Source organism: Sander lucioperca, chromosome 8, assembly GCF_008315115.2.
Source record: "Sander lucioperca isolate FBNREF2018 chromosome 8, SLUC_FBN_1.2, whole genome shotgun sequence".
Taxonomy (NCBI): Eukaryota; Metazoa; Chordata; class Actinopteri; order Perciformes; family Percidae; genus Sander; species Sander lucioperca.
In genome coordinates, this window is record NC_050180.1 from 19,453,216 (window position 1) to 19,514,676 (window position 61,461).

General features: G+C 39.0%; 3 protein-coding genes across 6 annotated transcripts in view; 1 reads left to right on the forward strand and 2 right to left on the reverse strand.

The window, feature by feature from the left end:
- Positions 1-7,712, reverse strand: part of morc3a (MORC family CW-type zinc finger 3a) — an 11,901-nt gene extending 4,189 nt beyond the window's left edge. For 2 of the 3 annotated variants that reach the window (XM_036004426.1, XM_031295814.1), the window contains exons 1-13: positions 7,501-7,592; positions 6,050-6,122; positions 5,011-5,143; positions 4,572-4,798; positions 4,065-4,221; positions 3,163-3,310; positions 2,664-2,792; positions 2,456-2,575; positions 2,272-2,369; positions 2,027-2,134; positions 1,815-1,943; positions 255-329; positions 27-69 (exon numbers count right to left, since the gene is read on the reverse strand). In XM_036004426.1, the coding sequence (XP_035860319.1) occupies positions 27-69; positions 255-329; positions 1,815-1,943; positions 2,027-2,134; positions 2,272-2,369; positions 2,456-2,575; positions 2,664-2,792; positions 3,163-3,310; positions 4,065-4,221; positions 4,572-4,798; positions 5,011-5,143; positions 6,050-6,122; positions 7,501-7,539 (1,479 nt within the window). In that variant the 5' untranslated portion in view covers positions 7,540-7,592. Of the gene's footprint in view, positions 1-26; positions 70-254; positions 330-1,814; positions 1,944-2,026; positions 2,135-2,271; positions 2,370-2,455; positions 2,576-2,663; positions 2,793-3,162; positions 3,311-4,064; positions 4,222-4,571; positions 4,799-5,010; positions 5,144-6,049; positions 6,123-7,500 lie in introns of all 3 variants that reach the window. The other variant, XM_031295833.2, reaches the window with a different exon arrangement.
- Positions 7,713-10,738: 3,026 nt separating this feature from the next.
- On the reverse strand, positions 10,739-35,948 carry dop1b (DOP1 leucine zipper like protein B). Of its 2 annotated transcripts, XR_004898045.1 has the most exons (39): positions 35,707-35,948; positions 31,865-32,042; positions 31,152-31,333; positions 30,878-31,048; positions 29,527-29,716; positions 29,255-29,353; positions 28,793-28,916; positions 28,606-28,715; positions 27,905-28,016; positions 27,655-27,775; positions 27,401-27,520; positions 26,943-27,051; positions 25,992-26,228; positions 25,590-25,900; positions 25,093-25,496; positions 24,716-24,987; positions 24,462-24,614; positions 24,202-24,302; positions 23,532-23,722; positions 21,845-23,441; positions 21,210-21,309; positions 20,922-21,113; positions 20,622-20,744; positions 20,383-20,517; positions 20,215-20,270; positions 20,015-20,119; positions 19,713-19,779; positions 19,453-19,612; positions 17,228-17,310; positions 17,026-17,135; positions 16,791-16,940; positions 15,512-15,573; positions 15,012-15,140; positions 14,748-14,884; positions 14,584-14,639; positions 14,350-14,493; positions 13,724-13,856; positions 11,672-12,039; positions 10,752-11,583 (listed from the first exon to the last, which is right to left on the reverse strand). XR_004898045.1 is itself a non-coding variant. In XM_031295847.2 (38 exons), the coding sequence occupies exons 2-38, from the start codon at positions 32,000-32,002 to the stop codon at positions 11,782-11,784; spliced, it is 6,942 nt and encodes a 2,313-aa protein (XP_031151707.1). In that variant the 5' UTR covers positions 32,003-32,042; positions 35,707-35,948; the 3' UTR covers positions 10,739-11,781. The 2 variants fall into 2 exon arrangements, 1 of the variants encoding a protein (XP_031151707.1); XM_031295847.2 differs by having other exon boundaries at positions 10,739-12,039.
- Positions 35,949-46,097: 10,149 nt separating this feature from the next.
- slc5a3b (solute carrier family 5 member 3b) lies at positions 46,098-52,473 on the forward strand. The gene is made up of 2 exons (XM_031295868.2): positions 46,098-46,380; positions 48,299-52,473. Exon 2 carries the CDS (start codon positions 48,595-48,597, stop codon positions 50,725-50,727), a length of 2,133 nt encoding a protein of 710 aa, XP_031151728.1. The 5' UTR covers positions 46,098-46,380; positions 48,299-48,594; the 3' UTR covers positions 50,728-52,473.
- Positions 52,474-61,461: the final 8,988 nt, after the last annotated feature.

Genomic DNA, 61,461 nt, shown 5'->3' on the forward strand with positions numbered 1-61,461 from the left:
ATTTACAGCATATGATGTGTCCTTACTTTTTGTCTTTCCATCTCTTGTTTCTTTTTGTCTTTCCTCTCCCTGAAAAAAAAAATACATCACAGAGGTAAGGTTAGGCAAGTCACTTCATTTACTATGCTCGGTTAACATATTAGGGCAGATTTGGCAGCTTTATATAAAAATATGCTATTCTTAGTGAGTCTAAACATTCCATTTTATTTCTGGGCGAAAGTTGTGACAGTGGTTTTAAATGAAATGGGACTCACTGTTGTTTATAGGTCTTGCAGTATGAAGGTTGCTCCTCATCAGAGTCCACAGGCTCCTGCTCTGCCTGGCAGCTCCTGGGAGGGCAAAATAGAAAACATCCACTGAGCCTGAGCTACGTTCGGGTTAGACAATTTTTGACAAAATACAATATCAATAATGTGCATGCCTTTTGGGTACTTCTAGTTGTCAATACATAGAGAAATGTGCCAAAAGTTGGGGGAGTATTCCTGTGGAAGCAGTATTCATGTTAAATGATGTTTTGACCTATGCTGTCATAAATCTACCGAGCCATCTCACAGGTGACACCGTTAACCTAAAGTACCTTTAAGCCGCCTTTAAATCCAACACACAGTGGCTGGCTCCCCTGAGTTGCCATGTCCCGCCCAGTAGTCCAGACGATACACCTGCTTATTTAGCTCCACTAGTTTTATTAATAGCTACTAGTTATATCGGACCCTAAACAGACATTTTTTATAAAAATATAAAAAAATATGTTTGGACATTTTCTATGTTTGTGGAAAAAAGTATGCACAGATGTGCTCTTGTAAATAATGCAACATTTATTTTTAGATGATGATCACACAAGTAATGGTGTGTTCACACCAAACTTATGCGTCGCAAGATGACATACAGTCAATGCAAATAGATGCAAATTCACACCGGGGGACGCAACATCAAGGCACAGTCACACAAAGTTGAAAAATATGTTCTCAGCCAACGACTCTGCATTTGTGTGGAGAGGCCTGCAGGACATAACCAGCTCCAGGAGACCATCCCCCCCACACTGTAAAGACCCACCAACTGGCCCGACGACCTTAAGGTATTATACTGCAGGTTTGATAGGCCCACATTCACACCCCTCACCCGCTCTGACATCTAACAATCCTCTGCACCATCAACCCCCCCCACACTGACCCCTCACCTACACTCAGGATCTTTGAAGAGGATGTGAGTCAGCTCTTTGAGGCCAAAGATAAGAAGAAGACATGCCTTTATTTAACCCGCAAGGGGAAATTCACACTTAAGGATGGCACCTGGCCCAGATGGCGTGTCTCCCTCTTGCCTGAAAGCCTGTGCTGACCAGCTGGCCCTCATCTTCACACAGATCTTCAACAGATCATTGGAGCTGTGTGAAGTTCCCTCCTGCTTCAAACGCTCCACCATCATCCCGGTTCCCAAAAAAAAACACCATCACAGAATTGAATGACTACAGGCCTGTCGCCCTGACGTCTGTGGTCATGAAATCCTTTGAGAGGCTGGTGTTGTGCCACCTGAAGGACATCACAGGTCGCATGCCCGACCCCTTGCAGTTTGCGTCTTGCTCAAGTCACGGATAAACACAAATTATTCCAATATGATCCTGTGGTCAAACTCATGTGAGTAACGTGAACACAATGTGTAGATCAAGAAATAATTTTACGGAGTAAAGTTTTGCACTTTTACAAAAAAGATTTGTGCATAGGAATACAGGTATCTTTTTCCCATTTGTATTGGTTTATTTTATCACATGAGATTACGATTATTGCAACAGATTTTTTTCCCGATAAGGCTCTAGTTACCTGAACTGAGGATCAGGGTTCATACGGCAGAACCATTTATCTGGCAGCTTGCTGCTGTCGATCCCATCAGGGAGTTTGCGCCAGCGCAAACAGTCATCACACTGCACCCAGTTTTGATCTGGTTGCTTCCTGAGGACATAGACAGAGGCAGGTATGGTTAGACAAATAAACGTGTAGAATACATCATGTCAATCACTGCAAAATGTACTAACTTGGTATCTTCCACTGGTATGGTGCTGGTTGGATCCTCTCTTTTTCTCCTGTAACAGATTTCATTCCAGTACTCCTCCAGTTTGGTCCCCAAATTGGTCATAGTTTTCCTGTACCAAGAAATCCAGTAATTTGATTAAGACTACAACAATATTTTTTGTGTGAAAGATTCAAACTTACAGAAACTCATTTAGACCTTAAATCAGACAGATGTTACCAAAAGAGAATGCGGCATCTGTGCCATTACCTGTACTTATCGGTCTCATTAAAGCTCTGTTTGTTGTGGGTCGGTTCCAGAAAGTAACACTCTATGACCCCAATCACCCCAACACCTTTGTTGTTGGCCTGCAGAAGGCAAAGGATAATAACATTTAGAAACCCTTGAACATATGTGTAATAAACAGACAAGCTGACCAAAACAACTAACTTACCTTGAGCTGGCAGCCCACACGTTCATAGGCTTTGATGAGCCGATTCTTGTGATACATCATAATGCCATACTGGTCTTTACTTTTGGTGTTATAGCCAAAAGTGATAGGAATGCGTTTGGTCTAAAACAACATTTAAGGAAAACTCAAGTAACATTTTCTGTTGTCCCAAATTAAACGCATTTATCAATACTTTGTGATGAAAGGATACCAGGAAAGTGGGCTTGTAGTGGTCTTTTCTGACGAAGGCCAGACTCTTAGCAATGAGCTGAGATTTCACCTTTTGACCACGTATGATGATCTGCATTATAGGCTTCAGGTAGAGAATACTGCAGTATGCCTACAACCAATAAAAACACAAGTATCAATTATTTACTCATGCAAATCGAAAGTGAGATCAAGAGTCAGTATCAGAAGTGTAACAATTCTATGGTGTTTTTCCCATGGACACAACACAGATTACCTGATATAGTTTTTTCAATCAAAAAAGTTTAATTACTTTGTTAAAAAGACTTAAAACTACATATACTACTTACAAAATACACAATCTGTGAATGTGCAAATGTGGTCAATGTCAGAAGTTGAACTGCTGTAAGCGTAACATTATAGAATTTGTGATGTGTGGATAAGGCATTAAAAAAAGTATGCCTTATAGGTTTAATACAATCATTAAGAAATTGTTTGAAGACATGCACATTGTGGCTCCTTACCCGTAGTGAGTAAAAACTCTCAGGGATGTATGACGTCACATTGTCTGGTTGTTGAGAAGTGTCTTTCATTGATTCGTAGACATCAGATGGTATTCGGATATCGTAACGGTCCTTCTCTAAATCAAACTCTGTTGTTCCAGTTGAGGTCCTGTTGAAATCATAAACATGTATATAGGTGAATGGGCCCCCATCACAGTGATGTCTAAGCTTTCTAGTCTCCCTAACATTGGTGATTCTTGAACACATGGAAAGACCCCACTACCCCCTACTCTCTATTATAAGCCAGAGTGGACACATTGTTGTGCAACAAACATTTCTTACATTTTTGATTCAAACAAGGCTGAGCTGTGCTATTTATTACCCCTCACTCTACTTTTCTTCATGTCAGATTGCTGAAGGAATGATGACTAGATTTGTCATGAAAGTTAAATGGTTAGTAGATAGTGTGTTGACATATCTTATTTATCTGATCAATGTACATGATTGATTTGATGATTGATAGTCTGCCTTCTCTCCCAAGCTTGGCAAATAAAATATGCTACGAATCCAGACACAAACATAACTAAGTAATTTTACCAAAAAGTACATATCATATGTCCTTGTAGACCTGACCGTAAAGCAACAAATTAACCTCATTTTCAATTTCACCTAGTTTACACAACAAACAAAGTCTATCCTCCTCTGGAGTGGCATTAAACCTGCCGGTCTCTAACCCTAGGGATAATGGTAATATTCAGGAGCATAACTGCACATAGGGATCTTTGTCTTTCACTTAAAAATTGTACTTTCCATAACGTTCTACACTGTACAAATCTGAGACACGTACACAGACTAGCACTTGGTTTCTGGACTAAAACATAGATGATGTATTGTTGATGATGTTGTATAAAGTACAGACAGACCTGCGGAGATTCCAGATGATGATCCGTGTGCCAGTTTTCCCTATGGGCGAGTGGGCACTGATGGCATCGATCTCAACGAGCAGTTCTTCCTGTGTCTTGAAAGGGGAATAGCACAGGATGTCCTGCAGACTGGCTTTGTGCTCCTCTCTTACACTGAGTAAAGTTGAAGTTAAGGACAACTTGCAATATAAAATTAGGACAAATGGAAATATGACTGTCTAGTGTATGATTGAGATGTGCTACTCTAAAACAAGTCAAACTGATGAAAAATCTATGTAGAATCGTATCCAGCATGAATAACTACACTGGTGAATCAAATCATGTTCCAGACTTACATTCATGTGTTACATACACACTTTGAGAATTATTCAGATTTCTCTACAAGTTTATTGGAGTCCTCTTGTACCCAATCCAGTTAACACATAATACTTTCATCATGTCAATAAATCAAGATTTACATTTTGTTTACATGATTCAATATGGCTTAATACAGTAGACAAAGGATATACTTGTTTTTTTCTCTCTGTTCAAAGCAGACAATAGGAACACTTATTTGGTTAGCGCCAATCTTTTCCAGGTAGGTCTGAGAGAGCATCCCAACACACGACACACTCTTTGACTTCGAAAACACGATGGCGTCTTTGCCGAGACGCATGGATCCAGACTTGAAACCGTTGCCATACATACCAATTGGCTTCACACCCTTTAAAGCAGTCTTGTCACTGTACCCAAAGCTTGAGGGGGGGAAATGCATATATTCTTTATTGAGTATAGTAATCACGTCATGGTCCATACATGAATGTAGCATCATATACAACATTCATTTGTAAAGGTTTTAGGCAGTGGTCATTATGTTTGCCAGTAGTGGCAGCGTAATGTCAACATCCAGTGGGCCATAACACATTTTCCATAATTTCCAAAAAATACCATGCAGCAGTGTCTGTACCTGAGCATCTTATGCATTGTTTCATGGTCCAGTCCATTTCCATTATCCATAAAAGTGAGGCATTCTATTTCTTTGACCACAGTCTTATCAATCCAGAACTGTTTGGCACTGACATCTGGATCATAGGCATTGTCTGTCAAAAGAAACCATTTTTAGGGGCAACTTAAATTCACATAAAAATCTCAACCTCAATGTGTTGCATGTGGGTAGGTAAAAATCAGTATTTTACGTGACATTTTAGCAAGTGCATCTTTCTTCTTATTGCACTGCAAAGGAGGATTGCACAAATAATAGACAGAGTACTAGAGAGTAATAAAAAGGTATTCTCCGCCTCTTAAGACAGCCTTTTATACTACGGAAATCTCAATGACATCCGACAAAGAGTGTGTGCACCCCATAGTTATCCTAAAACAAACAATAAAAGTTGAATTAGAGAACAATAACTATAAATGGACTGCCACTGCCCACTTTTTATACAACATATTATTGCTGCATTACCTCAGCATTCTATTGAGGCATCAGCTCTATCAACACCATCCTCACTCTCTACCTGAGCTCATCGCTATTCAAAAAGCTTTCACGCACCAGTGAGAGAGGTGATTTAAGCATGCATTGAATCATAATCTGAAATATGCTTTAATGTAAGGGACATTTAATTCAACTAAATTCCTCCATAAATACATTAACAAATTCAATCCTTTTGGAATATTTATTAAGTAGTGACACGACTATCATTACAACCCCACCATTGTGAGTGGTTAAATACATTGGCAACTACTATGCATCACCAAGTGCTTTGTCATTCTCAAAACCAAATTAATTAAGCCTTTGGGAATGTAGCTGGTTGCTTGTTTGCTGAGAAGAATCTTTGAGTGGAAAGAGATATCTTAAATTTTCCTTTCAATTTGATGGAAATCTGTCCTGGTTATGCAAAGTGGGGGCTATAGAGACAGACAACCCTTCATGCTCAGCTTTCATACCTATGGCTACGGGCAAAACAAATAATTTGTTTCACTTGAAAAAACATATGATGACTCACCTATGAGCTCAGCTATGGCGCTGAAGGGCCAGGTGTGGCTAGTGGAATTGGTATGAAGAAATTTAGGACAAAGCTGCAAGTCGGAGAAAATTAAGAAGTACACCATAAATACATAAAAGTGGCCTTATTATTTCTCAATCTATTCAAATTCAATCAATGTGTCCTTAACATTAATCAATGCAGTCAAATGAGGAGTAGTCTCAGAAAGTGATTTTACCCAAACTATTGAGTTCATTGCTCTTGTCAGTCAGTATTGACTGACTTATAGTGCTTTGTTGACTTCATATGAATAGCACAAATAATGAATGTGACGTGACTGACAGTCATTACTGAAGGTTTAATCTGTGGTTTAAACCTAGAGAAACTCTGGTCACGGCTAGTTTGCACAAAATCCCTCAGAGTAAAATTGTAGTCTTAAATGCATCAACTATTTTGAGAATAGATGCAGGGCATTACCATTTGTATGCAAGTAAAATAAAGTTTAATTGTTTCTGGTTTTCTGAAGCAGAGAATTAGGGTTATGGGATCAACCTAAAAAAATGTCTCTTGTTCTGTCAAACAAAAAAAAGACTAATTCATAGCCCTACCAATATAATAAGTAATGCACTTTTGGCAGTTTACATAGATGTAGATTATAGTAAGAGAACATCTGAAGCTAATGCTCTGTAAACTGAGTCTTAACACTTGTGTTTATGGATGGCAAATTATTCAGTCTTATTATTTTGGAGGATTTCTGCTTTTATCTGACATGTGAAGAGAGACAACAAATGTGGGAAGAAAGAGGGGGGTTACATGCAACAATGATCCCAGTCAGAGGACGCCCACAGTTTAACTATGAACGGCTGACTGTATCTACCAGCTGATGTCGTATGTGGTCTGGAAGGAGAACTGAATGTGAAACCGTTTTGTTTTCCTAAATGTGATGCGCCACACGTAGTGTTGACACTTCTGTGATGTGGTGTTGTCAAACTTTTTGTCCCACAGTGTAAACAATGAAATAGAGGTAACATCATGTTTGGGAAAACATTTTACTTTCCTTGTGTTAAAATGACACATTTGCAATTGGCCGTTGTTGTTTCAAAAACGCAGTTTGCTCGACAATTGTCGGTGCACGACATGTAACATTATTTTCTTGATTAGCCTACAAACTGAAATAAGAGTAGTCGTTAACTAGCGAACCGGAAGTCAACCTTGGCCTTAATAACCCCCTGACAGTGCAGTGATATATTTACTCCAATTTAGACATTTACTAGCATCACTAACGATCACGTGTTAGCTGAAATGCAGAGCTCTGCAGAGAGTCTAAAGGCAAGATGGCATTTCAACCAGTAACGTTATACGTACGACATATTTAACCCCTTTACCCACATGACGTTAGCTATAGCGATAGTTGAACAGTTGACGTCATATCACTATCATAATAAAAAAAACAATGAGTAAATTCTACTGACCGTACTGAGTGGGACACCGCGGTCTGTTTGTGCCGCCATCTTTCCGTACACGGATAGCTGTAGGCGGAAGACCGAGGGAGATGGGTCGGGCGTTCCTGTAGAGCCCACGTGAGTAACAGGAACTGCCTAGAATCCTCAGACGATCTTTGGAGCAGTGGTTCAAGCTTTTTTTCAATAATGTACCCCCTTTGAACAGTTTTTTAAAGCCATGTACCCCCTAACCAGCACGAATAGTTTTTGGTAGAAAAAAAAAAGTCTATAAAGAGGAACAATACAGCGATAGATTTACTAAACAACTGCCTTGTACCTGGAAAACATTTAAATACTGATGGTAAAAGGCGACAAAAACTTTTTTTTTTTTTAAATCAAATCTTGGAAAAAGACGATAGAAAGAAGGAAGTAAGGCAAGAAAAGGTCGAAAATAGTAATACAAACTGAAAAAACAGTAGAAAGAAGGAAGGCAACACTATGGCGACAAAAGTGACAAAATTTAAATAAGCGACAAACTTTGAAAAAAAGAAAAACGTCAAAGAAAAAAAAAGACAAAAAAGTAAGGAAGAAATTAAGGCAAGAATAGGTCAAAACAAGCGACACAAAACCTTCAAAAACGACAAAAACTTTGAAAAAAAAGCGAAGAAAATGACAGTAGAAGTAACTACAGGTTTGTAACTGAAAAAGATTTTGCAAAAAATGTCACGTACCCCCTGTCCTCTAAAGTACCCCTAGGGGTACACGTACTTCCATTTGAGAAACACTGGTATAGAGCATCTTTGACATCCTTTAGTAGGCTACCATGTCAGACGGTTAGCATATTTGGCCTTTTTTGCCAATGGACAAGTATTCAAAAAAGTTTAATCAAATGAACAAACCTCATGTAATACGGTATGGAGCCCATTTCCACCAATGTGATGAAAAAAAGCATCATGTAAGTCATGAGTTAGAATTTCAAAATAATGACTTGTCATGACCTGGCTCAAAGGTATGACAAAAGGTGGAGAACACACGTTTGCTCAATTAAATCAAATTTATTTAAATAAACAAAAGGTAAACATGCAATCAGTTTATCAGTAATGTTTGTAGTGTATGGGTGTGTGTAGGTGTATCAGTGTTAGAACGCAAAAATAACTAAACCCAAAATCCAAACAAACCAAGCAACCTTGAGGAGGGCGAGAGAGAGAATGACTGCCCAGGCACTCCTATTTATGGACATGTGAGCAATCAGTTGATCCAGGTGTCAATCATCAGTCCTTTTTAGCCAATCCCCAGATCCCAGCAACCAAAGGGACTTAATAGGTCTTAAGGCCTAGGAGCCGTCACATGACTATATTATCTCAAATAGTGATACACTTTATTAAAATAATGAGTTAGTAATCAAGTCATTTCCTTTTTTTTAGATATACCGTTCATAGTATCTAAAAAATAATGACTTGATTTGGAGTAAACGTATTATTTTGGGATACTAAATCATAAATTGGAGAAAGTTTCTCATTTTAGATACTATCTCATTATTTTAAAAAAAACCACATTATTTAAAGAAACTAACGTCATTTTTTGAGATACTAAGTCATTATTTAGAGAAAGTTTCTAATTATAACTTACAGGATCCTTTTTTAATTACTTGTCGCAAATGGGCTTCCATAATTATATACAGACGTAGTTGAAACCACAAAGGGATTTGTTTTATATGGTTACTGTGAAGAATATATTTTGTAGAATATTAGTGAAGAGGCCTTAAGCCACATTGACCTTGCTTTTTCTGTTTCAAAAGGCTTGGGAGTGATAAGACTTGTGGAGGGTGCAGCTGGACCGGAGAAGCACCCAGGAAATACACAATAGCAAAATTTACTTTAGTCAGAGAAGCAGAGATAACAATGGTCTAGTCATGAGGTTTGCACAAATTGCTGTGAGAAACCGGACGTCTGGAACAGATGAACTGTTAAGCAGCTGTGTACCCTGTGGAAGGAGGAAACCTGAAGAGGATAAAGAGAGAGGGAAAGGTCAGGTTGTAAATTCAGAATTCCGAGAGACTGTTGGCGTTAGGGTGAGAGATAATGGTCTTGAAGGAAATCTGATTCCTTATGCATAAGTTGTATTTTGCTTGCAATATAATTTACTAAAGTTTGTTATAGACTAACTGAACAAATCCTGTGTATTGATTTTCTGGTCTACCAATCAACGAACACAAAACTTAAATGAGCAGTATTTGAGATGACCAAATTGGAGTCAGAAAGACTCTGGCCTTTGGGGCCAGACCAGAACCGGTCAAATGTTATCCTTCAACTGCAATCAGAAATAATAGGAAACGGGGAATGAGGGGTCGCAACATTTGTGAAAAACGGGATGAGTTATGTATGTAATGTAACGAACAGAACCTTGCTTAATAGACGGGCGGCCATGGAGAGAGGGAGAGAGAGATGCTCAGCAATAACATATGAATGGCAATTATAGTAACAGTAAAAATAATAGAACTATGACTAATAATAATAGTAGCAGTGGGTTTAGAGCAGGACCACGGCAGCAGCTGCAGCCATGATCCAGGTGACAAAGTGGGTACAGAATATTGTAATAAGTATTCAGTGGAAAATTGAACCCCAAAAGGTTGCATGAGAGACTCAAGGACACAGATCATCTAATGGTGTAAAACACCTAACATTTTGGAGATAAGGAGGAACTTCAGAGTAGTCCACAGAAGATGGGGTTTCATTGAGAGTAAGAGTGCTCATGTTAGATTTGTATTTATTTCAAACAGCTGCTGTATTGTGCGTATGATACAGTGAATTATTGCACTCTGCTGGATCTAGTATGTGTCTTTGATTATTGAAGACTATTGAAAGGTATATAGTTATTTCAGTTATGAAGTGTGGTGGAGGACTTGAAGACTTCTGGCCCAGCTGAAGTTTTTTTACACAAAAGAATCAGGAAGGACAAGCTTATGTTGGCATATTGGGTTAATCTTCAAGGAATAGGAGTTCAGTTATACCTCAGTGGAGATTCATTATGCCATCCACAGACACTTGTCTGTAGAAAAAATTACAAAAGAAACCCAAACTGGTACCAAAGTGTACAATAGTAGAACTATATTATATATTGACCAACACAATATGTGGGCAGTTGGAATCATGGATTGAAATCGTCAATATGATTAGATTTTTGTCACAGCTTTGAGTCCCATAGCAAATTCTTACCAACACAAATGCAGAAAAACAAGCAACTGAAGCTGTAAATTGAAAACACATTATTTAAGCGTAATATTTATTTTAATGAGTCTTCTATTTATTCAAAAACTTGACAAGGTCTTTTAAACATCCAAAATAAATTACTCAAGCATTCAGCATTGTGGAAAAAAAGACTGTTGCAAATACTATCCATGAACAATGACAAAGAAAGAAGATTTCCCTTAAACACCAGAAAATGGCAAGCATGTATTTTAGCGGGGTACACCCAATCATTTTTCAAAGGGTATTTGTGGTGTACCTAAACTACATTCAGTACCTTACTCATACAACTCTTAACATGAATCTTAGCCAAAGGTTTGTGAGGTCCAATGTATCCAATAAAATCAAAGAGAAATAACCTATTCAACAGCAGCCAAATACTGTAGTCTTTACATTCTTCTTAACATTCTTACAAAGTCAGACAAACATAAGTATGCACGCACCAGAAAGTGTGGTTAACCAGAAGTTATGAAAAAGTGAAAAGAACAGATTAACAATACTTAATAAGGGTTCTTCACAGTAAATCTGCTATTTGGTGTCAAACTAAAAAATATTTACTGGAACTACTGTTATTACGAGGCACATGCCTAATAATAACAGAAGGTAATCATTTGAAGTTGGTTTACATAATAACCATTTTAAGTGGTAACATATTTTGGTCTTAAACCATATGAAGCAGAGAGTAGACTGACGCAATCTCAATGTGTGAATATTTTACAACTAAGATGATACTCGTCCTTGAGCGAGAAAGAAGCATTCCACAGTGATTTGTAATTAATACTTCTACCATGTTTTTTCAAAGTCCACTGAAATAACAACAACAAAGTAGGCCTAGGCTTTTCTAATACGGATTCAGTGTGAAAGCATCTCAGATGTATACGTTTTTATGTGGAGATCAGACAAGTTAACACATTAAAAAACAAAATTCCAAAACATTTCCTTTTGATTCTAGTTCACAATACAACATTATCACCAACTGTGCCTATTTTAGGTATTCCACTTGTATGGCTGCAGGTCTAAGAGCTTGAGAAGAGGACTTAGTTCATGAACGCTTCATGCTTGAGTTCTAACTCTCCATGGAGTCCAGGAACTCTTCTTCAGTGATGCACTCCAGCCTCTTCAGGACTGTGTCTGCACTGGCTGCTGGGTAGTCTGCTACTGGGAAGTGGGGCATAGAGTGGCTATTGGTGGGAGGGCCCTGGAAGGAACAGCATAGGGTGTGAAGGAAAGGCAACAGCTGGGTGATGGAGGACAGTGAGCGTTGAGTGAGGAGCGGGAACGCCAAATGCTCTGTGGAAGATTCCTCACTCAGCCCATTCAGTATCTGGAATAACAAGAGTGAGATGTGGTCATTTCACAAGTCAAGTAGAACTTTAAAGAAAAAAAGGATCCAAGGCACTCTTCTTGTGAAAAGTATTATCAAAAGGCTGGGCAGCTCTACTTTTCATGTAAGATTTCGATAATAAAAAGAGAAATAGACATTTAAATAAAGGCTTTTTATAATATATTTCACAAGAAGAGCGCCTTGGATCCTTTTTTTCTTTGAAGCTTTTGTTCCCTTTCCAAAGAGCACCTTCATAATTTGTTTTGAACTTCTGAACACTCCAGACTTTTTTCTTCTCAAGTAGAACTTTATTTGTCCCCAGAAGGGCAATTGGCTTCGCAGCAGTGACAAATAAATAACTCAACAAAAAAAACAAACAGAACGCCACTACTGCCGGTCGCTGCGTGCACATGCGCACAATTTGAACGAATGTGACTTTTGGACTTTGTATGTTCTTTTGTTAGACAATATTGACAGTTGATAGTGAGCTCAGTTTCAGCTGACGTTTATCACCAACACTGGGATATTCCGACGGCATTATTGCACTTATTCAACAATCACTTATCAAAACAAGGGGAAGGCTGTGTTTAGGTTAGTTTCGCCAGTGAGATGTTGCTAGTAACATTAAAGCATGGCGCATAGGTACTGTTGCTATGGTTACTTGCAATCTAATAACTTGCACAATGATTTAGAATGGTTAAACTGATGACTTAAAGTATGTTTAAGATGTTCCCCGTTAGTAGCATAACTAGAAGTAATTCTAAGCAACTAATCCAAATGTACATTAAATATTGTGGACTTTTAAATGAGAATGACTATTTTAGATTAAAGAATGTGACCAATGACCGGTCGGCCCTAAAAAAGGCCAGACGTAATCTGAATCCAATTCACTACACCCTGCTTCTTTAACTTTTAAGTGTTCGTTGACTGGTAGATCAGAAATAAAACTCAGTGAAAAATGATATTGCTATTACAAAGCGTGTACACGGATCAGATATTTTCAAGACAAGTCTATTTCTCTCTCCTAGCAAACAGACAAGAGTCCCGCCAAGCATCTGATGCTCGCTATCTCAAACCCTCACACTTTTATACATTTTTCCATCCTCCTTGCCCATCTTTGGAGGTGTTGTCATCAGTTGGATGTAGTCCAGGTCATATTTTGCTCTACTGTCCGGTCCTCTTCTTTCGGCCCCTTCCGCGATGTCGCGCTATGCATGAAATACCCCAACTCTCCCCACTCCAAGGCCAAACAGTTCGTTACTGTCTTGGATCTACAAAATGTTTTATAATGTTCATATTACTGAAACATCTGTGTCTTATATTTTCTGTAGACCTAGGAGTGATGAGAGTCAAGGCCATTCCACAACCTGAGCTTACCTTTCACTTATTGCAAAATACATCCTACACAGTTGCCTTTTTCTCTGGTCCTCCTGATCTGAGAGTCTTTTAATCAGCTTAATTATTTTGCCCCCTTTCATATTTATCAGACCAGATGGTCCTCTCACAGATCCTCAGTAAGGGCAAATCCCTTTCAAACTTATCAGGTCAGATGGCTTTTCTCACAGATAGTCAGGAAGACCAGAGAACAAAACCATTCATGATCTCTACATATATTTTCCACAAAATATATCCTACACTATCTAAAGTTTGACATTGGCTGTTTTTAACCCATGTATGATCTTACCTTGTATCGCTGCTGTATCCCTTCCAGTACTCTGACAACATGGGGTGTGCATTCCTGCTCGCCTTCTATCAGAGCATTCTCTGGGCCACCATAGCGAGTCACATCCACTTCAGGGACAAATGCCCAACGATACCTATCCACGGAGCAGATAGTTACACAGAAAAGGTAAGACAGAAAATAATAATAATAATAATAATAATAATAATAATTTAAACTTTATTAATCCCACAAGGGAAATTACAATGTTTTCACTCTGTTGTTATTATTATACACAGGCCTGCATTACACACACATGCTCAGTACCTATACATGCACTAATGGAGTGAGGGGGCTGCTGCTGTCAATGGACAGGCACCCCGAGCAGTTGACGTCCGGTGCCTTGCTCAAGAGCATCTTGGCAGTGCCCAGGAGGTGAACTGGCACCTCTCCAGCTACCAGTCCACCACCATACTTTGGTCTGTATAGGGACTTGAACCAGCAACCCTCCGGTTCCCAACCCTACTCCCTACAAACTGAGCTACTGCCACCCCAATATGCACACAATGTAACTAATGCAACACCACAACGTATACAAAGACATATGTTAGCATGTTTTTCAGTCATTTTGTCCTGAATTAGGCTCTTACATCTGAAAGAGTGGCATTCTCTCTGGAGGAAAAGCCAGGGAGGCGTCCAGAAACTTGCAGGCTGACAGGTACATGTCCAACTCCGCCTGAGAGAAATTCACTGGTCCATTCCTATCAAGGGCTCCCCGCACCACTTTAGCCAGCCTAGGTCGTACACAAGGAAAGTCTTTTGAATAAGAGCCTCAACAGAATGTCAATGAAATGTGAACTTGTGAATAAAATAAATCAACTCACTTTGAGACCTCTTTATCTAACTGCAGAGCTTTCTCTAGACGTGCCAATATGCGAATCTGCAATTTTTTTTTTACATTAACGAAAATTAAAATAGACACTTAGAACAGAACAGAACAGTATCCGCCCAGTGTATAAAGCCAGGCTCTTAGAAGATGGGATCGTACCAGTTCTGTGACCATGATTGGCCAAAGAGATGTGAGGTGCTGGGATGAAATCCGCAACAGGAGAACACGAAACATCAGGAACATCTGGGCTGAAACACCAGGGCTTGGGTTCATACGCAAAGCCTCAGTGAGACGCTCTGAAAGGAGGGGGAGTAAAGTTGTATAATCGTTAAAGAACACAGTCAATTTGAATGTCTGTTTCAACCACCTAATTGAACATAATTACAAAAAAATCCACAGAAATATCGAGAAACAGCACCACACCTTGAATGGAGGGCAGATACAGATGATACTGGTCAACTTCTCCACTGAACATGGCAAATGCCTGGCGCTTCAGCAGCATGGGTTTCTGGTCTACATTAGTAAACAGCTTCAGGGAGCCACTCTGCATGCCTACAGCAGAAACAAATACAGCTTTGTAACAGCAAAGAATCAAAAAATGTCTCACAAATTTGACACACCACTTCCAGAAGTGACATTTTGACTGCACTGGTTTGAAAACAATTTATTTCTTGTCTAAACTGTAACTGTCTATCTTTGAATACTTTTTTTTAGGAATTGATAATTTTTAACAATCTCCATAAGCTCTCTATGCCATCACTATGCATCTGTTCCCTGAAATCTTTGCCAGAAAGCTTCTCCATTATCTCCATTTTATGATCTAGACGTTAAAAATAACAAATGAATCTTCTGTTTAACTCTCACCTTTAGATTACAATTGTATCTTTACACCACCACAAACATTTCCTCGAGGCTGTACTTACTCATGAGGTCTTTAAACATGGTCTTCTCATGAGTCAGCAGGTGGTCAATAATGGATTTCCAACTATAAAGAACACAGGGCAATTAAGAACAGGACATTAGACGTGTAATAACATGAAATACAGACAGACAAAAAACTTCTATATAATGATGCAGTAAGATCATTTTACACATGGTATGCACACACATTCAAGTTTTCCCTGCTCCAACAGCCAGAGCTGTGAGCTTGACACGTTTCTCACGCTCTATCAACTGCCTCCATGCAGAGCAACAAAGATGAGATTAAAGTAAGAGAAATGTCAAGAAAAAAAGAATGTCATAAAAAAAATATCAAAAACCCTGATAACACGTGCAGGATTATCCAATACCTAATCCTAAATGCTAAGTGAGAACACCTAATCCATTAGGGTGGTCAATCGAAAGCATTGACTCACTCATCCCTCTGTAAGCTCTGATCATAAAACCTAGAGTCACACACTCAACAGCAGTTACCCCTCCAACATCTCCTTAAAATCTCAAAAAAACTGTTTAGAAAGAACATTTATGTAACTGAGTAATTATATTTATGAAAGTACTGCATGTACAAAATAATATGATATATTTATTACATAAATGATCAATAGTCTAACTGTCATTGACTACACATACTATGGCATTTTTTATATTAAATTTGAGCTTCTGGAGAAAGTACTCTCTGCAGTGATCAGATATACCAGATATGCACACATTTATAAATAAGTGTCACCATCTCCGCTTTAAGCCATATGGTTACTGACATGAAAAGAGTAAAGGCTTTTTTACACTAGACGCATCCAAGGTGGCGCGCGCTATCGTTATGTCAAAATTACGTAATATCCTGCTGGCGCACCCGGCTCTTTTTTTTTTTCAGCGGCGTGCGACAAAGTGGAAACAGGAGGCCTGAACGTGTTCGCCGACAACCGGATGCCAGGACTCTCACAGTGACTGCAAGTCTCTCTTGTAAACGTACTGGGTTAAGATGAGTTCTTTTATGGTGAATGAAATGCTTGATCCGACGAAGTAGGTCATCAAATCAAATTGAAGCATTGGCGGCAATGCTGCAGCCAGTTCTGCCGTTGTTTACCTTTTTGTTCTTCTTCTAGTCCGTAGAAATAGCAACGTCTGTAGCCTTTGCTCATTAGCGCGAGTGTGTACTGTATAAACCCTTCTTTTGCAAGAGCTAATATAACTCCTTTCTGTGTGTGTGTGTGTGTGTGTGTGTGTGTGTGTGTGTGTGTGTGTGTAACAAATAAACATACTAACCTGGGAGCACAGGAGGCATCCATGGTGAAGAAGAGTGGGTCCATGAAGAACTCAAAGACCTCTTTCCTCCAGGCCCTTTTGGTATAGGCATACCCACTCAGACTGCTCAGCAGCTGAGAACTCGCTTCAAAGCTGGGCATGTTGTAGGCACTAGAGGAGAAAAGTCCAAGATAGATGAAGTCTACTGAGACCAAACAGACCAAAGCGATTATGTTAGCATAAAGACACTAGTTACCTGTGGTTCTTCAGGTAGGGGAAAACATAGTACATGAGCCGAGAAATTAGAGGAACGGCTTTCTCCTTCTCATCACTGCGGTATACCATGTCCAGAAGAGGTGCCAAGACCTATACGGTAAGAGAATGTGTGAAAAAATACAAACCCAAAAAGATTCACACTTTCATTCCCTCAGCATAAATAAAACCTCAAAAAACCCTACCTCAGCCAGGAGTACAAGAGCTTGCACGCTGTAACCTGAGGGAGCCGAAGAGGAAACCATGGTGCTAGCTTGAGCCATTGACTCTGACAAGGAGATGAAGGAGAGAAGGAATAGTGACATTACTTGTAAGTGACAAGTAGGTGACAATTATAGATAGAAATTAGGGGTGGGAATCACCAGAGGCCTCACAATACGATATCATCACAATACTTATGTCAAGATAAGATATTATTGCGATTTTAGGCCATGTCCACACGTACCAAAACGATCTTTTTTTTCTTCCCTGGCATCGTTCCAAGAATAGTTGCGTCCAAACGGATCCATTTGTAAATGACTCAACACGCTACTTCATATTCCAGGCCTATAGGTGGCACTGTTTCTGCTACAGAAATACACCAGAAACGGAGAAGAAGAGGCGGGGCATGTGCATAAAGCTTACGCGCTGTATACAAACAAACAGTAGAAGAAGAAACCAAACAGCCTGTCGGTACACGATCCGTTCTGCACATGCGCAAGATAATACTGTTTTACGCATCCATACGACCTGCACGATCTGTTCCACGCTAGCCTATGGCTAGCCTCCACCGGGAAGCTAACGTTAGTTTAGCTAACAGCTAATTCGGCTAACCGCTAGCTGACAGCTAGATTCAGTCTAAAATAACGTTAACTCAAACGTAATGGGAAAAGCAGGCTACAGCTAAATTAAGACTTCACAGTAATAACAATAAAGACAAGTATTGAGTGATTGTTTTTTAAATGAGCACAAGTAAAGTAGAACTGACGTAACAGCTGTTATATATGTTAGGTGTTTGTTATATATGTCAACGTTTATTTTCAAGTTTTATTTTGAGGGTCTTTTAAAGTTATTACATGCTGTCTCAGCTAGCAGTTAGCCGAATTAGCTGTTAGCTAAACTAACGTTAGCTTGGCTGTCGACCGGAAGCGTGGAACAGATCGTGCAGTGTCGTAAATCCTCGTACAACCGCGCATGCGCGAACATTTTGCGCATGTGCAGAACGGATCGTGCAGGCAGAACGGATCGTGTACCGACAGATACGTAAAACAGTATTATCTTGCGCATGTGCAGAACGGATCGTGCAGGCAGAACGGATCGTGCAGGCAGAACGGATCGTGTACCGACAAGGTCGTTGCGGGGTAAGAGGTCGAAGGCTAGAGGTCGAGGGGTGTGGCGATGATATCATCGATACGCACCGTATGCGGCTTCGCCGTCCAAACGAAGACACAAGGGTGGCGTTTTCGATTTTTTTCACCCTGGGACCAGGTTTAAAAAAAGTGCGTCTTCAGGCAGTGCGTTTACAGGATTCATTTGGACGATCGGCCAAATGATGCAAAACATGTGCGTTTACACCAAAAAGTGTTTCCCGTGTGGATGGCCCCTCAAACATATTGCAATATTCTGCAATATATTGCAATGTATTACCTTTTTTCCAACACATTTTTCCCAATTTAAAATTATGTCCCCAAAAGGAAACTTTGTCAACATCTGTTTTATCTAAAAAGGTACATGTTTCTGTTTGTTCATCTCACTTCAATTTTATTGCTACAAAATGGGATTGTCAAGCAGACAAACTGACCAACACATATATAATAAAAGATCGATACTTGCCGTCTGTGTATCGATACAGTATTGCCATGGAAAATACCGCTATACTAAACTGATTTTTCCCCCCCACCCCTAAAAGAAATGTTTCATCATAGAATAAAAGTGATCACTCAGAATACAGGTAGCCCCAAACTATGGCAGGAAAATGCCCCAGACAGCATCAGGACAATCTCAGTGTAGAAATCAAGCATTCAGGTCTGTACTGTTCCCATAGATCTAAATGCAGATGTCACTTTAGTCATTGTTCCTAATTAAGGAATTAGTTTAATTTGAGTTTTTATAACAAATAAGCGCCTGCCATCTGAGCCCCAACAGTGAACTTAGGCTACTGCAACACCTGGGACACTGGGTTACCACAGATATGGAGGCAGGTCTCTACTCTTAGGTCAAATCTCAAAACCAAGTAAAAAAAGTTGTGTTCATCCATGGTATACTAAGCTTAAGTGTACTACATAAAAATCAGTGTTTCCATGGCAACAGTAGTGATTTGTAAGCTCTATTTACTATCTGACAGAGGGCTATATTGATTGCCTGGGTTTTACCTTCTCAACCAGTGGATAGGATGAGGTCATGCCTGCATGTATTTGTCAAAGGAAGTTACCATAATGGTCACCATCCACGTCTACGTCTTCAGGTTCGTCCGCTTCAGGGCAAACCTGTGGCTGAACTTTGACCTCAAGGTTGCGGCTGAGCCAACTGGTCTGCTCCAGAGACGACCCTGCGATCCCGCCCACTGCCTCGAGGATCCGCTGAGTCACCTCCTGCATGATAATGACACCATCAATATCACCGCAGTATCTCACAGGCATGCACTTGCTCGCTATCTCAATCATAGTTAGAGCAACAAAACACGCATCATACCTGCAGATCTCTAGCGTCCTTCTTATTGTCCAGGTTCGGAAGCCTATTGACAATGTCATTCAGTATTCTGCAAGACAGAAACTCTTAATGAGTATCATATTTCCCCAAAGGTAACTAACAAATGTTGAGCAGATACAACCAGCAGGCCAATCATTGTTAATGTCATGGACTGCAGTGCATTTCTAAAAACCTTTGTTTTTCTTAGAATAAAGGGACAACAACTGCATTTTGTTGTGCAACCCTGTGTTGTGCATTGACAGTAAATGGACCTTGAATAAGTAATGAAAGTGTTTAAAACTGACCCCAGCAACAAGAAGTGCCCAGGCGGGGCTAGGTTGAGCTGAACAGACTCCCGTAACAAGCTGAGGAGAGGAGCCACGTTTTCCTGCAGAGTCGGAGCTGAAATGCTACATACAGCAACATAAATTATTATAACAGTGAGCATTCATAGAATGGTCTTATTAAACCTGAGGTGGGGACTTGCGCTGTATTTCCTACCTACCTTTGGATATAGGCGTAGCTGAACTGTAACATGGGGATATCTACCAGGGTTGACTTCTGATGGAGAGAAAAGTATAAAAAGTTACAAAAATGAGGGAATTAACTTCCAGGATACCGTATATATACAATATAGTTTTGAAAAGCTGTGCATGTATGTATGTTTGTATACCTGTTCTCCTTTGATCTGATGTGGTTTTTTCACAACCTCCTTGACCAATTGTAGGATGGCATCTGTGTGCAAGGTGTGCAGTGATTTCACTAGAGCCACAATGGTTAGACGAGACTCACTGGCCACAGGTAAAACCTAAAAAAGACAGCAGTGTAATGTCAACAAATGCACTAAAGCCTTCCAGTGAGATTTATGTGACTGTGTCCTTTCTAGGTTTCTAGAAACATTTCAGTTCTTACTTTGTTTTTATGTCTCCTTTTACTCTTCCTGGTGCTCCACACTGCTCCCAAAGAAGCCATGAGCTGAATCCCATACTGCCCAGTTAGAGGGACCAAGAACTCCAGTATCCGCTGCCGTAAGATCTAAACACACACACCATGAATGGATGACATTTTCCATAATAACCCATGCACATGGCCAAAAAGGACAAAATGTGTAAGTGCCGGATCAACAATCACATACAGCATAAATTACACAGATCTGTTATTGCATACATTTGTATAAAAAAAGTGAAGAAATTATGCACGTATGTAACACACCTTGGTGCTTTTAAAGTAGACAGAGTTAGAAGTGTGTCTGCTGCTCTGTGCAGTGTCAGATGCCCGCCTCTGAAGCTCTTCCCTCATGACCACCCCCCATAACAATGCCATGCTACTGAGCATGTGTGGTAGTGCCTCGATCACAGCGTTGCGTGCATTACGGACATCTACAGGATCACAGGCAACCAAGGACTGACAGAGAGAGAAAGAGAGAGGAAAATGGGTATTTACATTCTCATACATAAAAGAGGTAGGCCTACAGATGTGTATCTATGCTTAATTCCTCACCCTCTTGTTGTCCAGTAGACAATAGTGTGTAATGGTGGTCAGGCCTTCGAGCAAAGTCAGAGGGTAGTCAGGAGCAATGTTTTCCCTCCTACCACTCAGGCTGATCAGAAGACAGAAACACATACATCAAATACATAAATAAAAAACATTTAAAGCACAACAGTGTCCTCACTGTTCATTTTTGATTATTTTAAATTAGCATGCAGCTGTGAACATAAAACATATCTACAATTTAAAAGGACAGAATTTGGGGATTTTTGCGATTGATGGCTGCTGCCGGTTCTTGCACATTTACCATGATACACACTGGTCCACATAACTACTTACACTGCTTAACCTCTTGAATTACAAAAACTATTGGCAAACTAAGCAGTGTGTCTTTGTACTGCTTTATATTGTGCTTGTGAAGTGGAACATTTTCTTCCATGACTTTACTTACTTTTTTACATTGGTTTTAGTTATTGGGTCTACGTTGGTTTGACTATTGGATGACTTGAGACCAACATAAAATCCTACATGTCAGGAGAGAGACCTAACTGGCACCCCTAAACTTAAAAAAGGACAAACTTAAATCTGTCAAGTCGTTACAGTGTACAAAACTATATCAGCGAGGTTTTCAGTGGTGCTTAGTCTACCTCTGATTTGTCTTTCCTCCATCATGCTCATAAAGCTTGACCAGCTCGTTCAAGTTCCTGCAGATCTGACTGATGAGTGGAGCCACAATAATGCCTAATGAGCGACCCAAGTATGGCAGAGAGGAGCACAGCAGTGACACCCAGTGGGGGTGCATGGCATAGCCGTACTGCGGCTGCAGAGCCCTGGCTGCAGCAGAAACAAACATTCCCTGGGCTGTGATGGGGTGGCTTTGGACATACTGTGCTGCCTTGATGGACTGCTGAAAAAGAACTGCCGTTTGCCACTCTCGAGCAAGAGGGGTGGTGGCAGTTGGGGATTCACGAGGCTCCCCGGTCTGGCCAGATGCTCCAACTGCACCAGCTGCTGAGACAGCCCCACCAGGCCACACCTGGCACTCCAGGACTATGAGAGCCTGGAGGAGTTTCAGTAATTCCATTTGTAAGGGGTACTGTTCCTGTCCACCTCCTGCTCCAAGATTCACCAGACTCTCCTCTGACAGGCATCCCTGCTCATCCAGCAGCTCCAGACCCTTGGTCGGTCCCTTGTCTGTTCCCCTCTGGCTGACATACATGGATGCAGAAAGTGTAAGCAGAGCATATTGCTGCACTTTACATCCTGAGAGGAGTCTGCGGATAGGCTCCAGACTGGCCCCATTGCCCTCTTGTCCCCGTGCCATACAGCCAAGTTGATTCACCATCCGGGTCAGCACCTCCACACTCTTCACCTGAACCTCCCTGTTCCCCTGCAGGTCAAGAGGACCCAGGCTCAGATAGGAAGGGTATTGAGAGCGCAGGAATCGCAGGCACAAGGACACCAGCAGTTCAATGAGCAGGGATGGGGGTAAAGAGGGGGAGGATGAAGGAGAAAGTAGGCCGCCGTAGAAACCGTGACCATCTTGAGCCTGTTGGTGGCGCTGCAAGAGGTTGGAAACCAGGTTTAAATGTGCAGCAGAGCTTGTGTCCAGAGAAGTGTAGGAGAGGGCATCCACCAGAAAGCACTCAGCACTGCTCCGCAGCAGGCTGTCTAGCAGTGACAAGCCTTGGAGCAGATGGCGCCAGCCGTCTGCTACAGGATACAGAAGCACATGGCGAAACAGAGAGTCGATGGCCTCTCTCTTTTCACGCTCCTGTTTTAACAGGCGAGACCTGGCCATGACCTCCAGCTCTAAATCCTCCTCATCCTCACTTGACAGTGAATCAGATGCCTGTGTGTGCTCGGACTCTGCCCTCCGCAGGCCGTTGACAATGCCTCCTTCCTCAATGCTGCGGTAGGGGAGAGAGCCTGAGCTGGAGTTCTCAGTGGATACCTGGGCACCACTAGTGTCAGCTGACTCAGTGTGTTCACTCTCGGCTTCTTCCTCCTCCTCCTCCTCTCCATCCTCTTCCTCTTCTGTCGCTTCACTCTCACTCCTAGATATCACTAAAGTGTCCGGTGGTTTGGCCAACTCCGGGCCACTGTCTAACTCTGCCCACAGGGATTCCCGGTCCACAATGTTCATGAGATTAAAGGTGGTGACCTCTGTTGCCATGGCATCTGCAGATGTCCCAGATGTTTTGGTGGAGCATCGACTTTTGTTGCTTAGACCTTTCAGATTACCTTTAAGAAAGAAAACAAAACACACATTCATATGTTCATCCAATCGAAATTGTATTCACTTACACAACATATGCTGACAAATGCACTTACCAGCAGTGACATTTTGTTTGATGCTCTGAATGGAGCAGCGCTGAGTGGAGGGGTGAAGCAGCAACAACAGAATAGGCTCCAGGATTCGAATTACGTCATTAAGGGAAAGAGCCCTGACCAGCCAACACTGAGCTGCTGCACTTATTGAGCCATCTGTACAGCTTAGACTATTCACCACAACACACAGAGACCTGAGAGAGACACACATTTCAACAGTCGGATTTAGTAAATAAAGGATTTCCAACCCAAAATTAAAATCATACCTTTTTTAAAAAAAATGATTTTACACTGTGGAGTTCACACAGTGTTTCTCATGATGGGTTACGGATACAAAGAAGCAGGTTATGTCTCAGATCTTACTCAATCTGCAGTGTTTGATCATGTTATACATCATATAAATCACATTGACATTTGCATAAAGTAGAACTTTTCTCAACTTTGTTGTGCCACTTTCCACTTTGCATCGTTGCACCTCTGACACTAATGCCTCCTTGTATGGCAGGTTAATCCACCAGCAGAGGAGCACTGACACATATGTTGATATTGTAAGCTATATAAAATGAGTACTTAGACAAAATATACAGTATTTAAGAATTACAGACATAGTGATGTACCTTAATAAAGACACTACCCTCAATTTGTCGCCACTTTACAACTATGTACTACTAACCGGTCAAAGGAGCGATTGCGAGACATGGTCCTGTTGGTCTGGATCTCCCGGGTCAGGTGCCATAGAACTGTGAAGCGGTGTAGTGCTTCCAGCCTAACAGCCTGGGGCAGACAAACACACGGTAATCTGTTAGCTTCTTTGCTCAACATTTTCTAGTGTCTCTGTTCATGTGTCCCAGTCAAACTGACACATCTAGAAGATGCTGGGAGAACAAACATGCGAACAAATCGTGTTGAGTGTGTGTGTGCAGGCAAAAACACCTTGTCTTTGTGCAGTAGCGCCTGGCAGATGATGTCTTCACAGATGGAGGCTGATGGAGCCAAACAGTGAAGCCGGTAAAAGAGTTCCACACAGGAAATGTGCTGCTCTCTCCGCTCTGTGTCCAGCTGGTTCCACAGCACCTGGGACACCCTCTGGGTCACAGCAAAAGAAAACAAAAAACATCTTGAATACTGCATTTATGCTTTACACTACAGCTTTGAGTTACACCAACATTTTCCTTTTATAACCTAACCTGATAGAAATCTGTGCCTTCCTCTATGGCACGAAGCAGTGCAGGGTAGATAGGTGGCACAGTGACCATCTGCAGCTGCCCACTCAGAGGGTTGGAGTCTGATTTTTGGTAGCGCCTGTGCTTGTCCTGGATGACCAGTGCTAAGGACTGGGAGTGGTTGATGAATTCCAACAGGGAGGCCACTGCAGTGTGCTGGATGTTGTAGTCCCTGGACAGGCAGCACAGTGTCATCAAGGACCTAATCCACACTGGCAGGCTGTCGACGTCACTACCTACGGAAAACAAAAACGTTTTAAATCACTTCTGTGGGTTCAAGTATGTAGCTGACAGTAGTATTAACTCAACTGGATAAATAACATATACATGTATGTGCTGACCTGTGTGGCCAAACATGTCTGTGTGGAGAACCAGAGTCTCCTCTTCACTAAGGTAGACAGGGAAGGTGGTGCACTCCAGAAGCAGGTGGCAGGTGGCGGTGAAGGCCTGTCGACAGGCCTCAGAGATCTCTGCCCTGCTCCGGGGCATGTAGCCAGCCGCCCAGTCCAGACACCCTACACGCCCACGCTCCTTTTTCTTCTCTGTGGGGGCTGCTAAGGGCTGGCCGTCAGATGTAGGGCGAGGTTTAGGCTTGTGTTGAGTGAACAGTTCAGTTAGTTTGTCTTTAATTTCACGTCCCCCTATACCTGGCAACAATGTCTTCTGATCCACCGAAGCAGCAGTTAGGTCAGACTGGGGTCCTTCCTCCGGTCCTCCGACATCCTCCACCTGCACCAGCAAGTATCTGAAACATGGTAGTAGTAAATATTAAGAATCACACTTAATAAAAGAGGTCCATGTAAGTTACAGCTAATTTGATAGTGGCTCAGTGGTTTACCTTGTGGTTATGAAGGCCAGGATGTCCTGCAGACACTGGGTCATGGTGTCTACACAGCCTCCTCTCCTCCACACTCCCTCGCCTTCTTTGCATATTCCATTTCCCTCCTGGCCCATCCCCATCCCTGGTAGGAGATGGTGCTCTGACGGTGAGGCGCTGATGCCCAATCCACTGTCTTCAGACCTGAGTGTTGGGTATATACCATCTGCAGGTTCTGCTTCATCTCCTCCATCTCTGTTCAGCTCTTCATCTCCATGGTCACCATTAACCTGGCGAACACTGCCTTCTTTCTCTCCTTCCTTCTCTATATCCTAGATAGAGTAATATCGATACGAGGAACAGTCGAACATCAAAAATATTATAAAAAGAAAACACATTGGAACAGACTGTAAAATGCCTTACCTGAGTCTTTTTGCTTTCCTCCTCCAGTGACTGTAACTCTACGTCCTCTGTCTGTGCCCCTGCCTCAACATCCATATAAGCCACAGGCATCTGGATCTTACTCAGAACCTTAAAGCAGGCGCGTAGACCCTGTGTTACATCTTCCAGGCTAACAGAGTCCATGTGGCTGTGCAGGGTCCTCAGCATGGTGCCCAACATCTCAGGGAGAAACTGGGACTGGATGTCAGCATGGAGCTCCTGTGGGAAAAAAACACATTAGCTCTTTTCACACTGCATATTCTTAACACAGTGTTGACCTAAGCCCAGGGCTATACAAGTCACACTGCACTTCTACTAGCCCTGGGTTAAATGTCTGTTGGAACATGTCATCAGAATGTAAACATTAGTCACATGACGAAGATGATGATGACAAGCTTTACTTTAGCAATGTTTCACAGCGGCAACCTTATACTCTGTGTTTAGTAGATTTTCAGGGGATAACCCCACAAATTTGAGGCTAACCCTGCTCCGAAGCAGGGCCTACCAGCCCAAGGATAAAATTGCAGCCAGCCCACGTTGGAATGTGCCAGGATGGGGCCAGTGTAAAAGCTTAGCCCCATGCTAACAAGTCCCCTTAGCCTGTGCAGTGTGAAAAGCTCTACTGTCTGTGTATACACATTTCTTTAGGTGCATGTATGAGTCAGACTTGGCACTAGCAAATTAGTGCTGAATAATAGTCAATATTTGTTTAAACCTAACTGTCACTGATTACCAGAGGGATGCAAGAAAAGGTTAACTATTTTTCTCAAAATAATACCTTTGCCTCTGTCTAAATTTGTTTTTAGTATTTGGATTTTGCCAAAATGTCAAACCTGTAACTATTTTTTTAGGAAATCTTAAAAATGATTATTTGCATCAATTTTGTTTCACAAGGCAGGGAACTTATGGTGTGCGTGTGTGAGAGTTGTTTACCAGAGGGAGAATGTCAAGCAGGAAAATGATGAGCTTGGACATCTCTGTGACTGACAGAGCAGGGTGACAGCGCTCCTGCTGAGGAGGCGTTGGTGGGTCACCTTTGTCACTATTGAGTAAAGATTAAAAAAAAAAAAAACAGTGATCCTTGTGGGTTGATAATTGAGGGTAAACAAGAAAAAGTTCACACACATTTTGTACAAATTTTTGGCAATGTTTATTTTGCACAGAAACTATTTATTCTATTCAGCCATTGGCTTTCTTTAACCTCACTGTTTTAATGAAGCTGTAGTTTATATAATGTATGTTACTACTAACTTTTAATTTTACCTATAATCTTGCATGTTTCTGAGTTGGCACAACGTACTGTATAGTCAACACCTGATAGTTTACATTTTTAACATGCAAAATTCCCCTTTATAAATAAGGATTGAGTGTCACAGTCATTCCTGCCATACCTGAGAGAAGTGCAGAAGCGTCGCATCATGTACTCCCACAGGTATTCACTGTTCATGGAGCTCACAAGCATATTCACCGTCTTTATGATCTCCGATGCATTCTTATTCTCTTTTATCCTACTGTTTAAGAAAACATATGAAAAACATATTTTTGCTGTCTTCCATTTGTCAGTTGTAATATTGTCACAGGTTCAGTTCAATATGAATTCAACAGTGAACATCCTTGCATCTGTCCTATAATCTATCGCTCTCACATGGCTAGCTGGTTGCCTGAGAGCCCTGAGCTGCCGATGGTTTCCTCCCCCAGCATCTCTAGACAGTAGCTGTGGAACGCTCGGACCACCTCCAACAACAAACTGCTCAAGACCACTGGACCTACGCAGAGATATTGTCATTATCACAGTGAAACATGCTTAGATTAAAGCTGAGACATTGACAGGAGTGGTGGATCGAGTAATTCAGCATTTGACATGTTTGCGTACTGTACTGCTCAGTGCTGCCTACCTATCTCCGGTTTATCCAACAGACTGATGATGATGCGAAAGGGCCTGAGGTACCCAATCACATTCTCCGGGTCGCTCTCCACATCCTTCTGTTTGAGGATGTTAATCAGAGCCTGAAGTCACAGAAACAAACAAATGAGAATAAGAGAAACGTGACAAACATTGGTAAACTGTTCAAACAGATACACCTGACCAAGCTGTGACAAGTGAACTCCACTTCCTCTCATTTACTGTACTGTACGTGCTTATTTGCTTTTTGGCGAGAGTAAAGATAGAAGTTAGAGCGAGTACTATTTCTTGGCCGGGCGCAGTCAATTCCTGCTCCCAGTCCAGAAATGGTCCCGCACATAAACCCCTGTAAAACCACAACCTTTCATTTTCAGACACTACGGATTAAGCAAACGATATATAACGTCTTAATTAAATGTGCTTTAGAGGTGGCGGTTCCCCCCTGATTTCAGTCATAAAGCTAAGCTTACCTGCTACTGGCTGTAGCCTCATAATTACAGTACAAACATAAGCGTGGTATTGATCGTCTCATTGAAATCAATCAATCAAAGTGTATTTCCCAAAATGAACTTTTTCTTAAACAGCATTGACAAATCAGGTTATACTAAAAATAAACATTTATTTTTTATTCATTTATTCACATTTTAGGTTTTGGTGTTTGTTTGTTTGCTTGCCAACACATGAGTGAGTTACCTGCACAAGGAAATCTTTAGAGTAGGTGTTGAAGTAGAAGGATGTATGTTCCTCTGTGGTAGAGGAGAGGGTGGGGTGTGGCGCCACCATTCCTCCTTTCTTGTCAGTCCCTGAAAACACATTCACAGAGTTAACTGGGAGACATAGTGGGTAATTTATTACTGAAGGGAATTTCAATGATCGGCACCTAGGAGCCAGGCGTAGAGGCGTCTGTTGAGGGACATGTCTCTGCGGAGTAGTGTAAGCGAGGCTGCAGACACCACTGTTATCATGTCTTTACCACTCATGGCAATACCAGACTCCACTGGGTCCTAAACCAAAAACACACAGAGTTACAGTTGGTTGAGGAAGAAAGAAGGGAGTGTAATGACAGGAAAGGCACTATGTTCAATGGGAAAGAAGGTAAAGAGGTAGTATTGGAGACAATTCACAAAAGTAATGCACAAGATTATCAAGCAGCAGCGACAGCTGTTTATATATAATTGTAATTACAGGGTCATTCATTTCCCCCCATAAATAACCTGAATCTAATGATGTTTGACATGTGACTTCTGGAGTGGAAATGGAAAAACACTTTATTTAGATCACTTAGAACCAAAGATGTTGTCCAAATAAAACAGGTAGTGAGTGTGTTTATGTGTGTACCTACCAGGCATGTAGCAAAGGGAAAAAAGTAGAGCAGGATTTCAAGCATGTTCCTCTGCACCAGGACATTTGAATCTTGCAGAGAAAGACACACCGACTTAATCTGAAGACAGACAGAAGCCGAGAAGCTCAGAAGTTCAGACAGATGACAAAAAGATCGGTTATGGAGCAGAACTGAAACGTGACTGAAATATGTCCACAATACAACAATATCCCCATAATTATTAAATGTGCTTCATTCCACATTTCTGCAGTAAGACAAACACAGACACTCACCACCAGTCGGTGGTCATAGCCTAGCATGTATGTTTGCTGGCGCAGGGACGCCATGCAGTCAAAATGTGTGACTATAAAGACCGAGGCAGGCAGTCGCACCAAGGGGGTGACCAGCATAGTGCCCCACAGCGCACCATAGAACACCTGCTGACCCACCAGCAGTGACAGCTTGAGCAGCAAGGCATCAGTCCTGGACAGAGAGAGAGGGAGAGAGAGTACAAAATGGAGAGAACTCCCTGTTATGCCATTAATAAATCTGTATTTCTGAGTGGCAGGCTGACCTTGTAGTTAGTAATGTCATACCATATAATTCTGATCAAAATCCTCTGTTGTTTCAGTACAGAAGTACGGTTTAGGCAGTATACAATCCTAAGGAATCAACTGACTCACCCAAAATTACCCTAAAAAGCATGTTTTTGTCAGTATATTAGCTCAGGGATAGACACTCATTTTTTTTAAGCACTGGCCCCACGGGCCACCAAGCCCTTAATTTTGGTTGCCAAAGTACATTTTTGGTGACCCTTATTTAAACTTGTGTAAAAACAATACAGAAAAGGCAATTTAATGAAAATGAACACAGCATTCCTTAACACTTCAATAAATGAAAAGACATTAACAGACTGAAGATATATAATTACACTTTGTGTGGTTGCATGGTTTATAAGGTACATGTATTCTCTCGGTGTCTAGCTGGTTCACAGTCACACAATTTTTTCACAATCTTTTTTCGCACTATTGATGTTTTTTGTAGAATGTGCAAATAAATGAGGATGTTTGTGGAATATTGTTTAGAGTGGCCGCTATCAGCTCCGGCAGCCGCATTCTCAGCTGTGTCGGGTGGAATCCAGGGTTTATGTTGCCGAATTTCTTTTTTTTTTTTTTTTTACTTTTATTTAGACAGGTAATCTCATTCAGAAATGCCGTCTCATTCTCAAGAGAGACCAAAAGTAGATTCCCAAAACAGCTGATCACTGTAGGTTTTAGCAAACGTTACTAAAACAGGAGTAAATAGTGCACTATTTGAGTATTTTCAGCTGCAGATTAATAAACATTCAGTAATCGAGTATTTATGGCAGCAGGATGGTGTCTGTGGGATTGACTCAAAATAAACTACAGTGCCCATGTTCATCATAATGCAGGAACATGTCACCCAGTTCAATAGTGTGGCTATTTGATGTTTTTTTTTTTTAAATAGTTTTTGGACAACAATGGAGCTCTATGGCACAGAGGAATAAGCTATCAGGCTTTGGCTTCATAGACAATACTTGTTAGTAAGATCCCTGTTGGTTTTGATCTTTTCATGGGATTTGTTGACAATGAGAGAAATATAGAATATTGTCACGTTACGTACCTGTCGTAAACCTCCAGTCCCTCCTCCAGGCCTGGTAGTAGTCCTGTTATGAAGGCCTGAAGACTGGGCAGCAAAGCCCTCTGCAGCGGGAGATAGTAACGCTCATACAGTGTCAGCAGCATTGGCTTCACTGCCATGGCTGCATGGCCCAACAGCGGGAACAATCCTGAGCTGAAAACCATAAACACACACACGTTATATCATAAAAAGCTGCACACATAATAAGACCAGCTCTCTCCTCGAAGCAGTAACAAATTCATGCCAATTTCTTTACCTGTAAATAAAAAGATCCTTGGCCAGCCATTTTGTTCCAATGATTTTGAAAATGACTTCGTAGGTCTCCAGAGCCTTGAGGTGTACTCCGCTCGGCAGAGCAGGGTGCAGGCACTGGGCGAGACGCTTCCCTATGATCAGCCTTTTAGGGAGTAGGGAGTAGCGAAGGTTACTCTGCAGAGCCTGAAAGAAAGACAAAAAAACTGGGTTGGCCAATAACTAAAAAGTTTACATATGAAGTGAGAATTGTGTACAACCATCCAATAAAACCAATAAACCTACAGGCATATTGAGGACATTTTGTGCATATTGTCATAGTCTTTCCCTCACATTCTCTGTGTACTTTAAGGACTTAAGTTTTTGCATCAACACACATTGACACACCAAAGTAAACCTATGCTTTTATGGCACATTTATTACCCAAAAATAAAAAGCCAGAAGACTTGAGCAATAAGGGTGTATAACAGAGATAGAGAGTCTCAACAATAACTTCCTCATACTGTAAGTACAGAGAACTGAAACACACAAAGCAGCTGTGAAGTTGACAACCACAAATGCTAATGTAAATTCAGATAAACCAATAGACCAAAGTTCTTCATTTACAGACTTAGTTTTACACTATTAGCAGGCCATACTGAGATATCATCCATATAAAGAGATTAGCAGTTACAGTATTTCTATGGCATCAAGTCCACTCTGTGCCTCATAACGTACCTTATTGAGCTTGCCCAGGGAGGAGATGAGATCTGCCCACTCACTTGAGGACTCAAAGTTTCGCAGTGCCTTCTCAATGACCACCGCATAGCTACGATAACGGTAGTCATTCTGCAGTTCTAACTCCTCAGGATCCATGATATATCAGTCTGATGCTAGCATGTTCAGCACAATATTTCTGGAAAAGAAGTGAGACAAATAAGAGGTTTTGAGGAAAGAGACATGTATGTTTTTCAAACTCAAAAGAATATTCAGTTCTACTGTAGTATCTCTCTCTCTGCAGCCACCTGGATATCCTTCTGCCTCTTAGACTTGTTTATGGCAAATAAAATTAGCCAATTAGCTCCGTTCACTAACATATACAAGCTCTGAGGCTATGGAGACAAATGTCCTCATTCATGACTGGTCAGTGTTTGTCTGATTGACCTGTCTCTCAGTCTGAGGAGGGAGGAGTCCTGCTAACACAATCTGTGTGGCCATGCATGCACTTCTAGAGAAAAAACAAGTTATGGACTGGGCACAAACAGAGGGATACAGTTTTCTCTCTTGTTTACACAGTAACATTTAAAGCAGCAAGAATAGGCTTTTTTTGGCCTAGGGGCATGGGGACATGGGGCAACATTATCACCTTATAGTGTTGTCATAGCAAATATCCAACAGGCACAGAGCAACATTAGCATTCATTCGGATATGTGTTTCTGGCCACCTGATGGATTTAAGTCCAATATTCACTCTCCTTTTAGCTCTGTTTACAAGTAGCCAACTGCTAAATATACTGTATAATATAGAAAGAGTAGCTTTTTTGCTTTCAAGCACATGGCAAAGGCGGTAGTGTGTGCGTGTGTGTGTGTGTGTGTGTGTGTGTGTGTGTGTAGTGTATTTGAGAGATGGGTGGGGGAATCGACAGCAGGATTAGAGAAGCACAGATATCTGGACTCCCTGTGCCTGAGCTGAGAGGAGCTTTACCATCGCAGACAAACCCAACAACACGTGCAGGGCGTCTCTGTATTAGTGGTGAAATTGTCAGCCTATTGATAGAAAATAATAATAATAATAATAATAATAATAATAAATATATATATATATATATATATATATATATATATATATATATATATATATATATATATATATATATATATATATATATATACATTTTACAGACTAAACAAGTAATAAATACATGTAAAAACAATATGTTAAATTTAATCAACAATGAAAATAAAAAGTGAAATAATAAACAAATGGGAATAAGACAGGATGAGTTGGGTTAATTTCTTGTGGAAAAAAACAACAGGAGAGTTTAGAGTGGGCAATTAAGTGTGAAAGTGATGAAGAAGGATGAAGAATCAAGATTATTTCTGTTCTCATTACATGGCTCAGCCTTAGTCAGCAGCAGGTACACCTCTACACTCACTCCAAAAACCCTTCCATGAAATAATTACACTGTTGTTCTAGCCCAACCAATACAGATTTTTTTCAGGCCAATACCAATAGTGATCTGATAATGATATATCAACAATATACAATTAAGTGATCAAAACAAGTACACTACCGGTCAAAAGTTTGGGGTCACTTAGAAATTTCCATTCCACTTCATTACAGACAGAATACCAGCTGAGATTAGTTGCATTGTTTTTTTTAACTAGGGCAGCAGTTTTCAGATTAAATTATGTGCTTAAATTATTAAAGGGTTCTTGACTGTTGTTGAAAGAAGTGGCTGATCTTTAATGCAATATCTACATTGCCCATTATCAGTAACCATTCATCCAATGTTCCAAAGGCACATTCTGTTTATGAATCTGATATCATTTTAAAAGGCTAACTGAGAAAACACTGGAGAACCCTTTTGCAATTATGTAAGCACATAATGCAATCTGAAAACTGCTGCCCTGGTTAAAAAAAACAATGCAACTGATCTCAGCTGTTATTCTGTCTGTATGGAGTGGAATGGAAATTTCCAAGTGACCCCAAACTTTTGACCGGTAGTGTAGATATTCTGAAAAGGACATTTTGCAGCAGACTGATTAATTTGTCAAAAACATAAGATTAACAGCAAAAAGAACTTCACTGGAAATTGATTTAGTATCAGTAACAACTACAGACACAAAGACATGAGATAAGAAAAAGAAGACTTGAATATCTAAAAAAAAAAAATCACCCTATAAAACCCAATAATATATTACACTATAGTTAACTATAATAAATATTACAAGAGTACGTGTGTCGTGTGGACAAATCTGCATAAATGGATTTCTGATCATTAAAATAGACTGTATCACTTTATCCTTCAATTAGGCCTACCAGTACTCTTTGGGGATTTCTGTAATGCAATTTCCTGTTACATAGTGGCCAACACATAGACCAATAACGATATATTTGTAATAAACTAACCTTGGCCTGGCCAATAATATCAATCAGGCTCTATACCATATGGAAGATGCATTTTCCTACGGCCCTGGCTTTTAGGTGATATGGCACATTTAGCAAAACTGCTACTATTGTGCAACTTTTTATTTAGGTAAATCGGGTTTGGTAATAGTATGCTTTTTCACCATGTTCTTTCTTGAATATGATTGATAGAACATGACATATGCCACTTATTACCCATTTCATAAGATAAGATAAACTTAATTGATCCTGCGACAGGAAAATGTACACATTACAGCAGCTCAAGAGTTTACAAAAGCAAAGGAACAAAATGTGACTACACGTGTCTGGAAATGATCAAATGGAGAGAAAAAAAATGTATGCCAACCGGTTTTTAATCTCTGACCAAAACAGATTTATGACATCAAAAATTTATAATCCCTAAAAGCCACATGCAGTACTCGTGACTGGAGAAAATCCCTGGCGACAACCCTGTCACACGTGGATTAACCTTTCCAACGTTTTCTTCCAAATTGACAGCTTTATCAAAATTAGGAGTGGTTAAAGACAGAATATGTAAAAAAAAAAAAAAAAAAAAGACACCCCTTCAAAGCAAACTACCCACAGATTAGGTGATGCTATTCTACACAGTCCCTGCTCAGATGTTTCTCCTTAGATGGACCATCATTCTCCCTGCAAGGAGAGAACTTATTTGTGTGAAACCAAGCAAATGAGGATCCTTAAAAGCCCCGTCTGATCACAGCTGACAGCTAGATAATTAAATTGTGTAGGCCAAGCAGAACTAAATGTACATTCTCACTTCCTCAATGCATGTATACGCAGAACAGCAAGTGCAATAAAACAATGTATTTCTACAGACTGTTGTTAGGCAGCGGAGTGTGTGCTTTGAGGGTGGACACACGCACTATGGCACACAACGAGCCCCGCTATCGACTGTGTCACCTGACTGACACCAACACCACAGCAGGCTGTAATGTGACGGTGTTTCGCTACGAGAAAGCAGATGAGAAGACAACACAAACTGTGGCCAATTGACAGTGGCTGCTGCAGCTTTTGGCCTGTGAGGATACTGTAGCATTATGGAGCTGAGTAGTACATTATGTAGCTAATTGCACGACCTCAGACTGGACGATGTTACTGCCTCCAAGACTAGGAAACGAGTAAGATATATTTATAGAAAGTTAAATATGTTTGTGTACAGCTAAGGTTAGCGTATGCACATTTTCGTCAATACGAAATTGAACTAACGTTAGGGAAAATTCAAAGATGCAGCTACGTTAGCTATTTAAGAAAAAAACGTAACGTTAACGTAATATTTTAACGTCAGGGTTTCGTTTTTTAGAGTGCCAGAATAAATATTATTGTATTCTGTTTACAACAAGACAACATATACCTTAGAGCATCGCCCCGTAAACAAAATTAGCTAGCTATCAGGTGCATCAATGACTCACCAACTGCGAAACAAACCCAAGGTGCGCCGAAGCACCCTCGCTTCAAAGCAGTCCGACTCAAAGAAGCGACAGCCCGGTCCTCATAGTGCATTCTTCACGCTAACGTAGCTCAAAGAAAGGAGATGGTAAACCTGTTATTTGTCCAGAGGATGAGTCGTGTGTCACTAAACATCCCCAGATGGCTAGGATAGTCAGAACGGGGCGGGATCCTCAAACTCAGCTGATTCAGAGCTGAAGGCAGACGGAAGGTCCACTTCCTGATAGAGAAGGGGTGGGGAGGGAGTATTTTATACAATAAAAATGTTTTTTTTTCTTTAAACCGACGCCATTAAGTCAATACACAAAAAATGTAAGCCTAATTCTCACTTACAGCAAAAATAAACAAGTTTCTCCTCGTGCATCTTTAAAATTGAGATGTAGACATCACTGTGAACTCACTGCCCTCGCTTTTGGTATAGTCCAGGATGTGCTGTGTTTACAAACCTTTCACTTCACTGCCAGATATTTGACTGTGGACTGCACACTGTATTGCAACCATAGTTATAGAGAATCTTTGATACAGTCATTAGCAAACTTAAAACACAACCTTAGCCATACTTGTATTTATTTATGTTATGTTGTAATAAAAAAAACCCGTTTGTGTGTTGTTTTGATATTGTTTAGTTCGGAAATATTTAATTAGGGGGTTATTTTGATGTAATATACACTACCTTTAAATAGGCCTACATACAATGAAATTAGGCATAGCTAAACAGTTCAATATGGGGTCTTTTCACAGCAGACATTTGATATGTGACAGCCTGAAAAGCACACACAGCTAATTTTGGGGATGATACTGGTATCAATATTTTGAGTTTAAAAAAAAATCAGTAATGGAAGTAGTACTCTATTTCCCTCTGAAATGTACTGGAGTGAAGTATAACGTAGCACAAAATGATTTACTAAATTTTAGTAGGCTACAAGTGCCTCCAAATTAAGTACAGTACTTGAGTGAATCCATATTTCAATATAATGGCTAGTATATATTTTTCTAAACATAAATGCATAACAAAAATGTGTTAAAATATCACTTGGATTTGGTTATTAAAGAATTCTGACCGATACTGTGCAGGATATTAGAATATTAGGATATTAGAACAGATATAAAAACTGAAGTGAACCCCTGCTCTGTGGTGGACACACTAAAGGATATACTGCAAATTATTGTTACTTACTTACTGGCTGACAAATCTGTGATAAGCCTGTTGTGGATGTGTGCTAACTTTTTCTTCTTAAATATGTCATTCACTTAACAAAGCTTGGTCCACAGTTGTCTTAGTTCAATTAACAGGCCTTTGTTTCCCACATCATTTCCAACAGTTTCTCCCCTCACAACGTCCACTTGTGGAAAAAAGGGTCATTACACGAAAGTGGAAGTCAATATTCTAGCCAGACTTGTTCTTTAATAATATAGCTTTTGTAACAGATATTCTGGGGGCAAACTGATATGTTGTTTATGTACATGTAGGTACAATTTCCATTATGAATTATAACAAGGTCAGAGTTACCAATAAAAATAAGTTAGGGTATAATGAGGCTTTTGAATATGAACGTTGCTCTTTCTGCATCTTGAAAACAGAAAGGTTTCCCCCAGTTTCTTGTTTGTCGGGATTCTTAGAACTATTTTCATGGCAGGCATTTTCATGTCATGTCATTATTAACAGCAAACATTCAATAATAGTTGCATTCTATTTGGGTGTTTTAGGGTCCTGGTATTATGCATGCTGGATACCTGTCCCTTAAATGGAACAAATGTAGCCTATTGTTACAACACATCACTAATGTTATTAGTTGCACCTGTGTTTTTCCTGTTACAAGTCAAAATGTCTGCTGTGAAAAAGCGCTATTTTTGCTTTTGGTTACACACAGATGTGTATTTAATCCATTTTGTTAAAGTTCTTTTGTTCCCAATTTTAAATGCACTGTATATGTCAAGTTGCTGCTGTTGCTGCGTAAAGTATTAGTTCAAAAAAGTCCAAATGTCTGCTGTGAAAAACGTTATATTCCTACTCTCTGACCTATCTAACGCAGGTACCATCAATATTTTTATCTTTAATTTAAGTGAAATACTGCATATCATTTGTCACATCAGTCTTTCAATCTGAGACCTTGTTGTGCATGTCACATTCTGTAGGATCTAGTTCTGTTCTGCATTCCCAGTTATAGTTATTAATAACAATGTCACCATGACAAAATGTATTTGTATGTCAAATGTAATGGTTCTAAAAAATAATACATTTTCAAGGTTTTGCCTATAACTTCGAAGGTGGCTGTTGTGGACCAGTATAAATATCTTGGTACCATCTTTGATAACACCTTGAAGTTTAAGCAAAACAGAAGCCATAATCAAGAAAGTACACCTAGTCAAGCAAACTGAATTCATTCAGTGTCCAAAAACCCACCATATAGTACAAACCTATAGTTCCTTCTTCGAGAGTATTTTATTATGTGTTTCTCTTTCATTTGTTGGTTGCCATCCCTCACTGTCAAAAACAGGAACTGTATCCAAACCATAATGAACACCTGTTCCAAAATCACTTGGAGTGTCCCATCGTAGCCTCATTCTATGAGCAGCAGGTCAACCCAAAGGCCCGGGAAATCATGGCGATAGTACCCATGTCCTCCACCCCCAGTTTCAGATGCTCCTTCTTGGGTGCTGCCTCTGCCTTCTGTTTTGCAATCCCAATCTGACAATGACGGATGAGACAAAAATCTCTTACAGTTTTGTCAAACTTTTAATGCTCAGAGCATGGTAAAAAAGACAAAGGTTAGTTTGTAAACCACGGCAAGCTGTTTTCTCTCTTTATAACTTGGCTTGGTCCTCCCCTCTAGTCGAGGTTGCTGCTTTCAGTTAGTATGTATTGCATGCCTTTTTTCTCAAGACAAAGGGCTCATAAGCTAAAGATCAATATCAGAAGATTGATTACTCAGTTCAAGAAGATGTAAAAAAAAATATTTCCCAGAGGTATAAAAATTATGAAGGGCTAGGATGACAGTTAAGTTTTAGTTTATTGACACAGTGTGATATTCATGTTGTATATAGAATTTAGATAATTGTTTATAAACTGCATATATATTTTGATGTTTGTATGTATGTATGTATGTACTATGTATGTATGTATTTGTATGTATGTATGTATGTATGTATAGATAGATAGATAGATCGATTTTTATTGATCCCAAAAAATGGGAAATAACGGTGTTGCAGCAGCAAAATATCAGACACACAGCACACAGAGTATACATTAAATAATAGGAAACAATATACATGAAATATATTTTCTTATTTATTTTTATCTTTATTTTTTATTATGTCTTTTGTTACTTTTTTAAATGCAACTGCACTATCAGCTCTACATAGTCCCACACAGCTCTTTTGCTTGGAATTGTCTGTCTGTGCATATGTCTGTTTTGACTTATGCCCAAAATCAAATTGCATTTGTGGAGTAATAACGTATTGTATTGAATTAAATTTAATTGAACAGGTTGTATGTGCACACAAGGCACTGGTCTCTAGATGGAGCTCCTGTATTATACAAACATTTCCTAACCTGCCTGTACTTAACTGCCACAACTCAGATAATATGGCCAATTACAGTGCTTTATATTAAAAGTATCAATACAAATATAAATTGCATACATGCTCTACATTATGAAATGTACAGCACAGAACACGTTTTTAAACTAAAAGGTAGGACGTCAATTAGTAAAATTATTAGAAAAGTGATTTGTGATTTTGCTTGTTTTAAACACTTGTAATTCATTGACTGCAAAATGTCCAACTTTTATGGCCTATAGTATTTGTACAACACAGTTATGGATTGACAAATACTGGTCATTCTTCTCTTGTGACAATTCATGGAATATATTGACGTTGTGAGTCAGAACTGAAGTGAAACAAAGATTTCTAAGTTGTGACTTTTCACCCACATGTCCTATCTGATGTAAAGCTGTTTACAGTCAACATTTGCCTTCTATTTTTAGCCTTCAAATTTACTGTTACCTTTTTGAAGTGTTTTGCAAGTATATTATACACTATATTTATTATACACTATATTATGCTTTCTTTTGATAAGCTGATATCACAGTATTTCACTGTTTACTGTAGCATGTTTGTGTGTAATTGAAAGTCATATACTTAACAAGTGCTCAATAGGCTATTGTTAAATATCGGACTGTAGAAAAAGCTCATTTTACAGACCATTTGGTAAAACGTCTGACAATCTATTACATCAAATATACATGTTTGCAACATTTACATGCCTCACAATTCTAACCATCAAGAGGCAGCTAGTGGACGATAATATTTCTAAGCCTTTTGCATCAGAGAACATGATTTAACATCTAAGATTTAACATCTAACATCTAATTTAATAATAGAACATATTTTTATAGACTCAATGACATAATACAGTATTTACCAATAATAGAAAAGCTATATATAGACAGAGTGACAGTACCTGCCCACAGTGCTCTAAAAGTGGGGCCTGTTATTTTCTCATTAACACCAAACTAAAGTGTATTTTAGGTAATCCCATGAATGCCTTGGCAACTAAAACAATCACCGTACTAGTCAAAACAGTTTTAGATAAGTTAAAAACGTATTATTAAACACATTTTTAAAAACTCAAAACTGCCTTTCCTCTCAAAAAATATTAGGATTAGGCTTAATTAGGCTGTTTTGAGAATGAGAAAGCCATGCAGAATGAAGCATCTAGTGCACAATACAAAGTGCATTGAAAGTTCAGCAAATTCAGCACAAACAAAAGATTTACCTTCTCAGTTAACTAACTATAAATGTCCACTGCAAAACATAATAGAAATGTAAACAGTAATTTTTAGGAAGGCTATGTCATACACCAAGGAAGAACCTAGTAGGTTCTGGCATGGGCAGCACCACCATGTGGCCATTTAAAAAGCACTTTATATTTTTCAAATATCTACTAAACTCTGTGGCAAATAAGCAAATTTGATCTGTACTCCTTGGATCATCTCTTACACAGAATTTTTTCACTACAAATTTCATCCAATCTTCATTAAATTTGGTTGGTTCGATCAAACATCTGAACAAAACATTTGAATTTATTTTTGGAATTGCATTCTGGTTTTCTACAACTGATTGCCAAATTATTGGAGGTATGGCCTAGTTGCACAAAATGACATGCATGAGCTCTCTGATGGCATTCTATTTATTTGATTCACTGTTGCACTACACTTGATCTGACTTGCTCATTGGTTTGGAAAGAGTTACACACATTGTAGTCTTGCATTGCCAGACCTTACTCCCGAGTTCACACTTTGTGGTAACTAGCCCTGTGAATCCTGTTATGTTCAAGTTTGCCAATGTTTGTGTGATGTCAGGTAACTCAAACGTGCTAACGTGCTTTGTGACACAAAGGTCATGTGCGCATATTACACGTGATGAGTGGCAGTAGCTCAGTCTGTAGGGAGTTGGGTTGGGAAACGGAGGATCGCTGGTTCAAGTCCCCATATGGATCAAAGTATGGTGGTGGACTGGTAGCTGGAGAGATGCCAGTTCACCTCCTAGACAGCTACAGCTCCCTCACTCTGACATCTCTCCATTAGTGCATGTATGGGTACTGAGCATGTGTGTGTAATTTAGGCCTATGTGTGTAATAATGTATAGGTACTGAGCATGTGTGTAATTTAGGCCTATGTGTATAATAATAACAGAGTGAAAACATTGTAATTTCCCTTGTGGGATTAATAAAGTATAAACTGCATACACTGGTGTTTCATATCAGCCACAGCCAAGGTGGACTAGAGGAAGTGGGGAAGTTAAAGAGATATCTCAAAAACTAGATTTTATATATTTCAATGATAGAGCTTTTCCTGTGACACGTTCACAGGTCAACATTGACCTAGAACTGGTTGCTAAATTCTTGTACAAGTTGCCTCCCTGACAAACTGCCATAATTCTTAAGCACTGTGCAATTTCAACAACAAAAAAGAGATCCTGTGAAAATATGTGCCAAATGTGCCTAGGTGGCACTACAGCAACCTGATATATTTAAACAAACATATCTCAGTGGTCATGAAACTAACTCACTTGGAATTTTGCACAAGTCATCCTTGTACCAAACTCAGTCTGCACAGATCCAGATGGATTTAAAAAATGTCTAAACAAATCTAGAAGATTGTGCAGCATTTTCAGTATAAGTATACACTCTAACCATGGTTCTATGAGTTGTAGATGATTGCCAGAGCCAAATGTTTTTCACTGTCTCATATGTCTTTTACACATGCAGTGTTAGCACAACACAACAAAGTAAGGTTACCTAATTCACACAATACAGCAAGGTGCTTTCCTGTACATACTGTAAGCCCTTGTCCTCCTGATGTTTGTCCATAAATAGCTTTGTGGGGATTCATACTGAGTACTTATTACCGATGAAAATCAAGCACCCATCTCACTGAGAAAACAAGGTGATGGTAAACATGATCCTGCATACCAGTTTCCACTTTCCCCCACTTCCTATTTTAACCCCTGGTCATTGAATGGGAGGACATTTGTAAATAGCATCAACTACAATGTTGGAGTACCGTGACATGAGAGCAAGAGCACAGCAATCATTATCTTACATTTTTAGTTCAAAAAAATCTGTTCCTGAATAAGTTCTGTCAAATGAAAAATGTATTGATGATGCTGAATCTTGATAAAAAAAAAACTACAGTAAGACAGGCTAACACTTGTCATTTGAGGAAGAGTTTGAGGAAGTTCTTCAACCTTAATATATTAGAATAAGGTCCTAATGTCCAAAATGTCCCTTTTCAGCACTGGCTTCTTCAGCATAACAATAGAGAAATTGGTTGAGTCAACTACAGTCTGTATCAGGAGGAGAGGCAGCGCTGTGTGGGTTCTATCTGGGTTGCCTGCCATGTTTAAGAATGGTGGGCACTTTTAGGGTGCTGCTCATGACCTGGATTTTCAAGGATGCTTCTACTCCAAGGCCTGCTATGATGCATGCCAATTTCACCTGCAAGTGTAAGTTGAGAGCATGCAAATTAATTGTAAATGAGTTTAATGTCACAACTTTTAAATGTAGCCTATATATATATATATATATATATATATATATATATATATATACTGGATTGAGGAAAAATTTAACCTAATAATGATACTTTTCCATAAATAAAATTAGGCTTTGGTTATGTTAAGTGGCCAGATGTTTTTGTTAAATATCTGAGCAGTAATACCCACAGGGCTGACCATTGACCAAGTTGATAGATTAGAGAAAAAAGACAGCTGAAAATAACTGACCGACACTGGAGCCAGCTCCTGTAGCAAAGAGAGAGCTGTGGCATTGTGGCCTTTTCCTCCATAAACCTGAATGGGAGGTTAATGAGGGAAAAAAGAAGGTCATATACAAACTGTCAGTAACCACAAAAATAGCAAACCAATAATAGACAAAATAAACAGCTAATTAGTGGTCAGTCCAACTTTACATTTATGTTATGGACTGAGAAATCTGACCACTTTGTGGTGATGATACAAATCACTTTAAAAGGTTTTGAAATGTAAAAGATGAGGTACATTTGATATCTCCACATGGCCTACTTATAAATAACCTGCTGGGCAGTGAACTAAAACTAAACTATTTTGTCATGAATTCTCAGTGTAATCCACAATGAAAAACATAATTTGAGACATGATGCTAGTTAACACCACAGGTCTTATCACTGGGATGAAGAGGCAAAAGCTAGCCAAAGTAAACAGGAAATTGCGTAACTTAAAATCGAACTAGGCCTGCACAGGATCAATTACTCACTGCACAATGCATGACAGTCAGTTGCATGATATGAGCAATGATAATCTTAAAAGATTAAAGTGGCGGCAGTTTGTAGAGCCAGACGCTGCAGTTGATCTCCCCTAACTGCAAAAACCTTAATGCATGATGGGAAACCATGATCTTTCCCCGGTCTAAGTACTCACTTACCTGGTTAATCAACAACATTGTTTTACACAGGCTATACTCTTTATTTGAATAACCACTGTGTGGTCGATGAAAAAATGCTTTATTCCATATATTGCAGATACTAAAGTGCACAATTCTTAAATTGTTTTAATGGTTGTTAAAATGATTATGATTATTATTATTACAATGATATGATGTGCTAAAATGTGGGCATTTTAAAATAAAATACAGCTTAAAGTTAAACCCAAACAATTTACTGATGTTAGACAAATTACTTCTTCTTCTTCTCTTTGTATCTACTGCTTGTAAGGCCTGTTGTTTTATGTATTATTGCATTATGACAGCTGTATAATGTGAGAATGTTTAACCAGAATTTCTGTATTCTGGGATGGGAATAAGTTCAAGGAATTTCTAGGTAAAATTACTTCTTTTTTAATTAACATGAAAATTAAAGAATAAATGCTGTTGTGATTATCACAGAATATAATGTAAATAATTCTACCATGGCCTATCAAACAGAAGATAATTTAAAATTTTTCATTTTTGATTGCTACTGTCCTTTGTATCATGATTTGCAACTAACATTGAGTCAAGAAGTTCGATTTCTAAATTCAGATTAAGTAAAAAAGCAAGATAAACTAAAATTGTTGGGCTTTTTTATGATTTATGCATATATGTCCACTTTAATGTTCCGTTAATACTTATGTAAATAGGCCTACTACTTGTTCATGTGTTTGTATTCATATGAGGCTGTGTTTATATACTCATTTAGGCCTACATCTTATTGTTGGATATTTTCTGGAATAATATAGGATACTTAATTTTCTTTTTTTACATGATAGCTGATTGGCTATATTGTGTTTTAAAAATACTGGTGGATTGGGTAAGTGTCTATGTAGAGAATGAACGAGAAATGTATTCTGTAGAATGTGTTAACGTTAGACAACAACACCACTGGATAGGCTACCATAGGCCTACTGTAATGTGAGAAACGTTTGGTTTATAAGTGCATTTGATTTGAGGGCACAATGACCAATACTTAAAATATAATCAGATCAGCTTTTCCAAGCAAGCAAAAAAAAGTGAATTAATTCATAAGTTTAATTAATTAAACAAATGACCATAGACAGTAAATTACCCTTATATATATATATATATATATATATATATATATATATATATATATATATATATATATATATATATATGTCAATGTAAATTACACTACCATTTGTCCTCGAGTGACCTGCTGTCGCTCAACAAACACGCACACAGACGCGCAGGGTTTGCTGGGAAATGGAGTTTTTGTTGAAATGGAATTTTCCAAAATATCTCTCTAGAAGAGTGAGTGGAAATTTACTGATTCCCTCCCCCGGTAGTATGCAAAGCATGTCTGCTTTGCAGGATGTTTTGTTGGAAGTCAACCATGTGACTGCTGAGGCTGTTGCCAGTTATATATAGCCTATATTAGCCTATATAGACAGGTTTTTTCCTGCAGAGGAATTAGTGCCCCCCAAAAAGGTTGTTTTAGCCAGCGCTAACGGAAAATTTCCTCCTATGGCCCTAAAATGACATCCATTTCCTCATTTACTAGCCTGATGCTTTTCAATGAATGAGTTCATCTCTGTTGTAAAACAAAAATATTTGTGCTTGCAAGAAATAAGTATGCATACCTTTCTGTCTCTTATGGGCTTTGTCATTTGTATACAGGATACAATTCCATTTCAGGGAAGCTTTAGAAAAAAATAAAGCACTGAAAAAGTAAAAAAAAGAATTTTTGAAAAGAGGAAGCAGGAACGTTTCTGGATGGTTCCAGATTACAACTCTAAAATCCGATAGACTTCTCTAATCAGTCAGAGTAGGGGTTTATAGTAGTTTCTATGATTTGAGACATTACAACAGTATTATTTCAGGTTAATAAGCAAACTTCGTATATATTGTGGTTGCGTGCTGGAGAAGATTATCTAAACTGTATTATGAGGTAGGCTATTTTGTTTAATAGGTTACAGGGCTGTTTATACTGAAGCGTAGGCTATTGCATTTACCATAGAAAAAATCATACAACTATCTTTATAAGTCTACAAGTGTCATTGTCAGTAAAGTAAAGTAAACAGAGTTTTCCTTTTTTAATTCCGATTAGTTTGATACAATTTATAGGTGTAGTTTATTAAGTTATTTTATGGAAAAAGCAACTTAAACAAAGTGGTAAATTCTCTTCTCTCAATTAAAACACGCTTTGGAAGGTATTAGTTGGCCACTTTTTTTTTTAAATAAACGCTTCCTTTTTATTATTTAGTTAATGCAGGTCAATACAAGAGTCCGGGATTATTAGCTTGAGAAATTTCCAGTTGGCGTTTATTAGCACCCAAAAGCCTCGCGGCTGTGTGTGTGTGTGTGTGTGTGTACACGTGGGTGGTGGGGCGTGGATTGAACGGGCTCATATAAAGAGGAGTGGCAGCAAATGTTTAGCGGGTATCACGTCTCCTGTGAAATGTAAGGTACGGAGTAGGAAACGGACTTCTAACGTCAAAAGAACATAGCGGCTGTGAAGGAGCACTGCGTAGTACGAGGACGCAGCTATCCTTTGGGAGGACCGGTCTTCAGGAAGGAGTCACTTCATCATTCACATCTCCCCTCTGTGGCGTGGAGTGGCGTTTTAGCATCTTTAGCGTGTATGCTAACACGAGCCAACAAGGTACATCTTTAATGTGTATCTGTGTTTAAACAATTAAGCCGGCGGTTGCCCGAGTGACTTTGACTTTTAAAATATGTGGTCATAGCATTAAGGCTGTACATTTGTGTTTTCGGGAATGACATTGAATGTACCATTTTATATAATGTGTCAAATGCATAGACTGTATGTCTCAACCAACTGACAGTTCTGTTGAGATCTGGCCGCAGACTTCAACCAGGAAGAAACACTTTGTAACATTTTGTCAGACTTGCCTGTATGCTATAATATAGATCTAAAAATGAATCCTGCAGTGCATCTCAGATGGCGATTATTGAGGAATGCAAGGTCCTTGAAGATGCGCAGCTCTTGTAGTCGGAGTGACTTCTAGAAATTTCCACACTCCTGATAGGTGCGTCTGTGCACCACATGCATAGCTTGGACTGGTGTCACCTCTCCTTTGTATTCACAAAGGCTGTCAGCCACACTTGGCCGTTAAGTAAAGCAGCAATTGTTCTGTACACCAAGTATCCATGATGCCACTGTTTTCAACGTGGTGGCAGCTGGGGTTTACTTGCAGCCTGGATATGTTTAATTCATTCATGTATTCATTAGTATATTTGAAAGCAAAGGTGAAGCATTCAGTGTCCCCATTCAAGCTAAGTGGACTTGTGCAAGAGTACCATTAATCTGTAATTTCTTTCACTTGTTCAAAAATTATTATAAGTCATCAGCTCCCTTATGGTTCAGCAATATACCTCTGGCTTTATGCATGTCAAGGCTGGTTTGCATTGGCATCTTTATTGGCTTTTGAATACCTGGCACAGTCTCATTAATTAAACTTTCTTATAGCAAAGCTCCAGTTTCATCACCACTGGTGGAACTTAGTTGTTGGCTTTGCTTGAGTCAATAATCTGTTACAGAAAGGGAAAGAAAATAATAATTACACTTGTTGATTTGTAGATTTTTGTTGGCCTTAAATTAGTCTCCCTGTGACAGTGGCAGCACCATATTTCTTTATTTTGGCAGAAGCCTAAGTGTGGCTGGTAGTGATTATGTTTGAATCCCACATTATATAACTTTGCAAATAAAATATTAATCTATTCATGACATTGCAGTATTTCAGAGCCGGAGTAGTCCTTGATGAGATGATCAAATACAAACAAAGTGTGTGTGTGTGTGTGTGTGTGTGTGTGTGTGTGTGTGTGTGTGTGTGTGTGTGTGTGTGTAATTTGGGCTAGAGTTTAGGTTTAGATTTGGTTATGTCAATGTAACAGATTTTGGTGTGTGCATGGATTATTGTATGGCCAAATTTAGAAAATTACATTTAAAATGTCCTTTTGGGTCCCGGTACGTCCATGTGGTCTTTATTTATGTATGGCTTAAACCATAAAACGGCATACCATGATTTTGTAGTCTTTAGCATTTTCCAAAAATGCTTAAAATTACCTACATTGAGGCATGTCAATAATTGCAAAATTTTGAAGATGATATAAGTCAGGCCGCTTATTAGGTAATGTAGGAATTGCATAGTCTTTGGCTACATATTTTTGTTCCTTCTTGATTTCTTACATAATGTTATTGAACTTTACAGGCTTAAGTTCTTTGTGTTAAAAAGATTAAGGAGGAAAGTCATAGGCAGGCTAAACCCAAGGACTGACGCTGGAAAAATACTGCAGTTGCAAAACTGAATTATCAGAATTCTTATTAAACTGCGTGTGGTTTATAGAGCACTATGCCATATTTTACCATTTCTTTCATTAGTGATTTTGATAATATTACGTTATGGATTGTGATATGATGGTTAGTTTGACTCCAGCCATTTTTAAACCTCACTTTAAGTTCCATCCTGAGAGGCTGTAAACTTTTAAGCATTTTGTGTGTTTTCCCTTTAAATTACGACTCTAATGAGGTGTTTTTCGTTGTCTTTGCTGTCTTGCAGGAATGCTAACTCTAGGCTTTTCTAGACCAGAGGCCTACAACATCCTCCTCTAAAACTAGAACGACCTCAGTGCCAGTTGATATCCCCCTCCGAAGCACACCTAGTGAATTTGACCTGACGGTGGATACTACAGATTCCATACAGACAGCAAAGCAAAGCATTTCCATTGCTCCTTTTTGAACAATTAAGTCTTTAAGTTTGACTTTTGTATTCCTTTTTTTGTAAGGATTTGTATTGCTGTGAGCCAAGAGATTTAAAAAAAACCAAAAAACCAAAAAAAAAAGTAATCTGTAAAAATGGGTCCTGGAATGGAAACAGTGGACATAGCTGTGGTAGGACTGTATTTTGTCCTGGTGCTAGCCATTGGGTTTTTTGCCATGTGGAAAGCCAATCGCAGCACTGTGAGTGGCTACTTCCTGGCTGGACGCTCCATGTCGTGGATAGTGGTAGGTGCCTCACTCTTTGTCAGCAACATTGGCAGTGAACATTTCATTGGCCTGGCTGGGTCAGGAGCAGCAAGTGGCTTTGCTGTTGGAGCATGGGAATTTAATGCCCTTCTACTTCTTCAGTTGCTTGGCTGGGTTTTTATCCCTGTGTATATACACTCGGGAGTCTACACCATGCCGGAGTACCTGTCAAAACGCTACGGTGGCACCAGGCTAAAGGTTTATTTTGCTCTCTTGTCTGTGTTACTTTACATTTTTACCAAGCTCTCTGTGGACTTATATGCTGGAGCTCTCTTCATTCAGGAGTCCCTGGGGTGGAACCTTTATGTGTCGATCGTCCTGCTCATCAGTATGACTGCGCTGCTCACGGTCACTGGTGGATTGACGGCAGTACTCTACACGGATGCACTTCAGGCAGTGTTGATGATTGGTGGAGCCCTAACCTTAACCATCCTCAGCCTAATCAAAGTTGGTGGGCTAGAGGGTGTTAGAACTAAGTACATGCTGGCAGTTCCCAATGTTACTGCTATAATGGCCACTGGAAACTTCACCTATTCTCCTTCCTGCCGCATTGAGCCCAAACCAAACGCTCTACGCATCCTTCGAGGTCCCATGGATGAAGACATCCCATGGCCAGGCTTCATTCTTGGCCAGACCCCTGCATCTATTTGGTACTGGTGTGCAGACCAAGTCATTGTTCAGAGAGTACTAGCAGCAAAGAACATTGTTCATGCTAAGGGCTCTACGCTAATGGCTGGATTCCTCAAGATTCTGCCCATGTTTCTAATAGTCATTCCAGGAATGATCTCCCGCATCTTGTTTGCGGACGAGATTGCCTGCATTGGGCCAGAGCACTGCATGGCTGTGTGTGGTTCTCAGGCCGGCTGCTCAAACCTTGCCTACCCACGCCTGGTCATGGCAGTGATGCCTGTTGGACTAAGGGGTCTGATGATGGCAGTCATGATCGCTGCCCTGATGAGTGATCTAGACTCGATCTTCAACAGTGCAAGCACCATCTTCACACTGGACATCTACAAAACAGTTCGAAGGAACGCATCTCAGCGTGAGCTGATGACTGTGGGCCGCCTGTTTGTTGTTGCCATGGTGGCAATCAGCATTGCCTGGGTCCCTGTTATTATTAATATGCAAGGTGGACAGACATACCTCTATATCCAGGAAGTTGCTGGCTACCTCACTCCACCAATTGCTGCCCTCTTCCTGTTAGGTGTGTTCTGGGAACGGTGTAATGAGATGGGTGCATTTTGCGGAGGCATGACAGGTTTCACACTCGGTGCCCTACGACTGATCCTAGCTTTTATCTACCGCCAGCCTCGCTGTGATCAGCCAGATGATAGGCCTGCCTTCATTTTTAATGTTCACTACATGTATTTTGCCGCTGGGCTGTTCTGGATTTCAGGGGCGGTGGCAGTGGTGGTCAGCCTCTGCACCTCTCCACCAGATGAGGAACGGGTTCACACCACCACATTCTGGGGGCTCCGCAACATTAAAATGGTTCCCACAAAGGACCGAAAAGAGGCCTACAGGCTGAATGAAAAGAGCCATTGTAGTGGAGATGGGAGACTTCATAAAGAAATGCCCCCAGATATCAGAAAGGAGATGTGTTTGGATGGGGCGGATGTCAAACTCCTGGTCCCATCCACTGACCATGACCCAGCAACCCCTAGTACAGAAACATCCCCTGCCACCACCCCTGCAGAGCAGTTTGGTAATGGAAGGCTGGAGATGACCAGAGAAGAAAGCTGCAATGTTTATCACGAGACTGGCAGGTGTATGCGTGTACTGGAATGTTTTTGTGGATGTAAGGAGGGAGCACAGAGCGATCAGCAAAAAGTACAGCAGGAGGATGCAACAGTCATTGCAGAGATGCTGTACGAGTCACCTAGAGATAAAGTTATTCTTAACGTGTGTCTGGTGTTCGTCTGCTGTTTGGGCATTTTTATGTTTGTTTATTTCTCACTGTAATTGAACTCTGCACTGAACTAACTGACTGGTGTGGGGGCTTTTAAGTTGGGGGGTCGGGGGCTGTTAAACAAACAGTTGCATTTTCAAAGATTTGAGAAGCGGTCTGTAATATTTACAGTTGTCATGTGTAGCTCTTTAACAGGGTTTTAAGCTTATTCTAATCATTTATTTAAATGATTAAAGCGTCTCCACAAACAAATGTATTCCTCCTTAAGACTATGAAGCTTATTTTTTTATTTTGTACAGCGCTTGTTAATCCTGCATTCAGAATATGTGTATATGAGTTTTTTAGAATTGTTGTACTCTTAGTGAATTTGTATTTGCCTTATTTGACATATGCACTTATCTGTCTTCTTTTTTTTTTTTTGTGAAAAATAAATGTATCCTGTGATTTGCTTTTTCTTTTCTTTTTTAATTTACCCCATTGTTGATAGTGACTGTAGGCTTAGTTGCTGGCGTAGCATACGTAGCTGTAGTCAAAATCTTTAGGTTATAGGCCATGACAGTTTTGAACAAGTTTCTGCCACTGAACACTGTATTATTACTGCATTGTATCAGTAGAACGTTTAGTATGTGATTACTATTTAATTTGTATTGTGCCCTGAATTGTCATTTCAAGGTTATTAGTAAATCACCTAATAAATATCCATTTTGTTTTCCTGGGGACAATAGGTAGAAATGATATCTAACTCTCTCTCTTTTTTTAAGGGGACCATTATGAAGTTTTTAAAACGAGTTAATATTAAGTTCTAAAAACATTACTTCTCTGCTGCTGTTACATGTGACTATTATGTTTATGGTGATTATCATAATCACCGGTTTGATTTATGCTACTGGAGGTGGGTCAAGCTTATGTGTGTTTTGCAGCACAGGAAATGAAACAAAGCACAATATTAGAAATTGTTATCCTCTTTTATAATTTTTTTTTTTTTTTAATTATCTTTTTCATCCTAAGAAAAGAAATAGCCAAACTTAATATAGTATGGCACTTTTCATTTTGATTTGACTATTTAATTTGTCACTGGTGACTAAATTCCATTCACAACAGGATCTGCATTGCTATATCAAAGATTTTTATATATAATATACTTTTTATGCACTACTGTTGTATTATAACAAAAGTCACAAGTACCAATGCTTGTGATTCTATTAAACTTATATTTAATGCATATCTCATTTTATAGTCACATCATTGAAAAGTGTGTCGAGTCTGTATTATGTTACCTGTAACCTCCAATACAACATACAATATAATTCAGGGCTCATTGGATCATTCACAATATACATTTCTTCTATAGCAGGATATCTGTTGTGTATCTGTGTGTAAATGTACCTTTTGTGCACTGCAGTGTATTTAATCTTGTTTCAAGTGCATCTTTTATAAACCTCTTACCAAAGGTGGCTTAGTAAAAAAAAAAAAAAAAAAAAAAAAAAAGTCCATATTTGTGTAAAGCCATGTGATAAATCAACTTTGTCATGTATATCATGTCTAGTTTTAGTTTATACATTCCCATTTCAAAGTGACTGTCCCCCTCCCCTGCTGAAAAATAAATATATCTGTGTTTACATGTATTTTGGAATCCGTCTAAAATGTCGGTGTCATAATGTGACAGGCCAATCCTTACTAATAACATGAGGATTAATGTGTGATGATTGCTGTATGGGAAAGAGCTTTAAATATACAGTGCATTATTTTTATGGATTTTTAGAGATTGAAAATAAAATTTCTGTGGAGACAAAGACAAATGTGTACTCATTCTTTATGTTGTGACAGTAAAAAACAGGAACCGTTGGAAAAAATACTTTTTATGAAACAGTGGCTCAACATGAACATCTGAAATAAAGTACCCTTTTAATGTGCTTTTTAGTTATAAGAATTCATACTGGGCTTAGGTTGTAACAAACCTACCCTCCCATTCAGTTATCCCATATATTTTGGGGCTTTCTGTCATTGTTGACCAGGGTAACATAAACCCTGGCACGGCATTACTAATATGCTCAGAGACAAAAGAGCATTGGGTGATTCCAGGCTTCTTTACGCAAGATTCAGCCAATCAAAAAGCCAGGATCAGTGGCTTATAAATCTACACTTCTTACCAGTTTAGCTCCATACATTCCTCTATCCTCAGATGCCCAAACCTTACAACTCTAACTTTCTATGATTGAATAAGAGTGGATTAAACGTTAACCTGTGAACAGGCATACTTTAAAATGCAATGCTACTTGTTAGGAAGCCCAGAGGCCAAAATGCAAAACTAAGCAATATCATAATGATTCATACGGTTAGGTAATGTGCTGACAAATACAATGTGTTTTTAACTTACAACTTACACTGTTGTGGCATTTAGAGACCATAAAATGTCGTATCACTGATGTCCTATGACTCCCCATTGCAACAAGTCAAGATGTAGCACGCACACTTCTAAGGGGTGTGTGGGTAGGAGTTGGGAATACATTGAGAATATTACCTACTTTTCCTGACAGCAGGTGCTTTGCAAGGCAGGTGAATAAGTAACTTTATTAATTTGTTCAATGGAAGATTTTCTTTTAGTATCACCTCAAAACTTACGTTCAGCAGGAAGGGCACGTTTCTCTTATAATAGTGTGATACTGACCTGTGCAGGAAGATGTGACTGTTGTTTGTGCATCATTCATTCAACCATGAATGACTATGTTTCAACATGTGTAAGGATGACCTCAATTCACCTCAGCTAAAAGAAAGCTGCACCCCTTTACACCCTCCGGGCATGTTCCAAGGACAATTATTGAAGATTAAATGCCTCACTATGTTGTTTCTGAGCTGATCAGACAATGCCTTCTCAGTCCCTTGAATATTATTGCGAATACTGCATCAGTGCTCTTATTTTCCGAGATTGAAAGCACATGTACACGTTTAAATGTAACGCTAACTAGCACTAAATGTAAACTACAGATTGAGGATGTCGTTGGTGTTTAAGGTATTTGGTCATAAACCAAATTATTGGACAAATAATGCATTTAAATTAATGACAGGGCTGGAGGCAAAGTCAGGGTATCATCAAAGTGAGAACAATGAATTCTCAGGGGAACATGAATGTCAAAATTTAATGACAATTTATCTGATAGTTGTCGGAATATTTCACTCAAAACCCCAAATGTGAAGCTGCTGGTGGTGCTGGGAAAGTCAACGTATCACAAAAGTCAATATGATACATCCTCTGGGGAACATAAATGTCAGATAACAGCTCATGCCAATCCATCCAGGAGATGTTGAAATATTTCACACGATAAGTGAAAACTTTGACCTGGTGTTGATAAAGGAAGTCAGGTAGGCACCTACGTCACTAGTGTTCATCATCTCGGCACCATGGATATCTGCACCAAATTTCACATCAATCAACAAAATAGTTGTTGAGATATTTCAGTAAAAGGCAAAGGTGTCAAACTACATTTAAATGCCCTGAATACTTCTTCCACCACTGTTTATTTAAGTAGTGCAGGTGGATAGCTCTCATGTAATAGCACTCATCTAATTGATAGTCTGCTTGTGCACAATAACATGTCCTTGTGTTTCTTCTCTGATAGTAGTAAAGCTGCAGGCCAGGACCTCATCTCTCTTCTATTGGTGTTATTTTACATCGCCGCTGTAAGATACAACACACACTTCGAGTTTGACAATGCTGTACTTCATACTAGTTTGAATTTTCTTTTTCACTTGTCATTCCATATCTCTTACATGCTTTGCATACTCCTCCACTAACCCCCACCCAACTCACACCCTCCCTCTTTACTAGAGGGAAGTAATAATATTGTCCTTGTGGAAAAGTACTGGCATCCAGGCCATGCTTTGTTCATTGTCTATTTTGGAGAGTGAAAACACGAACAATAGCCTGAAACAACTGCTCCAAATAGCCTCATGGTGTCGGAATGATGATATTATTAGATGGGATTAATTAGGCTGTATCCTTTACAGTCTGTCAATAGCTATGTGTAATATGCATACGAAATATTTAATTGTAATTTTATATGAATGTTATTATACAGTCATGTGAAAAAATTAGGCCACCCATGCTAAAGTTGACTAAAAAGAGGAATAAAAAAATCATCTTTTGCAAATTGATCTTAATGCCTTAATTAAAAAAAAGAGAAAAAAAACAATCTTTAAGGACACCAATTTTGTTTGTGAATGAATAATGTATCATAAATAAATGTTCTTCCTTAAAATACAGGGGGCATAAGTAAGTATACCCCTATGTCAAATTCCCATAGAGGCAGGCAGATTATTTCAGCCACTTATTTCATGGATCCAGAATACCACATCATCACATGCCCTTCACCATACCTAGAGATTGGCATGGGGTACTTTCCATAAAATCATCTCTCAATGCAAATCAAACCAGCTATTAGGCTAACTGAAATAAAACCATGCCAATCTCTAGGTATGGTGAACGGTATGTGAATTCCAAAGGCCAAGGGAACTTTATCAGGATGCATAGTATCCTGGATCCATGAAATAACTGGCCTTTAAAAATAAAAATCTGCCTGCCTCTGAGAACCAAGGAAAATAATTTTTTTCCTAATCATATTTTTTGTGATTCCATACCTGTTTAGGGTTAAAAAAAACATCTCACAATTTACACATTTTAATTTTAATTTTTTTTTTTGCCAGAATATATTTATTGAGTTTTATGCATACACAAACACAAGACAAACAACCACAATGCCTATCAGAAAAACATCTCTTTACAAAGCAACAATCTATAAATATTTATCACTTATCTTTAAAATAAAAATATAAAATAAAATAAAAGATATGAATTATACAAATCAGGTGATACAAATTGTTGTACAGAAGTGAACTGCAGTGTCCACACATCTCAGTCATTGTCATCTGTTAAATCCAAATCTTTGACATAATCAATAAAAGTATTCCAGATATTCTCAAAAAGTCCCTGTTTGCCTTTTAGCACATATGTAATCCTCTCTAGTGGCAGAGCAGACAGCATCTGCCGTAACCATAAAGTGCCTCTTGGTCTACATGTTTTTTTCCAAAATAAAGCTATACATCTTTTGGCGTTAAGCAGACTAAGGTCTATAAATGTACGTTCATTTTTTGTATAGTTATGCTTCTCTGGATATAAGCCCAATAAAAACAATTTTGGCTCTAATATTATTTGTTTGGAAATAATATTTTGAATAATGTCTCTTACTTCTTCCCAAAAGAATGTAATTTTTGTACAATACCACATACAGTGAACCAGTGTTCCTCTACATTGTTCACACTTTGAACACACATCAGGAATGTTTCCATTATATCGACAGAGCTCCACTGGTGTCACATATGTTCGCATTAACCATTTAAATTGAATAACTTTAAGACGAGTATTTATTGATGTTGTTTGGGCTAAAGTGCATGCATCCTGCCAGTCTTCCTCTGAAAGTTGCAATGACAAATCATCCTTCCAAGCTCTAAATCTATCATGAGAACTTTCATGAACGTAAGACATAATCAGATTATAAAACTGAGAAATAATGCCTTTCTTTTGACTATCTTTTAACAACAATTCTTCCAAGTCTGAAGTGGTGGGTTTCGTTAATATATTGTTTTGACTTGCTCTTATAAAACTCCTGAGTTGGAGATATTTAAAGAAATGTTTTTTATCTAAATGAAATTTATTTTGTAATTCTTGGAAGGTCATAAGTATGTCAGATTCTGGCAAATACACATCTCGAACCATTCTCAGTCCCTTAGTTTTCCATAACTTAAATGTTGCGTCTGCCCTGCCTGGTGAAAAAAATTGGTTGCCCCATAATGGGCTAAATTGAGACAGACAATGTGAATCTTTCAAAAGTGTCTTCACATCACTCCATACTTTTATCATGTTTTTAAGAATTGGATTTTTAATTTCTCTTAATAGTTTTCTTATTGTATTTGAGTATATATAAGAGGGAAGAGGTAAGTTTAATCCTTGTGATTCCATTTCTATCCAATGTGGTGAGTGATTAGTATAATAAAACATAATAGACCTTAGCTGCGCAGCCCAATAGTACAGCTTAAAATTAGGACATTTCAAACCTCCACGTTCATAAGGCAAGTACAGTAAAGACAAATGAAGTCTTGCCCTTTTATTGTTCCAGAGAAAACGTATAAACATTTTTTTCATCTGTGAGAAAAAACCAAACGGGGGTGAGAGGGGAATATTCTGAAACATATATAGTAGCTTTGGAAGAATGTTCATTTTTAAAATATTAATTCTCCCAATTATAGATATTGGCAGCGGCATCCATCTATCAACTGAATTTTGCATTCCTGTTACTAAAAGATTATAATTTACCTCAACTATTTTTTCTAAACTTGGTAAAATCTGTATCCCCAAGTACTCAAATTGTGTCACAACATTAAACTGTATAACATCTGGGATTGGATTTGCTCTTTCATGTTCATTTAACAATAAAATAGAAGACTTGGTTTTATTGAGCTTGTAACCTGAAATTTCACTAAATAACTGGATGATTTCCAGAGTGATCCTTATTGATGTGTTTAGATTCGAAATAAATAAGATCACATCATCTGCGAACAGAGAAATCCTATGTTCAGTAGGTCCTACTGTAATTCCAAGTTGGGGATGTGAGCGTATTGCAATTGCAAATGGTTCTATTGCTAACGTGAATAATAAAGGTGAGAACGGGCAGCCTTGTCGGCACCCGCGTTTTATTGCTATCGGTTGAGAAATATTTCTATTAGTGATGATTTCAGCAGTGGGGCTATCATATAATATTTTTACCCATTTAATAAAATTGTTTCCACATCCAAATTTGTCTAATACCCGGAAAAGGTATGGCCATTCAACCCTATCAAAGGCCTTTTCGGCATCTAATGATAGAAGAGCTGTATTTGGCGCATCCTTTTTACAATAAATAATATTCAATAATCTCCGTACATTATGGAAGCCCTGCCTTCCCGTGACGAATCCATTTTGATCTTGATTTATTACATAAGGGAGAGTTTTTTGTAGTCGTTTTGCTAATAATTTAGAAATTATTTTTAAATCTGAATTCAAAAGACTAATGGGTCTTAGATTCTCACATTTATCTAAAGGTTTTCCTGGCTTAGGCAGGAGAGTAATCAAGGCTGTATTTAATGAAGGAGGAAGAAAATTCGATAGAAAGATTTCTTCAAGCATGTCCAATATAGGTACCAAAAGTTTATTCTTAAATTTCTTATACAGATCTATAGGAATGCCATCAGGCCCTGCTCTTTTTCCAGATTTCATGCTATCAATGGCTTGTCCAATTTCTTCTATTGTAAATTTTGAATTTAAATTAACTCTATCATCCTCCGAAATAGTGGGAATATCTATTTTATTTAGAAAGGTGCTTATATTGTCAAGTTTAATTGTTGCTTGTGCTTTATACAATTCTTCATAATAGCCCTTAAACGCATTATTAATTTCTATTGGATCCAACAGTGTCTGCCCATTTGATATTATTGATGTAATTGGCGATTTCGTTTCAAGCTGTTTTATTTGCCATGCCAACAATTTGCCAGCCCTATCACCTTGTTCGTAAAATGTCTGTTTCAGGCGTAGAAGACTTGAGGTAGCTCTAAAAGCAGACTGCTTATCATATTCAGCTCTCAATAATAATAATTCTTTCTCTAATTGTGAATTATTGTTTTTAGAATTATTTACTTTCGTTTGAAGGGCTCTTATCCTATTTTCCAACTGTAATCTAGTTTCCTGTGTCTTTTGTGATTTAGAACCTGTATAACTAATGACATGCCCTCTCAAGAAAGCTTTGAAAGCTTCCCATTTAACGCATGCAGTAGTTTGTGTAGTATTAATTTGGAAGTACTCATCTATCTGTTTTCCTAAATATTTTACCAAGTCTTCATCTTGTAACCATTTATGTTGGAAATGCCATCTGGGTGGATCTTTTAATAATTTATCATCCCTATAGGCCAAACAGCATGATCCGAGATCACAATACTATCATAAGAGCAGTCAGAAATTTTAGATTGCAATTCTGAAGAAACAAGAAAGAAATCTATTCTAGAGTACGTCTTAAAGGTGCCCGAATGACAAGAATAAGCTCTAACATTCGGGTTTCTCTCTCTCCATATATCTAATAAATTTAAATCTCTCATAAACCTATGGATTGTAGCCCTGCAGTTGTTATGTGAATTATCAACCCCAGTTGATCTGTCTATTTCTGGGTTTAATGTACAATTAAAGTCCCCGGCTATCATATGAAGTCCTGGAAGTGTTGAGAGAGTAAAAAATAGGTCATTATAAAAATTGCTATCATCCACATTAGGACCATAAACATTTGTTATATTTAGCATTTCTGATAACAAGGATCCTTGAAGTATTAGAAATCTTCCCCTTTTATCTTTAATAATATTTTTTATTTTAAATGGAACCGACTCATGAATTAGTGTCATAACCCCTCTAGCTTGAGATGTAAACGATGCCGCATACACAGTGCCCTTCCACCTCCTTCTCACCCTTATACTATCATCAATGAGATGAGTTTCTTGCAACAGTACAATTTTAGCATTCATTTCTTTCAGTTTATTCATAACCTGTTTTATCTTTTGAAGATGTTGCAGACCTCTGCAGTTCCATGAAATAAAATTAAGATTCACTTCTTGAGACAAAACTTAAAAATTAAATTTACCAGGTTGCTTTGCAATGTAAAACTCTCCTTGTTTATAGGCATAACAATTTGGGATGTTAGAACAGACATCCAACACTCTGAACAAACATTTAATTTTAATTTTTAATTTTTATTTTACAGCATGTCCACTGTAGTGGACAACAGTATCATTTGAGTACGAAAAGAGACAAATTTGGTAGATATAAATTTTACCAGATTATAGAGTTTTATTAACCAAGAATACATACATTTTGGGCTGTAGAGTGATCATTATCCAAGAATACAGACATTTTGATTACAAAATAGATACATTTATCATTTTGAATCCTTTTCCTTGCATTTTGCGAGGATATCTTTACTATTAAGTATTCAATTGGACTCCAGTCTGCACATGTTGTAGGATCATCTTGACACAAAGGAAGCCCAGGTAACCCAGGTGCAAATCTGATATGATGGAAAAAAATGATAATAAATGATAGGTAATAACAGTTTAAATACTCAATGCAGTTGAATTTAAAATTGTTGAACTGCATCAAACATACATGTTACTCCTGGCCCACAGTGGGCGACGAGTTTCCTGCTCATCCCTGTCTGTATCTGTGTCTGTGTCTGCATCTGTCCCTTCAGCTGAGCCTTCTGCATCGTCTTCCTCTTCTTCATCACTGTTTTCTATCACTGGTTGAAACTCATCCTCATCTCTCTCATCATCTGACAACTCCAAATCTGAATCTCTCTCAACTATTTGATAAATAATTCTTTCTGCTTCAGTTCTGTTTCCTACGACAATGTGGAGTCATTATTTACATGAAGATAGTCCTGATGTCCACTATAATTGACATTCATAAAATAGCCAGTTTTTCCAAAGACACATAATTTAGTTGCTATCAGAACTAAATATATGATTCCTAACACCTTAATGAACAAGAAAATATATGATTATCATAGAAACAAAACCATAGACAAAACATATTTGACTCACCTCTCATCTTTCCATAAAATGTGCTTGTTCCTATGTAGTCCATTTTGGATTGAAAGATAGAGGCGGTTCCCAGCCTCCCAGCCAATCAAATGACATATCACTGAAAAGCCCAGGATGTCCTCTGTACAGTACAGCAGGAATTAAGAGACTTGCACAAAAGATTCCAAAGAGAGGGATGAAACTCCAATGTCCACTACAGTGGACACAAGTCAATGGGCTGGTTAGGGATGTACTTACTTATGCCCCATGTATTTTAAGGAAGAACATTTATTTATTTACGATACATTATACATTCACAAACAAAATTGGTGTCCTTAAAGGTTGGATTTTTCCTCATTTTTATAATTAAGGCATTAAGATCAATTTCCAAAAGATGATTTTTTTATTCCTCTTTTTAATCAACTTTAGCATGGGTGTCCTAATTTTTTCACAAGACTGTATATTGTATAGTTATTTTTATACAGGCTTGCACATTTAATCTGAATATTAAGACCTGTCCAAAAGTTGCACAAGTCATATTCACAGATATAAAGGTTACACATCTTAAAATATACTGTCTGTAGCATAACAACATATCAGTGTCAGATGAACTCTATGGATAAGATGGCATTTGTTTGCCTAAAGACATACTAAGCAGGACTTTTCCCATTAAAACACCATAACCTTTAACATAACCTGCTTAGTCTTTATTTACATCCTATTGGTAATCTGTGTCAGTGATCGCAGTGATTCAGCCTTCTCCCTATGTTATGTCTTCTTATTATTGCTGTTTGGGATCCTTTAGGGTGGTAATCTTTTGGCAGGGGATGTATTACAAATTTAATTCATGCCCTGAGCTGATCCTCTAAAGACAGCGCTTTACTGACATCCTGTCTACTTTTTCCAAGAAGTTATAGTAATCAAATGTCTTAGGATAAAGATGGTCGGAGTTAAATTCTGTCAATCCTGGTGGGATTTAGGATTGCCTGAGAGGTTCAACTCAGGACATTAAAATCATTTACAGTAGGTTTGGTTGCCTGAGTCTACAAACATGCCTGTGCGGGCCCACTGTTTGTTTACACTCATCCAGTATGGCCTCATAGCATGCTCCATGTCTTCCTGCCTTTGAGTCTGTTGGT

Bases quoted from the DNA above. Each gene is read 5' to 3' on its own strand.
- dop1b (XM_031295847.2), bottom strand. From the start codon at position 32,002: ATGGATCCTGAGGAGTTAGAACTGCAGAATGACTACCGTTATCGTAGC. The intron at 31,334-31,864 runs GTACGTTATGAG...TCTTTCTTTCAG, and splicing joins CCCTGGGCAAGCTCAATAAG to GCTCTGCAGAGTAACCTTCG. The intron at 17,136-17,227 runs GTAGGGTTTTTT...CTTACCGTATAG, and splicing joins CTCTTGTACTCCTGGCTGAG to GTCTTGGCACCTCTTCTGGA.
- slc5a3b (XM_031295868.2), top strand. From the start codon at position 48,595: ATGGGTCCTGGAATGGAAACAGTGGACATAGCTGTGGTAGGACTGTAT.